Raw genomic sequence first — 72,089 nt, 5'->3', positions numbered from 1 at the left:
CTCCCTCTCCTTCACCCCAAGTTCAAATCCTTGCTGAGGTCTGTCCGTTTCACTTCCTAAATACCTGTCTAATGTGCCCACTTCTTTCCATGCCCACTGTGGCCACTTGGTCCAAAGCATCTATTACTCTCTCTCCCTTTGCCAAAATAGTCTAGTAGTCTTCTAAGCCTGTTTTAGTTTATTTTCCCCCTAATAATGTGTTTTCTCACATTTGCATTCACTTCCATGTTTCTCTTTAGAGTGATCAAATCGAATCCTGTAATTGATAACTCATTGCTACAACAACTGGTATCATATTTCACTTTCTACTTATGGTTTGACAGATGTTGGGGGGAAGAGTTGGGTCTATTTCACTACATATTGATTTCCTATTTTTCCTTTCTCAATCTATAGCCTTCCAAAAATCAAGAAAAGTGGTCCAGGTGATCACAACCTCAGCATTGCCCAGGAAGTAAAAAGTGCTCTGGGTAAGGCTTAAACCCACGATCTTAGCATTGCTCACAAGCAGTACTGCTTTATGTGAACTGCAGCCTAATCAAATGAGCCACTGGAGCCTGAACTGGGGAAAAGTCTAGGAAGCCTTAATAAAGACACTTGCCTTGACAGTGCACAGCCTCTCCTTAGGGACCTGTGTTTTGCCTATATTGCCCTGGCATCTTCCAGAATACTCACAGGCTTTTGCTGACCTTCTATCCCCTCTGCAATCCTTCCCCGCACCAGCAGTCAGTATTGCATCTAAGATCTTTCTTTTTCTGTTAATACTACCGCTGGTCACTCACTGATTTCTAACCTGACAAAGATGTCAAAACAATTTGCTACCCTGAAATATTTAGAGGACTAGGAGAATGAGCCTTTAGAAAAATCGTTTTTTAAATTGTAAACAGAACAACGGATGATTAATGTAAACTAAGAAAATGCAAGGAAGTAGTAAAACTGGGAAAAAATATTATTGGAAAATTATCCAGAGTTTCACACTCAAGAATACCATATAATATATGGTATAGTTTCTGTGGAGGAAGAAGAACTTTTTCCCTCCACCCTCTTAGGTTCTTCACCTGCATCCCTGCAAATCAGATTGACAAAAGACAGATTAGAAAGAAAAAATAAACAGAAGTAATTAACACCTCCATCCAAAACACTTGGGAGCACTCAGCGATGAGTACTCAAAGGGGCAGTTAGAATTTGGAGTCTGTATACCTAATTTAGTAGGGGAAAGGGAGATGGGAAAAGGGCACTTATGGAAAAGCAAATGACTTTTTGGAAAGATAAACGGGCCCTTAGGAGAATAGATGGGAGATATAATAGTCTTGTGACATGTCTGTTTGGATGTGGACTTCTCTCGGAGAAGAGAAGATAAGAGTTGCTCTCAAGGAGGGTATTTATTACAATTGAGTTCTTTTGAGTTCTTTAGAGAGGCTCTACTTTGAAGCAGATAAGGGATTTCAGAAACCCAGATTCCTTCAGCTCAAAATAATTCTCATACCAAAGCAGCATATTTGGGGGTGGCATACCCTGATCCCCTTCATTTCCTTCTAGGTTTTTGATATGCATTGCTAAACACATGTCTGGCCCATAATAAGCATTAATGAGTCTGAGCTTTTATTCTAAGATCCCTTGACTTCTCCTTTCTGCCTTTATTGCTTCTTACCCCCTCCCTCTTACCTCCTCATTCCTCTTGCCCTTGCCCCTCACACTCTCATATCCTCCGCTCACATCCACTCAAGTGTTACAAGCTCAGCTCTCTTGACTCTGTGTTCTGGGATCAAGGACCCTGGGCTACCTGCCGTGCTTCTCCCACCAGGACAGGATTCCTGTTTAATGAAGTGACTTCTGTGAAGTTCCTCCAAAAAAACAAATCCAATTTTAGTTTTGAGTAAAGAAGAGAATGGTTGAATGCATGAATGCACTTCAGGGATGACTGACTGGGGGCAGAGGTGCCTGCTGGGCTTCTGACTTACTTTAGAGGTGAATGGGGAACACGACACTGCAGGAGCTCACACGGTCAGCCCCCATCATTAGAGCAGGGATACAGTTGACTGAACTAGCTGATCTCTGCAGGGAGAGGAGTACAGGGAAGAGTCAGGGATAATGTCATTTATAGGAAGATCACAGATGCTCCAAGTTGGGTTCTAACTTTCATCATACTCCTGTGCTGAAGCCTCACCTCCTTAGTCCTGAAAACTGACCCAGAAACCAAGGCACCTGAACCAAATCAGTAGCCAATAAAAGCACAGCACTCCAGGGAAGGGGTTAGATGTATGGGGTTTTCCAGAAATCCCCTGCAACTGGGCAGAACTGGGATGTGAATGTTCTTTAGGACCAGTCAGAGCCCAGGAAGGATCATGATTCATGTTCCACTCATCCCAGAGCCAATGTCTTTCCAGGGACTCACAGTCTTAAGGCCAATTCAAAGTGGACAAACAGGGGATGATGGGGACTGAGATCCATGATGGGGGCCGCAGAGTAAGTGGTCACAAAGCTGGAGAGTGGGTGTCTGCTCAGGTGGAAGCTGGGAGGACAGGGTTGTCAGATTCCCATCCCCATGAGGGATGGTGTTAATTTCCCCTCCCCCCTGACCTACAGTTTACAGGTCCAATGCAGCCCCTCCCCCCAGTGGATTGTTTCCTCCCTGTGTCCCCCCACACTACACTAGTGGAACGCTCCATCTGCAGCTCCCTTCCCAATCACTCAGTGGAGTCCTCTGTCCACATCAATGCTCACACACCCTGGACTGTCCCTTTCTATTTTGCTATCACAGTACCTGGAAATGAATTGTCCCAAACCCTGAATATTTTGTCAAAATCAAAGGCCAAGTTTCCATTCCCTGGCCTCAGAACTTCCTGGGATGTGGTTGAGAGCCCCTTGCATAGGACTTAAGCCTGGGGCCAAAAGAGGAACCCAGCGTTCCTGCCCCAAGGCAGTCAAGTTTCAGAGCCTTTTCGCTGGCTGAGTCCTGTGTCTAGTCCATACAGCCCTGCACTTGGCTCATTGCCTACTCTTTTGGGGGCCTCTGTTCAAACCACCTCATCCTAGAGTCTCTTCATGATCGCCCCAAATGATATACAATGCCCCACATCATCCCTTGCTGTCCCCTTAAGTATGTTTTATTTTCCCATCTTCCTTCTACCCTCAGCCCTAGAGTAAGAGCCAGGTGCATTGGGGCCAGCCGAAGAAGGTCAGATTTCTGCAGGATGGCCCACTAGAGGAGGACTTGTCTGGCCCTTTTACCAACAAGAACATGAACCACATCACTTGAGATTAGGGTTTATCTAGAAGTCCAGGGCCTAAGCCTGAGTGGGGAAGGAGGGCAGACATGGGTGAGGAGGCTTGTGCCTGCTCTAGAGATGGGAATAAAGAGATCCAGAGGCCAGGACTGGGTCCACTAAAGCCTTTGGGGGCTGGGGATCTGTAGGAAAAACCCCAGAGAATCACCACTCTGTGGAACTTGAGACCTGGGGATTGGCACAGGCTATGGCAGACAGGTGGGGAAGCAAGCGTGGCCAGGGATATGGACAGATGTGGACACCCACATAAACCCTCCCTGACCAGCATGTTCTGAGGCACAGACTTCCTCACAGGGGTGACCCTCCCTGCAGAGCCAGCTCCTGGGGGCTGCATGGTGAGGGCATCCCAGTTTACCTGAGTCCCCACCCACTCCTCCAAGAATAATAATGTCTTGTCACTCAGGGTCATACCTTTGTGTGGACAGGTCCCAGGTCCAGGGGTCTCTATTTCTATAAGTCAGAAACAACATCTACAGGAATGGGGGAGGTTTAGTTTACTAGGATCTCCTTCCTCACCCCACCTTCTGAGGGGCCCAACATAAGCCCCTCTTCCCTCAGAGCCCAGAAGGTTTTCTCTCCCTTCCCTGACCAGTCTGGCATTCAGCCAAGTGCAGAGAGCCCCCGCCCCCCCACCAACCCACCTTTCTGACATGATTCCATCATCTTGAAGTCTCCAGGCACCAGGGTTGGGCCTGCTTTCACCACCTCACATGGCCACTTTTCCACACAAGATCCTGGGCTCAAAGACTCCCCTCTCAGACCGAAACTCAACAATGATAATAATCTGACTGCTCTGCTTATCACAGAAGATGGGACAATCTGCTTGTTCGGGCATGGGGGATGAGGAACAAATGATGTATTTTCATCCTCACGGTGTGGTGGGATTGTGGGCAGTGATTAACATGCGGGCTGTTGGGGAACAGTCTCCAAGGTGCATTGTTCAGTGAAATCACCAAAGGACAGACAGTGTGTCTCCACTTGGGGACAAAGTGGAGTGGGAGTGGATGGTAACATGTATGCACACACTAATGTGTGCAGAGACCACCTCAGGAGAGACAAGAAACTGGTCACCATTGACACTGGTCAGGAAAAGGAAGTTTATTGTACTGTCTTTTGGTGCATTTGTGGGTTTTTTTTATTTTATTGAAGTATAGTTGATTTACAATATTGTGTTAATTTCTGCCATACAGCAAAGTGATTCAGTTATACACATGTATACATTCTTTTTCATATTCTTTTCCATTATGGTTTATCACAGGATACTGAATATAGTTCCCTGTGCTGTACAGTAGGACCTTGTTGTTTATCCATTCTGTATATAATAGCTTACATCTGCTAACCCCAACCTCCCACTCCATCTCTCCCCACTCCCTTGGCAACCACCAGTCTGTTCTCTATGTCTGTGAGTCTGTTTCTGTTTCACAGATGAGTTTGTGTCATATTTTAGATTCCACATATAAGTGATATCATATGGTATTTGTCTCTTTCTGACTTACTTCATTTAGTATGATAATCTCTAGGTCCATCCATGTTGCTGCAAATGGCATTATTTCATTCTTTTTTATGGCTGAGTAATATTCCATTGTATATATATATACCACATCTTCTTTATCCATTCATCTGTTGATGGATGAAGGTTGGAAGGATGGATTTAGGTTGCTTCCATGTCTTGGCTATTGTGAATAGTGCCGCTATGAACATAGGGTGCATATATCTTTTTGAATTATAGTTTTCTCCGGATATAGGTGCATTTGTGTTTTATCCAATGTATGTATGAGTTTATTACCTATCCAAATTATTGTCATTATTTTAGTCCTAACATCAACCTGATGAAACAAAAGAACCCCAGGTCATGCTGCAAGAATATGAAAATCCTCACATAAATCCCTGCTTAGTCCCCAGAACCATCCCAGACTGTTCTTGAGTCCACTGGATACCCCCACTCCCACCCTGACTGGGCCACAGGAAGGATCAGAAGAGGGCATGGGCCTCTTCTTTCCCAGATGGATGAATGGATGGATGTGGGCCCAGACAGGATGGAGAGGGGCAACCACCTGCTGGATAGACACAGATGTCCTTCAGAAGGGCAAAGAAGAGCTTTTGCCCGCACTGAGGAAAACTTTTCCCACAGACCTATGGGTGCTGATCTCTTCAACAGAGAGGTGAGAGTGAGGGAAACATAATTAAGGGACCCTCTTTGATGAAAGCCAATGAGGTCCTGGGCTGTGTGCCAGGGACTTCACAAAGCTTGGTCACACTTAATCCTCAGAACAGTCACTGTAAGGGGAGTGTGGATTTCTCTGAGTAAAAAATGAGGAAGGTAGGCTCCGAGAGGTTAAGGCAACTGAGATGTCACAGAGCAGTGAGGAGATGATTGTCATGAAGATATTGTCCATCAGGAGCTGAAGACAAATTCATGTCCTCCATTCAGACCCCCAAACAGGTCCTAGACCTCCTACCTTGAGATAAAGACCCTGAAGCAGCTTAGAGACTTCACACTATGGAAGGACACCCCCATAGACCTCACATTGTGGCCACAGATCCACAGATAACACAAAGACCACACACCCGGGACTGGACACAGGCCCCTAGACAGCTGACAGACTTTACACCCAGAATGGAAAGTCCCAAACAGTAAAGAGTCTTCACACCCTGGAACAGACCCTCGAGCAGCCTGCTAACATCACACTTTAGGTCATACATACCCAAAAAGCTCAGAAACCTCACATTTGGGACAAATACCCTCTTAGAGTTAGGCCATTTGACGTAGACCCCTAAGTATCCACAGACCTCACAACCTGGAGAATAGATCCCCAAAGAGTTCATTGACCTCTGCGTCTAGGTGAAGACCTTTCAAAGGTCAGAGTCCTAAAATCCTGGACACAGATTCCCAAAGACCTCAGAGAGCTATCCAAGCATCCAAGCTGCTGTGACAACTCACACTTGGGACACAGACATTTGAACAGCTCAGAGAGCTCATGTGCTAGACGCAGAACACCAAAGAACTCAGGGACCTCACACCCTCGGAACAAACCTCCAAAAACCGCACAAACCTCAATTGAACAGACTCACCAAAAGTTCAGATACCTCATATCCTGGGGCACAGATCCCCAAACAGCCACAGAAAACACATACTGGAAAAAAGACCATCAAATACGTAGAAAGCTCACAGTGCAGCCTTATAGTTTAGAGCCCTTTACACAGAACCCCTCCAAAAGAACTCAGAAAATCCACACCCTGAACTCAAACCCCCTGAAAGCCACAGCACTCATACCCTAGGAATCAGATCACCAAACAATAAATAGATCTTACATCCTACACACAGAACTGTATACAGCCTGAAAGACCCCCATGGAACTCAGGGAGCTCACCCACAATCAGTCAAGAGACTCAGACAACTAATAAACTCAGAGACCTCGCACCCTGAATACAGGCCCAAAATATCTAAAACCTTGGAACACAGACAACAAAAATTTCATAGACTTTACACACTGAAAACAGACCCCCAGGTAACTCATATTAAGAACTTGAAACACAGGCCCTCCAACAACTCAGAGGACTCACATCTGGTTGAGCACAGACAACAAAATGCTTCAAATGCAACCTTGGAGTGCTGACCCTCGAAAAGGTCAGAGGACTCACCCCATGAATACAATTACACAAAAACCTCAGATTCAAACCTTAGGACTGAGACCCCCAAAGAGTTCAGTGAACTCACACCCTGAACACAGACCCACAAATATATCAACTCAAATATTGGGATACAGACCCTCTACAAGTTCACAGACTTGAAATTCTGAACACAGACCCCAAATACATCAAAATCATACCTTGGGACACACTCTCAAAGAGTTCAGAAACTTCACACCCTGAACACAGATCCCCAGATACTTCAGACTCAAACATTAAACCCAGATCCTCCGGAATTCAGAGACACACAGAAAAAGACCCCCAAATGCTATAGACACATACCATGGAACACAGAACCTCAATAGTTCATAGACCTTATACCCTGAATACAAATTCCCAAATATATTGGACTCAGATATTAAAATATAGACCCTCAAAGATTCTGGAGCTCTCACAAACCGTACACAGACCCCCAAGTACCTCAGATTCAAACCTTGAAACATAAACCCTCAGTAAGTGCAGAGACTTATACCCTGAACACACCCCACAAATAGCACCAGCCAAAAAGTGAAAAAGAGACCCTCTAAATATCATAGACTTCACACTTTGAATTCAGACACCAAATAATTCATGCTAAAACTTTGGAGCAAAGGTCTTATAAAAATTCAGAGACCCTCACACCCTGAAATTGACCCACACATACCTCAGACTCAAACATTAGAACACAGACCCCAATGAACTCAAACAAAACACACACTGAATATGGACCCCAAGTACTTCAGACTCAAAAATTGGAACAGAGACTTCCAGATACAAACCTTGGGACTCAGACCTTCAAAGAGATCAGAGACCTCAAACCCTGAACAGAGGCCCCCCAAATATCTCAGACTCAATTACTGGGACACAAGCCACCAAAGAATTCAGAGACCTCACACCCTGAATATGGACCTGCATACCTCAGACTCAAATATTGGGATTAGACTATCTAAAAGTTCAGACACCTCAAACTCTGAACATAGGCCCCCAAATACTTCACATGAAACCTTTGGTACAGACCCTCAAAGAGTTCAGACACTTCACACCTTGAATACAAGCCTGAAAATACCTCAGACTCAAACATTAAAACATGACCCACAAAAATCTGAGGGATCTCATACCCTGAATACAGACTCACAAGTACCTCAGATTCAAGCCTTACAACACAGACTTCAAAGACTTCAGACTTCAGAGACCTCACACCATGAACAGACTCCCTCAGGCTCAAACACTGGGACATGCTTAAGGAGTTGAGAAACCTCAGGCTCCAAACATAGATCCTCATCACCTCACTTCATACCTTGGGACAAAGAGCCTCAGAGAATGCAGAGATATCAAACACTGAAAATAGACCCCTAAATACCTCTGACTTATACAGAGTTGTGACATAGACCTTAGAGAGTTCAGAGACGTCACACCCTGAACATACACCACAAAATACTTAAGGCCCAAACTTTGGAACAAAGTCTCTCAATGAGCTCAGCAATCTCACACCCTGAACACAGAACACAAATACTTTAGACTCAAACTGTGGAACAGAAACCATCGAAGATTTCAGAACCTCACACCTTAAAAACAAATCCCCAAATACCTCAGACTCAAATCTTGGCACACAGACCCACAAAGAGTTTACAGACCTCACACCCTGAACTCAGACCCCCTAATACCTCCAGCTCAAACTAGTGACACAGACCCTGAAACTTCAGTCATTACACCTTAGAGACCCCACGCTACCTCAGACTCAAAATTTAGAAGTAGACTCAATTATTTCAGAGACCTTACATCCTGAACTCAGAACCCCAAATATCACAGACTCAAACTTTGGTATACAGACCCTCTAAAAATTCAGGGACCACAAACCCTGAACACTGACCCCAATAACCTCATGCTAAAACCTTAAGAAAAAGAAATTAGAAGTTCAGAGACCTCACATACTGAACAATAACCCCCAAATACCTGAGATTGAAAGTTTAGGATGCAGATCCTCAAAGAGTCAAGGACCATATGCCCTGAACACTGATCTCCAAACCTCAGACTCAAGTAACAAAACCCAGATCCCTAGAGTTCAGAGACCTAACACTTTAAAAAAAAATCCCAAACACTACAGACTCATATCGTGGGGCACAGAACCCCAGTAGTTCAGAGACCTCTCACCCTGAATACAGATCCCCCATATGTCACACTCGAACATTAAAATATAGACCATCAAAGATTTGAGAAGCCAAACTACCTGAACACTGTCCCCCAAATACCTCAGACTAAAACCTTGTAACTCATATTCTCAAAGATTTCAGAGACCTCGCACTCTGAGTATGGACCCCCAAATACCTCAGACTCAAACACTAGGACACAGTAAAAATCCAGAGACCTGACATCTTGAATACTGACCCCCAACCTCCTCGTCTTCAACCTTGGGGCACAGGCCTCAGTGCATACAGAGACCACACACCCTGAACACAAATTCCTAAATATCTCAGACTCAAACATTAAAACCAAGGTTCTCCAAGAGTTCTGAGAACTAACAGTCTAAACAGACTGCCAAATACTACAAACTCAGCCCCTGGGGCACAGACCCTCAATAATTCAGAGGCCATACATCCTGAATATAGATCCCCAAACACCTCAAACTCAAATATTAAAAGTCAGACCCTCATAAATTTGAGAGGCCTCATGACCAGAACACTGACCCCCCCACCAATTTCCTCAGACTCACACCTTGTAGAACAGACTCTCAGTGAATTCAGAGACATCACACCCTAAAACCACAAATACCACCAACCCAAACTTGGGACAGAGACCCTCTAAAAAAAAAAATCACTGACCTCAAACTTGAAGTAATTCACATTAAAAATTTTGGAACAAAGATTCTAAAAGTTCAGAGACATCTCACCCTGAACATTAGACCCAAATACTTCCAATTAAGGCTTTTGGACACAGAGCTCAATGGGTTCAAGCACAACACACCCTGAACAGGACTCCCAAACAATTCAGACTCAAAAATTGAAACAAAGACCCTCAAATAGGACAGAGTCCACTCCTGAACACAGAACCCAAATAACTCACAGTAAAAACTTGGTACAAGGACCCTCTAAAAGTTCAGAGATCTCACACCCTGACTACAGACCCCCAAATACCTCAGACCCAAATATTGAGGTACAGAAACCTACAAATTCAGACACCTCACACCCTTAAAAATGCCACTAAATAACTGACTCATAAAACCTTGGTAACCCCTTAAAAGTTCAGAAACCTCACACCTGGACCTCCAAATACAACACTCAAACCTTAAAACACAGACCCTCAAAAGTTTTCAGAGACATCATACCATTAAATATTGACTCTCAAATACCTCAAATTCAAACCTTGATACTCAGACCCTCAGAGAGTGTAGAGACCTCAAATTCTGAACACAAACCTCCAGAAACTTAGACAAAACATTTGGGACACACATCCTCAAAGAGTTCAGAGATTTTATATCCTGAACAGAGACGCTCAAATGCCTCAGACTCAAACCTTGGATCACAAAGTCAAAGATTTCAGAGAACTCATACCCTGATCACAGATCCCAAAATACCTCAAACTGAAATCTTGGCATACTGACCAAGTTCAGAATCTGTATTAATGAGTTCAGAGACCTAGCACTCTGAACACAGACCTCTAAGTACTTCAGAATACAGACCCTGAAAACTTGGAATACAGACCCTTAAAGAGCCAGGGTCTCACGCCCTGAAGTCAAACCCCAAATACCTCCAACCCAAACTTGGAACACACTCTAAAAATTCAAATACTGCACACCCTAGACACAGATGCTCAAACACCTCAGACTCAACCCGTCAAAAATTCAAGGACCTCACACTCTAAACAGAGGCCTCAAATAACATACACTAAAACCTTGGAACAAAGGCCCTCTGAAAGTTCAGAGACTTCACAGACTGAACACAGACTGCAAATACCTCCAATTCAAACCTCGTCACCAACCCTCTGATAGTTCAGAGACCTCACGCTCTAAAAGAGACCCCCAAGTATGCTATATTCAAACCCCAAGAAATAGACACTCATAGATTTCAGAGACCACACATCCTGAACAAAGATCCCCCATTACGTCAAACTTAGATCTTAGAACACAGATCATTCAAGTGTTTAAAATCTCAGATCCTGAACCCAGACCCCAGATACATAGACTCAAACCTTGGGACAAACATCTTCAATGATTTCAGAGACCTCACACCATAAACACAGACTGGAAATACTTCAGATTCAAACTGTGGAACCCAAACCCTTAATGAGTTCAGAGACTTCACACCCTGAATACAGAACTCCAAATACCATAGATTCAAACTTGGAGCACAGACCTTCAAAGAGTTTAGACACTTTACGCCCTGAACACAGACATTGAAATACTTCACACTGATACCTTGAAACACAGACCACCAAAGAGTTCAGAGATCTCACTCCTAAGCACAAATCCCCAAACAGCAGACAAACATTAAACATTTTACAATCAATTTAGAGACCTCATATTCTGAGATGAGGACCCTCAAACTGCTCAGACAACTCACACTTTAGACACAGACCCCTGAACTGCTCAGAGATCTCATACTCTGCAGAAAGATGCCCACACAGCTCATAAACAGAGATCTCCAAATAGCTCCGGGGACTCACTCCATCGAACACAGATACCCAAAGTGTTGAGACACATCACACTCTGGATACAGACTCCCCAAATACCTCAGAGACCTCACAGTCTGAAAATAGATACCGAAACAGCTCAGAGACCTGCAGACAGACATATCCTAGACACATACCCAAAACTGTCTCACAGATCATACACCAAGAATACATGCTCCCAAATGGCCAGAGATCTCATACCCTGGAAGTCAGCCAACCAGAGCACTCAAAAACAAAGACTCTAACCAGCTAATAGATCTCACACGTTGACATAGACCCCTAAACATCTCAGAGAACTCACACTCTGAGTTCAGAGACCACAAATCCTGGATGCAGAACCCACAAAGAGTCCAGAGACCTCCAGTCCTGCACACAGACCACACTAAATAGCTAGGAGACCCCAAACCCAGGATATAGACCCCCAAATAGACAGACAGCTCATATGTGAACACAGACCTGCCAATGGCTCAGATACATCGTGACACAGACTCTCCAGGAATGCAGAGATCTCACATCCTGGCATACAGACCTCCAAAAAGCTCAGAAACATTACAACCAGGGACAAAGACATTCGAGGAACTCAGAGACCTCACACACTGAGAAACAAACCCCCAAAACTGTTTAGAAACCTCACACGCTGAGAAATCAAAACCACAAAAAGATATCACCTCACACCTGTTAGAATGGCTATCATCAAAAAGTCAAGAGATAACAAGTGTTGGTGAGGGTGTGGAGAAAAGTGAACCCTTGTGCACTGTTGATGGGAATGTAAATTGGTGCAGCTACTGTGGAAAACAGTATGGAGGTTTCTCAAAAAATTCAAAATAAAACTACCCTATGATCTGGCAATCTCATATCTGGGCATTTATCCAAAGTAAGTGAAAGCAGGATCTCAAAGAGATATCTGCACCCCCATGTTCAATTACTGAATTATTCACAATAGCCAAAATATGGAAACAACCTAAGTGTCCATCAGTGGATGAATGGATAAAGAAGATGTCATAGATGGATAGGTGATAGATGATAGATGACAGATAGATAGATAGATAGATAGATAGATAGATAGACAGATAGATAGATGATAGATAGGTAGATCGATAGAATTCAGCCATAAGAGAGGAGGAAACCTCGCCATTTGCAACAACTTGGATGGAACTTCAGGGTATTATGCTAAGTAAAATAAGTCAGAGAAAGACAAGACAAATATTTTATGATATCACATATGTGGAATCTAAAAAAGCCAAACTCAGAGAAACAGAGAGTAGAATGGTGTTTACCAGGGGCGGGGGTGGTGGGGAGAGATTGGTCAAAGGATACAAACTGCCAGTTATAAGATGAACGATTTCTGGAGCTCTAATATACACCATAGTGATTATAGTTAATAATACTGTATCATAAACTTGAAAGTTGCTAAGAGAGTAGATCTTAAATGTTCTCACCACAAAAAAGAAATGGTAACTATGTAACGGGATGGAAGTGTTAGCCAACACTATGGTGGTAATCATTTTGCAAAATATAAACGTATTAAATCAACATGTTATATACCTTAAACTTACACAATGTTATATGTCAATTATATCTCAATAAAGCTGGGGAAAAAAGAAATCTTATACCCTGAAAAAGATCCCCCCCAAATCTCAGAGACCTCATCCACTGGAGAAATGATCCCCCCAATAGCCCAGAGACTTCACCTCCTGGAACACGAACTCCCAAGCGTTCAGAAATGACATACCCAAGACACAGACCCCATAACCGTTTAGACACTGCACACTCTGAACAGACACCCTTGAGCAGGTCAGGGTCCTTACTACAGTCTGGAGAAAAAACTGCTAAGAGCTCAGGGACCTCACGCCCAAGAGAATAACAGTTGTCCACCACCTAGAACAGTGCTTGGTATACCAAATACGTGTTCATTAGGCATCTGTTGAGTGAATAAACTACCTTGACTCAGCAATTCCACTTCTAAGAATGTGTCATAAAGAAACACTTGCACATGTGCACAGAGCTGTGTGCACAAACATAGGAGGAACAAACTGTTTTGCTAATTTTTAATATTATGATTGTTGTCCTTATTATGTATTGATGTGTTTTTCTCCCCCTCGGGATAGGGACCTCACTCCCCTTAGGGTAGGCCCTGTCTGTTCACCTCTGTGGCCCTAGTGTGAGGCCACAGCATGAGGATAGGGGCACTCATCACATAGTTCTAGAAAAGAAAGAAGGGAAACATGTATCGTCCTCCCTCCCAGATCCCCATTTCTGTCAGAAATGTCCAGTCCCGTGGCCCCTATGAGATGGTGCCTCTGAGATGAGGTGGTGGCCCTGTCCCTTCTGTCAGTTTCAGAGACAGAGAGAGGCCGAGGAGGGTGTAGGTCTCCTGGGGAAGATATGTGGGGACACAGTACCTCTCAAGCGGCAGGTGGGAAAGAGACCTGGGGTAAAAGGAGGCCCCCACTCTGCACATTTGCAAAAAGATAGCCAACTGCGAAGCTAGAGGGAAAAGTCCACAAAGGACCACTGTCACTACTAACAGCAATTGCAATTTCAGGGGGTTTCCCAGACCACCCTCAGTTTCAATCATTTGCTGGAAGGGCTCACAGAACTCACTGAAAGCTTGTTATACTAATGGTTACAGTTTATTACAGGGAAAGGATACAGACTAAAATTAAAATCAGCTAAGGGAAGAGATGAACAGGGCAGGATCCAGGAGGATATCAAACGCAAAGCTTCCAGTTGTCCTCTTTTCATGGAATCAAGACAGCGTTACTCTCCTGGCATTGATGTCTGACAATAGCATGGAATTTTGCCAACCAGGGTACTCACCCAAGCCTTGGTGTCAAGAGCCTCCAATGGGGCCCCATCTTGTAGGCCTAGTTGCCTGCCCACTTGGCTGATCTCAGTTTCCAGCCCTCAGGAGGTCAAGCTGCATGACCCAAAGCCCCCACCCTTCATCATGTTTTTGGTGTGGCTCAGAGTCCCCACTGTACATCACATAGTTATCTTCTGGCTGGACCAAGTCCCCCACACTAAATCACACTATTGGTGTGGCTCAGAGCCCCCACTCTAAATCACATAGTTACTATCTGTTTGGATTAAGACTCCCAATCGAACAAAGACATTCCTATCACACATGACATTCCAAGGCCTAGATATTATCTTCCAGAAGCCAAGGGCAAAGGCCAGACCTCTCTTGGGGTGAGGTTAAATTCTTTACTATACAACATCATACACTGTGATAATAATACACACATGGGAGGGGGCATCGTGGAGAGTGGTTAATAATGGAGAATCACTAATATCAGCTAATATTCATGAAGAATTTCCTACGTACCAGAAACTGATCCAAACGCTTTACAACCTATTAAATCCACAAACAACCCAATGATGGTGGATCTGTTAATATTTTGTTTTGAAGATGAGGAATACTGAGGTATAGAGAAGTTCGTTAAATTTTCCAGGCTCTACAGCTAGTCTGTGGGGGAAGCAGTATTCATATACTTTGTGACCCGGGGTGTCCTGCCCTTAAACAACCTCTATTCTGCCTAGAATAATAGTACCAAATGTCAGTCAATGGTGCCCACATGCCCATACTTTACATAGGATACCTCTAATATCTATGCTGTCATGAATAATAGCAATCTCATGGTAGAAACAGCTGTTTAACCTCTTCATGGACAGAACCTGGAGAGATTCCCTCACTCTCCTCCTTGTAGGACACCTCCACCACCATCAGAGAACAGCCAAGCCCTTTTAGCACAGCATTCAAGATCTGACTCAAGCCAGGCCTAGTTTTCTAGTTATTCCAATCACACTTCTCCTATATTCATTCATTCACTCAGCAACCTAATATTTATTGAGGGTCTTCTATATGCCAAGCACTGTGCTACAACCTGGGAAGACAGCTATAAATAAAACAAAGTTCCTGCTTCTACAGGGTTTATATGCTGGAACAGGGGTCAGCCAATTTTTTCTGTAAAGGGCCAGATAGCAAATAGTTTAAGCTAAGAGGGTCATATGGTCTCTGTCACAACTACTCAACTCTGCTGTTGTAGTGGGAAAGCAGCCACAGACAATATGCAAAGGGACAAGTGTGGCTGTATTCCAATAAAACTTTATCTACAAAGACAGACAGTGGGCCAGTTTTGGCCAATGGCTATAGTCTGCCAACCTCTCTTTTAGAGACAGTTATTGAACCAGTACATAATAAATATATACCAGGTGGTGATCAGTGTTATGGAGAGAAATTAAATAGGGTGAGGAGGCAGAGACTGACTGTGGTGTGCAACTATTTTCCAAAGGAAGTGTCTGAGAAGGCCTCACCAGGAAGGAAGTATGAAGCAGAGAAACTTGAAGGAGGTTAGGGACTCAGCCATGGGGCTCTCTGGAGGCAGAGTGTCCCAGGCAGGGGAAGCATCCAGGATAAAAACCCTGAGGTCAGAGTGTGACACTCTAGTATCACTTCCCTCTTGTCTCGGCTCAAATGACCTATCAGTGAGGCCTTCCCTGCCCACCTTAAGTACATCCCTCCACCCGGCAGTATGCCTTTTCCCCTGACCTGGCCTAATCTTTCTATGTAGCACTTGCTACCCTTTGATGTGCTATATACATACTGACCTACTCTATGAAATTTGGGACTCTGTTGGTTTTGTTCTCTGTGGTATCCCCATCACCTAGAACAGCACTTGGGCACATAGCAGGTGCTCAGAAAATTCTTGTGGAAAGTGGCCAGGAGCCAGGCACTTGGCACACGTCACTAAGATGCATAGATACCCTCAAAGATGGGCATTTTACTGAGACTCAGAGAGGACAGATGACTTGCCCAAGGTCATACAACCAGGACTTGAGAGCTCCAGGCTTTGAAATGAGAGCTTCCCAGCTCCAAAACCCGCAAGTCCTGGATTATTTGGGGTGCCAGTGAGGCTTGAGGTGAGGTGGACCCCAACATTTCAGGACAAGATGGGTGGATCGTGTCTATCCTCTGAGAGATGGGGACCCATTCTATGGCTGATTTCAAGGGACACAGAAGAAATTCCCAGCAATGAGATCTCCACAGATCAGTTCAGGGGGATGTGACCCTCTGGACTGTGGGTGTGACCCTCAATCCCAGGGGATAGTCTGAAGGAAGTAGTCACCTACTACTTCCATGTAGTCATCTACATGGTCTAGGCAGCAAGATGTGGATGAGTTTACAAAAAGTCACATCACACCCACTTCTCATGGTCTTTTCAGACAGTGAACAGACTGGCTTGTTGAGGAAGGGAACTCATATATAAAATGTAGTCTTTCATGAAGTTTCTCAGAATAACCTCTTTGAGAGACAGATGAATTCTAGGTGAGGTGAAATTAGTGGATTTGTACCCATCATGTGGCTTCTGTAGAAGCCCTTACTCTCTCTCCTCCGTAAGGGTAATGGTATTAATAATACTGATAGTAGTAGTATAGATACATTTTAATAGCTGATAGTTACTGAACATTTCCTCTGTGCCAGATGCTGTTTAAGATCTTTATACTTTCCATGTAGTAACATTCAATTTCTTCCTACCAGGACCCTTAAATCTTGTAGCCTTACGAGGCTACATTTAAGAGGTGCCTTCTTCATAAAATCTGCCCTGATCATTGAGCTTGAAAGTGACCTCTTCTTCCTTTGAAAGTTTATGACATGCTCTGTACACCCCTTGGAACTTCTGGATACTTCTTCTTCTTAGTTATTTGTGGCATGCTTCAAAATTATAAAAAAATTTTATTCCAAGACCTTGTCTCATACATCATTTTCCTTCACCAAACTCACTTGGTGCCTGGAATATTTGACAGTGTCTAGGGTTAAAGACCCTCAGAACATTTGGTCCATCCTCATGTTTCAATTCCCTTTATCTGTCAAATGAAGAGAATAATAGTATCACCCCAGTAGGGTTGTTGTGAAGAATAAATGAGATAATGTATATAAAATGCTTCACATAGTACTTGGTATATAATTAACACTCAATATTAGCTATTTGTTTATTATTGATCATATATTCAGAATGATGAATAAATGGAAATAATAGTATACAGCAATAGACATGAAAGCTTGAGTGCCTACTTTGCACCAGAAGTTTTAAATACAGTTTTTAATGGAACTCTCCCCATGATATTTCGTCAGGTGTGATTATCATTATGTTACAGTTACGGTTCAGCAAAGCTACATTCACCTAGTAAATGGTGTATTACTCTACAGCCTTTGTTTTCCACATTCACACACTGGATAATTTATGCCTTGACCTGTCCTCAGAGAGGCCAGGACCTTTATCAATGGATACCTAGGGACACCCCAGCCCCACCCCACCCTGTCCCATGTGTTAGAAGGAAAGCCCAGAGGCCCAGCCAGGTTAGATCTGAACACCCCGCACCACCCAGTTTACATTTAAGAATTCTCTGGGGCACTTGTTTAAAACACAGATTCCTGGCATCATCCTAAGTTCTCAGGAGGAACTTAGGAATCGGCTTTTGTAATAAACATCCTAGGTGATTTAATACAAACTGACTTCAAACCATGCTTGACGAAACAATGCAATGGGTGATTGTGTTATATTTAGGTAATTCTCTGCCAGAGCTGTATACTCTGCAAGACTTCCCGAACATGAAGCCCAGATTCTGATTCAGTAAATTTGATGTGGGGCTTGAGAACTTGCATCTCTAACAAGCTAAGATGATACTCTGAGGAGCTAGAATAAAGCACTGTGCTCAGGAATCCTGGGTCAGGATTTGGAGGCTGCGCTAGGGTTCAGCTGGAAAGACTGCTGTAATAGACTTGCCATGTCCTCCAAGGGAGTAACCATTAGAGGCTGCTGGCAGGAATGCCAGGGGTTTCCCATTGTGCCTCCTGGAAATGCTCCATCTTACTCAGGACATGTGAATCAATCATAATGCACAGTGCCACCTTTCCTCTGTAAAGATGAAACAGCTGAACCCCTTTCCATCATCAGCAGAGACTGCATTCTAACTTATCAATAGACTAATGGAGATTGCCTCACATAACTACATCCACTCCTTTTAGCCAATAGCAACGAGTACTAGAAGAAATTGGTAAAGTTTGGAAGTACCACAATGGCTGAAGGATAGTGAAATTGCATGTGACTTGGATTAGGAACCAGGTGTGCCTAAGAGTTAGGGCTGAATCTTTGAAACCATGTGGAGAATTGAACTGGCAGGAGGGAAGAGGTAGTGTGGAAAAGGAAACAGGTTTCACAAAGTGAAGCAAAACTTCTTTATTTTCATCATTTTGTCCAGGACAACTTTTCTCTGAAAAAAAGAAAAACTGCTATACAAGTAATACATATTTATTATTAGAAGGAGAAGAGGAATACGAAGATCCAGATCAATAAAAAAAAAAGTTCATCCATAACTCCACCATGTATACTCAATATTTAAGAATTAAATCCTATGAGTACATCGTCATTGCATCTCCATTTCCTTAGAAGTGACGCTTCCAAGTTAAAGGGCTATGTACTCCACATAATAACTGTACTTGGTTAACTGTCTGTGTCCTTAGCCCACTTTTCTATACTTTTTCTTCTCTGTTAGTAAAGATGCTTTATATATTCAGTATCTTTGAAAATATGTTCATTGTTAACTCATCTGGGATTTATTCTTCTCTCATCCACATTTATTGAACAATGAAAAGTCCCACTTTAAAAAATCACATTATTGAATCCTCATAACCCTGTGAGGTAGGTACTTAAATTAGCTCAACCCTGCAGATGAGAAAATGGAGGCATAGGAAGAGTGAACAGTTTGGTGAGGAGTGGTGCCAGATTTTATTTTAGAAGCTATCAATAAACTTATTCCAATTAAATAAATGTCAAGCAGATCACTTTATTTTATCCCTCAAACATCATTGATTCCCATAAAGGAGCTGGAGCGTTCTGACTCTAGAGACCCTACTTCCCTAGGGAGAGCAAAGCCAGCAGCCTTATACTAAATGGCTCTTTCTCTCTGACAAGACATTTAAAATATATCATTTATCCCCACCCCACCCCCCAAAAAAAGAGTAGTAAGGAGGAAACAGTAGCTTCCTCCTTGGTAGTTTTTTTTTCAAATAAAAACTTGTAAATCGTGATAATCAATGCTACATTATTAAAAACAAAACAAATGCATCTATGAAAACAGAAGAGGTACAGGTGAAATATTTTAGAGTCTGCCAAGAAGACCTTCCTGATACATTCCATAGTGTTCTTATCCTATTACCCTTTCTTTCTGGGGATATATTTTTCTATTATCTAAAACTTTCCTCAGCCCTACTGCCCTAGTCTGAAACCTTCAGTGATTCCCCTTGGCAATAAGGTAAGGTCCAAACATTTTCAGTTGTCTTTCAAGGCCATTCACAATGTAGTCGCAACCTGCCTTTCAATCGGATTCTCCACCCCTCTTCAGGAACAGGGCTATGCATGATGTTACTTTCTCTAAGACACATCTTTTTCTGTACTTCTGTGTTTAATGCAATAAAGAGATCAAAGGAATTTTAGAACCAAGGCTTTAAGGCTTATCTAGCCTAACCCTGACATTTTAAAGAAGAAACTGGTGCCAGACAGTATAACTTGCTCCAGGTCATATAGCATATTAGAGGTTACAGTGCAAGCAGAACTTTGGTTTTTCAACTCCTCTTGGAGCTGCTGCCTCCTAAACACATAATCTGTGCTAGGCAAATACTTGCCCACAGCTAGCAAGAGTCTGTGTGGGTGGGGCTTGACCTCCCCCCACTCCCGTTTCCACATCAACCAGAGCAGCAGCTGGGGGTTCATAGGGCAAAAAATAAAGGTAAAAAACCTTTGGCCTAACATCCAGATTTCCAGCTGGGAAGCATGGGGAAGTGTAGGAAGGAAGCACTCCCACTATCTTAAAGACCTAGTCAGACAATGGCAACCATCACTTCTGCTCACATTCCATTGGCAAGGAGTTAGTCATATGGCTCCATTTAACTACAGGAGGAGTAGTACATGTAGTCCCTAGCTAGGTAGCCACATGTCCAGCTATACTAGACTATGGAAAAGGGGAGAACAAGTTTAGGTGGAAAATAACAATATCCACCACACCACCATAAAGACAATTGAAAGGCAGAAAGAAAACTGAGAAAACCTTCATGCAGCAAATATGGAAAAAGGTTGTCATCATTATGACATAAGTCTATAGAGGAAATAAAAAAGAACCAATGCACCAATAAAAAGTGGGCAAAAGACATAAACAATATAAATGTCCTATAAACATGAAAATTAGTGTTGGTTGTAACATAGGAAATTTAAATGGAAACAAATGTCCTTGTTTATCAATCTAAAAAAAAAACCTTTGGTCTAGGTTTAGGGCAAGGAACTCAGGTAGCAGGATAATTCCACATCTCAGTCTCCTGTTGTTCATTACCTTGGAGGACACCCACCTGACACACACACACACACACACACACACACACACACACACACACACACACCAATTTACCCTCCACTCATTTTACAGATATGGAGTACTAACTTGGTTGGAGTAGGAGATGGGGAGGGGATCATATCTTGTTTTTAGTCACCTTGTCAGCACTTCAACTTCCAAATGGGTTTGTTCATTTTTAGAGTAGTCATCTTAGGATCTCAATGGTGTTACCAGTACTGAAGCCATTTCTGGAACACTTGTTTTTGAAACTGCCTTTGAATCCCAAAGCATAAGTATCCCAAATATTTACAATCGCGGCAAAAGGGTGTTTTTTGAGTATGAACTTTCATTATAGGAACTCTTCGGATGATGTTTAGATTCACAGCTGGTCCATAGGGTAGGGAATCCAAAGATCAAATGCCACTGATCCTTGAACAGGCTATGGCTGGAAAGGGCAGGGCTGATTTCTTTGTGTATTTCTGAAAAACAGCTCTGAAAAAGGAACACAAGGAAGGCTTCATGGTCTGGCTACAGCTTCTGAAAAATAAATACAGCCTCTTAACCAGACCAACTTGAAGGGCCAGCACTTAGTGAGTGGAAATGAGAAACATCTACGCATAGGGCAAAGAACAAGTCATTTGAAGCCCAAGAAATTCGAGTTAAGATCCCATCACCACTGCTATCTGTGGGACCTGGATAGTAGCGCCACACATCTGCAACTCAGTTTCCTCACCTGTAAATTGTGTTCAGTAATTTTCACCTTGTGTGATTTTTAGGGAAAATGGACATATCATGTGTAGAGCATCCAGCTCAGCTCTTGGTCATAGCATATACACTAAATAAATGGTGCATATTATCATTACTATTATGGTTTTCTCTAAAGCTACCTATAGTTTGCAATTATATTTTTATCGAGCTTGTGTTCTCCATGAAAACAAAGGTTTGTGGCAAACATTTGAGATGCAAAAAAGTAAAGTGGATTTCTGGACAATTCCGGATATATGCCCAGGAGTGGGATTGCTGGATCATATGGCAACTCTATTTTTAGTTTTTTGGGGAACCTCCATACTGTTTTCCATAGTGGCTGCACCAATTTACATTCCCAACGGTAGTGTAGGAAGATTCCCTTTTCTGGAGACCCTGATTTTAATCAGCAAAGTCTACAGCCTGAGCTCTTTTAGAGAGGGTTTGTTCTCCCAAGTCACAGAGCCTTCAGGACCGCACAGACCCGCCCCAAAAGTGGGACACCTGGTGTCAGAGGCACCAAGATTTTACAGAAGAGCTAAATGATCTAGGATTAGGTGCACCACTCTCCCTCTTTTGGGTTTTGGCTGGCCCAAAACACTCAGATACATTTACTCCCAAAATTCTCTCTCACTTGCTCCATACAGCAGCTTTCCTTTCCTACCTGATTCCTAGTCTCACCAGTGGACCACAGTGCTTTGGCACTGCCTCTGGGAGGCCCATAATAAATGTTACACTCACCTGGCAATGACTCCCACTGCACATCTCAGGCAGATTAAACATCTATAAACACTACTCCCCTCGTGTGCCCCAAATCCTCCAACCTTTTCTGCCTGGCTTTTGGGGCCTTCCACAGTCTGGTTTTTTAATCTCTCCAAATCCTATCAATTGTTAAAGATCCAGCTCAGTTTTAAAGATCCTCCCCTTTAAGGCCTTTTCAAGCTTTTACTGCAGTTGTCTATTAATTCTTATGACATCAACACCGTAACACACTATCCTGCCTTGTTCACTGTCACTTTAAATGGAGTAGTAATCATTCCCATGCTGGATCTTTAAGCTTTTTAGGGATAGAAACAATGTTCTATAAACTTATATGCCCTTATACCAACCAGTACAGAACTGAGCACCTAGAAAATGGGCGATAGAGATTTCATTGATTGAGTAATTGGTTGTTTTTCCCTCTCTGGTCTCAGTGATCTCATGTGTAAAATGGCAGGACTGTGAACAGCATCTTCTTCTAGCATTGATGCTCAACAGAGCTATGAAAAAAATCCCCAAACTTTTTTCAGAAAAAGATAATAAATCTTAGCCAGTGGCATCAGTTGGAAGGATCATGTTCTGAGCTTCAACGTTGATGATTTCATAATACTTCTCATCTCCCTTGAAACTCCAAAAACACTGAGTTGCTATTTCTCCCTCCACCAAGAGTAGGAAATATCAGAACCTCTGAGATGAAACATCACATCACCCAATTAAGGAGGCAACTTCAGGAAGCTTCCCCAAAATATAGTACACACATTGCAAGTTTAATAGTTTGCTGATGGGGCATCACTGTTTTTCACACAATAAGTAATGTAATGAATTCCAGGTGCAGGAGGAACTGCCTCTGCTCAAATCTTTTCAAAAGGAGCACTATACTGCCTCCGTGTAGTCTCAATGTAGGAGATTGGAATTCCTTCCTAGAGTTTGAGGACACTTGTGAAAAAAAATGAAAAATTTAAAAGGCACCTTTCTTCTGCAGTGCTCCATGCCTCCATGATTGGGTTGGACACAGCAAGTGCTTAGAAAATCTTGGCCCCACTAAGGGTAGAAAGAAGAGGACTGGAGATGGACAGAGAGCATTGAGGAAGGGTGCAAGATGCCAGAGAAATGTAATTTCCCTTTCTTAAGTTTAGCCCCCAAAGGGCCCCCTCCAACTTCAATTTATTTCTAACTGATCATGAGACATTTCTATTTTATTCTAATCATGAGAAAACATCAGAAAAAACCAAATTGGGGGACATTCTACAAGATAGGTGACCACTACTCTTCAAAAATGTCAAGGTCATGACAGACAAAGTCTGAGGAACTGTCACAGATAGGAGGTGACTAAGGAGACCTGACGTTACTAAGGCAACAAATGCAATGTGGAATCCCAGATTGGATCCTGGGACAGAAAAAGGATTTCAGTGGAAAAACTGATGAACTCAGAAGAAATTTTGTAGTTTGGTTAATAGTATTGTATCAAGGTTAATGCCTTACTTTTTTTTGACATTTTAAAAACCTTTATATGATTATAAATTTAAATAAAAAATGCTCTTAATAGTTGATGCAGAGATAAAGATTTTGAGGAGAGGAACCTTAATTCCTCTTTGTTATTTTATTTTTTTAAATTTAAGTATAGTTAATTTACAATGTTGTGTTAGTTTCTGGTGTACAGGAAAGTGATTCAGTTACATATATATATATATATATACATATACTTTTAGTTATATATATTCTTTTTCATATTCTTTTCCATTATAGTTTGTTACAAGATATTGAATATGGTTCCCTGTGCTATACAGTAGGTCCTGTTGTTAATCTACCTTATATACAGTAGTGTGTATATGTTAATCCCAAACTCCTAATTTATCCCTCCCCCGCACCTTTCCCCTTTGGTAACCATAAGTTTGTTTTCTATTTCTGTGAGCTTGTTTATGTTTTGTAAATAACTTCATTTTATCATATTTTAGATTCCACATATGTGATATCATATGATATTTGTCTTTCTCTTTCTGACTTATTTCACTTAGTATGTTCATCTCTGGGTCCATTCATGTTGCTGCAAATGGCATCATTTCATTCTTTTTTATTACTGCCTTACTTTTTTTTTTAAATAAATTTATTTATTTATTTATGTTGGTTGCGTTGGGTCTTCATTGCTGCACGCGGGCATTCTTTAGTTGCGTCAAGCGGGGGCTACTCTTCGTTGGGTGTGCAGGCTTCTCATTGCAGTGGCCTCTCTTGTTGCAGAGCACAGGCTCTAAGTGTGTGGGCGTCAGTAGTTGTGGCACACGGGCTCAGTAGTTGTGGTGCACGGGCTCAGTAGTTGTGGCGCACGGGCTTAGTTGCTCTGCAGCATGTGGGATCTTCCCGGACCAGGGCTCGAACCCCTGTCCCCTGCGTTGGCAGGCAGATTCTTATCCACTGCACCACCAGGGAAGCCTTACTGCCTTACTTTTGATAAATATTCTATGGTTATATAAGATGTTAGCATAAGGGGAAGCTAGGCAAAGGACGTTAAGAAATTCTACTATTTTCACAACCTTTTTGTAAGTCTAAAACTATCTCAAGGTAAAAAGTTAAAAGGGGGAGCCTGAGACACACTATCCCCAAAGTCAAAAAGACAGAGGTTTCCCTTCAGACACCCTCTTTCCTGCCACCTTCTCACTTCCTCTGTGAACCCAACAGTGACTCTTAAAGGCCTTTAGCTGCAGTAACAGCAAGTCAGTTTATCAATCTGAAGAAATGAGCTGTTTGGACCTGCATTTTCCAAATCATTGAAACAAACTTTTTTGGAAGGCACTATTTCTAGAAAAGCAGTATCCATTTCTGTGTCTACTTATACAGAACATGGAAAACACCACTTAATTCTTCATTGTCCACAAGCATTAGTATAAACATCTGCTTTTGTACAGTATATAAATAAAAGAGCTCTTGGGGCTGGTCCATGGGGAGAGCTAATTGTACTGTTGGGTGTTTTGGTTCTGCTCTGTGGACCTGCACTTTCTCCTCCCCACCGTAAGGCTGCCCCGGTGGTCCTTTAGAGGGAGAGGGGTGGCTTTGAGGTGGCAGCTTGGGGGGTCTGATACCCCAAGGCATCCTTGCAAATCACTAGAGCACAAGTCATGTCCACCACTCTCCAGGTTTTCTGAGATGATGTTGTCATTGTCATTGTCATTGCCATCATTATCATCAGTGTTTTGGGAAGTGACAAGGGCCCACCCTGCAGAGGGCATGTTTTCACAAAAGAGAGCCAGTGAAGTGGCAGCATGAAGGGCCAAAAGAGTCTACAGTACAAGCACCATCTGATATATTTGTGTGTCACTGAAATTCAGGGATCACTGGGGCTAAGGCTTCACTGGGTATAGCAGCCAGAGCACCATGACCCCTGTGGGCTGTCCCGTTGGCACGCACAGATACCTCACACACTCCAGCTCTGTGCCAGACCTCTTTCTTAGACTTGGTAAATGTATTTGTCTCAAAAAAAAAAGGGCTGAATACTTAGTCTTAGGGTCGCTTCCATCTCTAACATTCTTGGAGCCTGCTCTTTGAGATAAATTTTTCTCTTTTATGTGAAATCCTCCAAAGCCATCAAAGAATCATTATCACCACTGCACAGTGCAAATCTCAGCTTTATCAACCAGTCCTCTCTCTTTAAAGTGCATTACCCCAGATCCCTCCAGGTCACACCCTAAAGAGCTTCACATTGGGAGAAAATGTCAGTATAGGTCAACAGCATAAATGGCTCTCTGTGCACCAAACCATTGGGCAAACCTCCTCTGGTGGCATATATAAGCTGTCAGCCTTGGGTGCCCATCCACACAAGGGGAGCTAGTGCCCATTCAATGAATCTCAGAAGCAAATGTGCCCAAGGTGCAGACTTTGGGGAATGCTTGAAGAGATTCCATCAATTTTTTTTCCTTCCCTCTGTAGAAGTCTTAACTTGCTTCATCATGATTCCATGCGTAACCCAAAGCCAGATGAAGAAATACAGAAATTCCACCCTAAAAGCTCTTCAACCTACACATCAGCTGGGGCCACAAGGGAGTTCCAGAGAGAAGAGGTCAAGCAGGACCTCAGCAGACAAATTTACTGAGATCTAGAGCACAGGCTCAGGAACGGGGGAGGGCACCCCTTACCCCCACCCCACTACCAGGCACAAAGTCCAGGAGAACTTGGGGCTGTACTTCCCACCACCAGCAGGCTAATTTGACTCCTTTGCCCTGGCTTCAAGACCACCACATTACTAGCCCACATTCTTGTGGCCATGAAGCAGAGGGATGGAGTACAAAGGGTATGGGATTTGGATACAGATAGACCTGGGTTTGCATTTTATCTCTGCCGTTTATGAGCTGTTGCTCTTTATACACGTTACTGAACAGCTCTGTGACTCAGTCTCCTCATTAAAATGAAGATAATAGTTTCTGACACAAGGTTATTGGGAGAATTAGAGATAATGCACACAAACGTCCCAAATAACAGTGCTTAGGACATGGTAGTCATGGCAACCAATAAATGGTAGCTGTTTTTCTCTATTCCAGACACAAAAGGACACATATTGTATGATTCCTTTTATATGAAATATCCAGAATGGACAAATCTATAGAGACAGAAAGTAGATTAGTGGTTGCCAGGAGGTGGGGGGCAGAGGGGATTGAGAGTGACTGCTAATGCAAACAGACTTTCTCTTGTAGGCAATGAAAATGTTCTAGAATTATGTATTGATGATGGTTTTGCAACATAATGGATAGACTAGAAATCACTAAATTTTACATTTTAAAAGGGTAAGTTTTACAGTATGTGAATTGTATCTTAATTAAAAATTCTTGGGCTTCCCTGGTGGTGCAGTGGTTAAAAATCTGCCTGCCAGTGCAGGGGACACGGGTTCAAGCCCTGGTCCGGGAAGATCCCACATGCTGCAGAGCAACTAAGCCCATGTGCCACAACTACTGAGCCTATGCTCTAGAGCCCACGAACCACAACTACTGAGCCCACGTGCCACAATTACTGAAGCCCGACCGCCTAGAGCCGTGCTCTGCACAAGAGAAGCCACCGCAATGAGAAGCCCGTGCACCGCAACAACAGCCCCCACTCATGGCAACTAGAGAAAGCCCACATGCAGCAACGACCCAACGCAGCCAAAAATAAATAAGTAAAAATTTTTTTAATTCTTAAAAATAAATTCTCTGTTCCTCAGCTTATAAATATGAATAGAAATGAGTTTTTTAACTGGGGATGATAGTAGTACCAACCTCAGAGGGTTTTTGTGATGATTAAATGAGTTAATTTATTAAAATATTTAGACTAATACTGGCCCACTATAAAAGCTCAATACATGTCAACTATAATAATTACTGTTATTGTCATTATTATGATCATCATTTTTATCACACGTAGCATAGCCTAGTAGTCAAGATCAGTGAGGTGTAAGTCAAACAGACATGGTTTAAAATTTGGCTTCACAGGAATTCCCTGGCAGTCCAGTGGTTAGGACTCCATGCTTTCACTGCCAAGGGCGTGGGTTCAATCCCTGGTTGGGGGAAACTAAGATCCCACCAGCCGCGCAGTGCAGCCAAAAAAAAAAATCTGGCTTCACATTTACCAGCATATATTGTAATAGTTAATGGTACAGTCCCTGGATTCAGACTTTCTTGATCAAAGTTCCAGCTCCACATATTTATCAGTTGTGTGACTTTAGGCAATTTTCTCAACCTCTTTGTGCCCCTAGTTTCTTCATGTGTAAAACGTGTATAATAATAGTTTGTACCTAATGAGTTGCCATGAGAATTAAATGATGTATCCATTAGGATGTCTTTGAATTTAAGTTTCATAAACCTGTCTCAATTTGCTTTAAACCAGGTAGATGGGAAAGAAAAGAAAAAGGTTAGAAAAGAGAAAACTTAATACAAATCAAGAAAGTAGAGAGGAGAAGTTTATTTTCACCAGCCATTAGTTTGGGGGTGCTTCTCAGAGAGTTCTCTGCCCAAATTTTCCTCCTGGAGTGTTAAGATTGTTATTCCTATGTTTTTAGTGAAACTGCTTCAAAATTTTTGGTAATAGGAACTAAATAAAACAATACTACATATGCCTTATATGCTTGCTAATATCTCTGCTCTCTAGGAGTATAAATATCATTGAGAAGACTCTACAAAATATTTTAATAGTGCAACATTTCTGCCCAGTCAATGGTGTCATTCAGAAGAGCATTTTGGATAGCCCAATATGATGCCAGCAGACACTGTAAACAGCAGTTAATGCAGCAGGAAGCCAGGATCCAAAGCCTTGAATTGGAGATTAGATTCCATCGCTAATTGCTTTGGGCCTCTCATAACCTTGCCTGACTTCAAATTCTCCATCACCAAAATGGGAAATGAAAGCAGAATTCACTCTCCAGGTGGCAGCCTAAGTATAGAGGAGCATCTTATCACCATACTTATGATTATAGAATCACAAGATTGGATGGGTCTTTAGTAAAGACGAATTCATTCTCTGGATTAGCAGATGGAGACCCTAAAACAATGAGAGGAAGCCCTTCCCCAGGTCAGACCAGCTGGGTTTCAACAAGGGTTGAACCTACATTCCAGCCTTGTGTTCTACCATGATGTGACACAGACTGATGAGTTTGTGTCTTTTCCCCTCCTTCTGTCCATCATGGCAACTGATCTATCATCTATCTATCTATCTATCATTATAAATGATGTAAACTTTATATATAAGTATATATATACACATGCTGAGTGAAGGGGATCACCTCACCAATTCTGTGTCCCCATGATAAATTCACAAATATTTGTAGAGCCTTTAATGTAAAGGTTGGTACTTGTCTCAAAATGGAAGGTCAAGATTCTCACAGCTTTCTTTTCAGCCTAATTTGGCAAGGATCAGGTTAGCAAATCAGGGGAAAAGTGAGATGGGGATGTGAATATTCATTGACTTCTAACTTTTCTAAGTGAGAAGATCAAGGGCTTCTACCAAGCCTGGGGATTGTTTCCCTTAAGATGCCAGAAGGAGGATGCAGTAGTCCAGGATCCAGTAAACACTGACCCACATGCCATTTTGAAAAGCCCACGAGATCTACACAATCAGAGTAAGAGAGGAGCATTTCTTTGCATTCCCTTTGGCCTGATTCCCATTCAGCCACCAGGGAGATGACAATCAGTGAGCTCACAGCATTGGGTGTGATGGCTTCCACAGAAGTCTTTGCTGCTATAATTTTTATATCTCATGTTACCTCATTAAGACAGGTCTAGTAGGGAATTTAAATTAGCCCAGCTTGGGACTTCCCTGGTGGTCCAGTGGTTAAGACTCCATGCTTCCACTGCAGGGAGCATGGGTTTGATCCCTGGTTGGGGAACTAAGATCCCACATACCAATAAAAAATAAATTAATCAGCCCAGCTTTCCTCTCTATCACACATTCAATTCAAAAGTTTAATCAATATTTCATAAAGGTTTTCTCCTTTTTTAAAAAAAATATGACACTGTCTTTTTTTATATATACATTTATTTATTTAGTTTTGGCTGTGTTGGGTCTTCGTTGCTGTGCGCAGGCTTTCTCTAGTTGTGGCGAGCGGGGGCTACTCTTCGTTGCAGTGCGCGGGCTTCTCACTGTGGTGGCTTCTCTTGTTGTAGAACACAGGCTCTAGGCGCGCAGACTTCAGTAGTTGTGGCACACAGGCTCAGTAGTTGTGGCTCATGGGCTCTAGAGCACAGGCTCAGTAGTTACAGCGCACGGGTTTAGTTGTTCCGCGGCATGTGGGATCTTCCCAGACCAGAGATCAAACCCATGCCCCCTGCATTGGCAGATGGATTCTCAACCACTGCGCCACCAGGGAAGCCCAAGGTTTTCTAATTCTTAGTGACATGGTGAATAGCCTTTGACCTCTAAATCAAATGACAGAAAAAAAAATTCTTCAGGCAGAAAAAATCGATTCTATTTCTGTTCCTAGGTTGGTCATTACACAGTCACCTGGAGTCATGATATCAGAAGTTTTGCTGGCCAGAACAAATTGCCAGTAACTTCTTGCATGATCAAGAGAAAATACAGCATCTCATTCCCTGTTTTTCCCCCAGGGGATTGTAACTGCAACCCCACTAGCTAGTCCTACTAGCTCTAATTTCTCCCTTCCTTCCTTCCTTCCTTCCTTCATTCATTCCTTCTTTCCATACTCCTTTCTTTCCTTCCTTCCCTCCTTCCTAACCTAGTTCTGTCCATCTAATAAGAATATACTAGTAATCCATTAGAAGGGAGAGAGAGAGAGATTACCAGATCAAAGCATTCATCAAATGATGTTTCCAAGCAACCTAGAGCTTTTAGTCTGCCCTGCCCTTCCTCACATCTCCAAAAGGCCAAGAATAGGCCCTTCCCATCCCTCCAGCATATTGTGGAACTAGATCTTTTATTTTCCTGGGAGCCTATTCCACTGCTTGTAGTTTTCACTCTGCTATGGACTGAACTGTGTCCCCCCTTCAAAATTCAGATGTTGAAGCCCTAATCTCCAGTGTGACTGTATTTGAAGATAGGGCCTACAAGAAGGTATTTAAGGTTAAATAAGGTCATAAGGGCAGGGTCCTGATCCGATGGGTTAGTGCCCTTATAAGAAGAGGTACCAGAGATCTCATCTTTCCTGTCTCTGTGCACTCACAAAGAAGCAGCCATGTGAACACACATCAAAAATGTGGCAGTCAGCAAGCCACATAAAGGAGCTCTTATCAGAAACCAAACCTGCTGACACTTTGATCTTGGACTTCCCAGCCTCCAGAACTGTAAGAAAAGTAATTTCTATTGTTTGAACCATCCAGTCTCTGGTATTTTGTTATGGCAGCCTGAGCTGACTAAGATGCACCTCAACTCCTTTCTGCCCATTTCCTTCTTAGTGGTGCCCTCTACTGCCCTGCAGATTCCTCTTGGGATTTACAGCCCTGAGTCAGAGGCACATTCCCAACTCTCCTTAGCAGTTTCCCTGAGCTCTACACACTGAATTCTTTTAACTTCACCTCACTCTTCCAATCATTTTTCTGGCTCTTTTTCATACTTTGTCCAATTTGAACAAATAAATTACATGTATGGATGAAAAAATGTCAAGTCTTTAAACCATCTTGCATCAGCAACTATAAGGTGTAAGTACTCAAGCACTCACTGTACCCTCCAGTATAAGCACCTGTGTGCACATGCACACGTGCACACTGGATTGTCACATATTTCATGGACAAGGTTAAAATGCTAAAGGCGTTCAGGTTTCTTTGATTCTACCCAAGTAGAAATTCAAAGAGAAACCTGAGTTCCACCTCCCCAATCTTGTCCAAGTATTTCCCTTCAATAAGATTTTAGAAACTCATCCAGGGATTGGTTAATGATGGCAAAATGCATAACAGATCTACTTCCTGCTTATTACCAAGCATGACTTTGCTCCATTAAGAAGTATCAGATAGGAGCTTGAGTGGGCTGAGTACCACTCAGAGTCCTTTGTGAGAAAACCAGCTGGCTGTTCTGCTCTTGTTCCCAGCATTTAGACAGAGGTCCCACCGGTAAGCTCCTCTGAGAGGGATGGACTGAATCCAGAGTTATCTAAATGTCAGATGGGGTCATTTTGGAAAATAGGCCCTTTAGCTCAGCTGAAGAGAGGATGTTGAATTCACCATCAAAACGTGCACACATTCCTCTCCCTTCAAAGGAGACCTCAGAGCTGAGGTACCAAAGTGGCCTCCAGCAAACAGGAGAATACAAACAACCCCTAAATCTGTGATATTGCCTTTGGTATGTAGACAATGAGCTGCTGTGACACTGACAGCAGCCCAGCTCTCTCCTTGTTGATTTTGGCTGAGGGCCTCATAGGGATGAATCACTGCTACTTGGACCCACTGTACATTTTAGCACTTTTAGATGCTATGTATTTCAAATGAATTTACTCTAGTGGTGAGGAGTGGGGTAAGCAACTGTCTATAGGACAGAGATTGTGAAGAGGTGGCCACCTCAGCTTCCCTCTGGCACACACACACAACACAGAGTCCTGCAGGCAGAGATACAGAGCTGTCCATGTGAGCCAGCAGGGCTTTGTTCTTATTTATCTTGCCCTCAAAATATGTACACTTAGTATTTCAACTTTTCCTTCCCATTTGCATCTGTGAGTCCTGGGGGAAAATCATATATCTCTCTATTTATCATCTATCTATGAAAGCTGATAATGGCTTTCTTCTTCCATTTCAATTGATAGATACAATGCATTAAAAGGAAATTAATGTTGATCCTATTTCATCAAAAGCAATTTCCAGAAATCTTTGGATGAAAGAAAAAAGTTGTCAGCTACTGCTTAGCAGCGTGGTAACTGACAATTTGTGTTCCTGGTGAGATGTAATTACCACACCTGCCATAGTGCTTCAGGCCAGATCTTTCTGGGAGAACATTTATAGAGCCATGTGTTTATCCTGCCTCCATATGAAGAGGTCTATAGATGCCCCCCATATAACGCATCACAGTCGGTAACTCCATCACATGCAATCTGGGCGTGGCATGGGACCATCCATGTGCAGATGCCAGCTCTGCCCGGAGCTGGGGAGAGAGACCAGATGGCTGCTGGGAGGCTTCCTGCCTCTCCTGATGCTCTAGACACACCCAGTTGGGAATGCACTAGCAAATACACATGCTAGTTTCTCTGTACATATTGATTGTCCTTCCTTCAGGCAGTGTATTATCTTCCTGTGGCTGCTATAACAAATTAACAAATTGTTGTTTGGTGACACAAAACAACAGAAATTTATTCTCTCACAGTTCTGGAGGCCAGAAATTTGAAATCAAGGTGTCATCAGGACCATGCTCCCTCTGAAGGCTCTAGGGGAGAATCATTCCTTTCCTTTTCCAGCTTCGGGTGATCCCACACATTCCTTGGCTTGTAGCAACATAACTCCAGTCTCTGCCTCTATGTTCACAAGGCTTTCTCTTCTGTGTCTCTGTGTCTCAAATTTCCCTTTCCTTTTTCTTTTATAAGAGACATCAGTCATTGGATTTAGGGTGGACCTAAGATGATCTCAACTTAATTACTTCTGCCAAGACCCTATGTTCATATAAGTTCACATTCACAAGTACTAAGGATTAAGACTTGGACATATTTTGGGGAACACAATTCAACCCACTACAGGCAGCATATTTAAGATTCCATGTGGCACACTGACTCATTACAAATTGCAGCCCTCCCAAGATCACTTTCTTTTTCTTTCTTTATGCCTCAGGAACTAAGACTGAAGACAGGAACTTCAGTGGGAACATGGGCCATACTCAGAGGTTTCAACAAAGCAGGGAGGAAAGGGAATTTACAAGGCCCTGCAATCTGGGCAGGCTGGAAACTCCACACTTGCTTCCATTGAATCCTATAAAATTGAGATTCCTGTGGCCAGACTGCAGACCAGGATACTGAGGCTCAAAATAACCCACCCAAGTTCTGCCAGCAATCTGAGGGCAGGCCTGGGTCAGAGACTGGGTCTGTTGACCACATGGCCTCCTGCACTGTGGGTGTTGCATACACTGAGTGGTACAGCCTCAGAATCAATATCATTGATAGCTGAACGGAAGAACGGAGTCATTATTCAGCTGTACTGTTGGCTTTAGATAGAGGTAGACCAGATGGCAGTGATGTGGCAGCATTGGAAGAGCTCTGGGAAAGACCCAGATCGTTCCCTCCCTGAGCTGCCCCACCAGCTTTTTAGTGCCTGCTTTCCTCTACAGGGAACAATCCTTTCCAGTTCCTAAATACAGGTAAGTTTTAAATGAAAATCTTCCAGAGATCAATAGTACCTGATCTGAAATACATGCCAAGAGTAGACCAGATCCTTTCCAGGGGCAAACTTGAACAGAGGAAGGAAAAATAGAAGAGGGCAAGGGCTGGCTGCAGGTCCCCCTGAAGAAGAAGGAGGTTGGGGACACTCTAAAGACAGACATTGGAAGTTCAGTTCGCCTGCAGCAGCCAGCTGGTGCTGTCTGATCAATTCTGTGTGGGTGTATGGCAGCTGGGTGATTCTGAGTCAATCAGGTGCCTCTTTTTGCCTCAGGTCTCCAGCTATAAAGTAGGGATAAACATTTCCACAGATTAGGGATCTAGAATGGCTTCCCTGGATGCTGGCTTGGGCAATGTTTTACATGGAAACACAGATCAAATACATTGATCCGGGAGACAAAATCAAGTTAGGTCACCAAAAAGACATCGAAGAAGGGAACATATTTTTTTAACCAAAGCTTTTTATTTTTTAAATTTTATTGAAATATAAGTCACATAACAGAAATCTTGCCATTTTGAAGTGCACAATTCAGTGGTTTTTAGTATATTCACCATGTTGTTCAACACTTGCCACTATCTAATTCCAGAATATTTCCATCAGAGAAGGGAATATTGTGAAAAAGAATTTAAATGTGTAAATATTTTCTCTAAATAGAAAAATAATGAGCAAGGTCTATGGAGAAGAAAACGCCAATTCCAGGAAATAAATTAACATATTCTTTAGGCAGAGCTAGGAAATCAGAGCAATATAGTTAAAGTCCCAGCACAAAAGTGTTTGAGACAATATTGCTAAACCACTCCCTGACAAGAGAATAACTACACTTGAAGCAGCAAGAAGAAATCTAAGGGGACTGGGCAAAAGCAAACAGGCTAAGAAATAAAGCAAGAGGGATTGCAGTCAGATATGTGGAAGAACTTCCTGACCATCATTGGGATAAAATGTTGATCCAAGGTACCCCTTGACCAGAGATACTCAGAAACAGGACACAGATTTCTATTTGGTTTCCTAATTACACAATAGGAGTTTTCTCTTCCTCAGAACCTTTTAAGAGCAAAAAATCCTTCAATATATATTTGACCCTCCAAATTATATACATTAACCCATATTTGTTTTTTAACAGTTTTACTTAATAATGATTGGCATTATTTGCCTAGTGTTATAGGTATAATGATTCTTATTTTATAGAAATATTTACTAATATTTATAGAACATCTCTTAGATGCCACACACAAAAGCTCATAACCACCTGTAAGGCAGTAAAAGACTGAGATGCAATGTGTTCAAGTGATCCATGTCTCTCACGTGCCTAATCAATGATATGACAGGAAGTCAATGCAAGTTTGCCTGATTTCAAAGCCCAGACTCTTTCTACTATGCTAAAGTGTCTGACATGTCCAAGGTTTACATTTACAGGTTGTGTCTTTTGAGCATTCTGTAAGCTCCTGGAGGGCAGAAGCTCTGCATTAACTTCTGTCTTTCCCACATCTGCCCCTCCTCCACATCTAATCATCCAGCCAATCGGGTTGACTCTTCCTCCTCCTAAATGCACATTGAAAATGTTAATTTCTCTCCACCCTCCACACCATTACCTTCCAACCAGCCATCGCCACCTTCACAGATGGGCATGAAGACCACTAAGTTTCTCTGCCTCCAGGCTTGCCTTTCCATAGTCAACTTTCCACGTTGAAGCCAGAGACAGCTTTCTAAAATGCAAATCTGCTCAGATCCACTCTTCCCTACAACTCTTCTATGGCTTTGCATTGCCTCCCAATGCCCTCTACTCTCATAATACAGTTGCAGGCCTTTTCCCTGCTGCTCCCCCAACCTGGAATGGAACTGCCCTCCTTCACAGGCTAATTAACCCCTACCTGTTGTATGCAGTCCTCATGGATTCAGCTTAGACACCACCTTATCACCATCCTTATTTGCCCTTATTTGAGACTCTCTCTATACTCCTATAGCACCCTGTGCAGTCACACTGTATCTCACACATGGCTGTTGATTTGTTTTCTCCGAGCAGGACTAAAAGCTTTTCAAAGGCAGTGACCATGAACTTTTCATAAATGACTGACTCTCCAGCAGATACTCACAAGTCATATGTTCTCAACAACTGTACGAATGGAAAAATGTATGGTAAGGGTCTGGACTCTAAATCAGTGCTTAATAAATGCTCACTAACTAAATGAATGCATTGAAGATCTGCTCCATATTAATTGAGGATTCTCTTCTCTCTGGGCACTCAAACCTCACTTCAGACAGCAGAGCAGAAGTTCCCAGAAATAGAGGATGGGAGTGTTATTCCTCTACAAGCAGGAGAATGTTCCATGGCCACTACATAATTCTCCCTGTTGTTGTCTGAATCCAAAACTTTTCCTGAATAATTCAGGCTTTGGTTAGTCAATGTTAACAAACGTGCTAACTCCCTGTGACAACAGATTAATTTTGGTTTAAGGTTATGAGTACAAAGCAAGAGGCTTGGTACATAATGTGCATGTTAATGATGTCACAGCACAAAGATAAGGAAGATAATTTAATTTGCTTTCTCTGGAAGGTCAGTTTTCCCAAGGAAAAAAAATTCTCCCTTAGGGTGTCAGTGTCTTTCTTGGCATCTTCCCCTTCTGTTTTGCTCTTCTATGGCTCCTCTTGATCCTTGGGGAGGTGAGCATTTATATTCGAAAGATGATTAGATGATAATGTTGGGAATGTGAGAAAGTTGGTGGAGGTGGGCAGAGGACAATCAGTGCTGTTAAAAGGGAAAACAGGGCTTCCCTGGTGGCGCAGTGGTTGAGAGTCCGCCTGCCGATGCAGGGGACACGGGTTCGTGCCCCGTTCTGGGAAGATCCCACATGCCGTGAAGTGGCTGGGCCCGTGAGCCATGGCCGCTGGGCCTGCGCGTCCGGAGCCTGTGCTCCGCAACAGGAGAGGCCACAACAGTGAGAGGCCCGCGTACCGCGAAAAAAAAAAAAAAGGGGGTTAAACAAAAGCATGTATATTCCCCCTTTTGATTTCATAAGTGTTTCAGGATGTGTCTTTAAGAAAAGGAAAGAAATGGCAACTTGTATGGTCATTTACATACTGCACTTGCCAGTCTTTGTGCACATAAAGAGGTTTTGTGAAGGCAGAAGATGGCCGAGCGTCCAGCACAGCTGTCCACACGCCCCCTCTAAAGGACATTGTATGCTAATTGGTCTGACCCTCAGTGGTCTCCTGTGCACTCCCTGGCCCTGCATTGGAAGCTCTGGGATCTTAGAAATTAGCAAGGTGAGTAGAACAGGAAGAAGAGGAGATCCAGCAATATGGGTGGGGGGTGACTTCAAATGGACTTGAGGACACGGGGAGGGGGAAGGGTAAGCTGGGACAAAGTGAGAGAGTGGAATGGACATATATACACTACCAAACATAAAATAGATAGCTAGTGGGAAGCAGCCGCATAGCACAGGGAGATCAGCTCGGTGCTTTGTGACCACCTAGAGGGGTGGGATAGGGAGGGTGGGAGGGAGGGAGACGCAAGAGGGAGGGGATATGGGGATATATGTATACATATAGCTGATTCACTTTTTTATACAGCAGAAACTAGCACAACATTGTAAAGCAATTATACTCCAATAAAGTTGTTAAAAAAAAAAAAAAGCAGTGAAAGCATGAGGAGGATCCCATATTTCCAGGAATTAGCAGGGATTTTTTAAAATGAAGTACAAAAAATAAACAAAATGCTAGGGGACCAAACTTATTTACTGAAATGCATGACTGAGGTTTTCTGAAGTTCTTGTCAGTTCTTCAAGTAACATAAATCAAGCCCGTTGCCCTTTTTGCAAGTTAGATGGGACTATTATTTTTTTATGATGATTTCTTGAAGGAGAAAAATAAAAGCCACCACTTTTATTAGTCTATGTAGTCCTAATCTAGCTAAAGTTACACTATGGCAATGTATAAAGCACAGAAAATGCAATGGCAATGATCTTAAAAAAATGGAGATTATGTAGACAAGACTGAAGTGAAAGGTTGGCAGCCATCCTTTCCTAACTTTGGAGTGAAAAGGACATTTAACATAGTGACTATTCAGGATGAAGGAAAAGCCCATCTTATAGAATGTTTTCTCTTGAAGGCTTAATTAAGACTCTTTACTGGCAGGTATAAATAAGAAAAAAATTAAAAAGCGCTTTTCCACATTTGCATTTTGTATAATCAGTTAAATGAGTGAAATTTGATTAATGACACAATGAGTGTCATTGGCCTTCAATTTGGTAGCATAACAACTTCAATGTCATCAACTCTCAGCTACTGATGGCAGTGAGAAATAGAGGAATCATGAAAATGGATCATACCCATACACCCTTGGGCATATTCATAACTGAAAATCAAAAACCTTATCCTTTTCACCGTAGGTCAACCCTGTGAGAAGGAGAATCCTGGAAGGAGGAATAGGTGGCCACGCACGACAGAATTATTTGAAGTTTAAGAGCCCCCCACTCAAGGGCATCTTTCATCTGGGGGCACCATGTTTGAAGTTCTAAACATCGAGTCAGTCTTTCCATCCCTCTATGTCAGAAAGACTATTGATAAAGAAAGCAGTTCCACAGGAAGACGATTAGGAATTCTTATCTAAAGGAAATAATTTGTAGTAGAGCTTTTCACACTCTTTGGACATAGTGGAATCTGAAAATGACTAACAAGAATCTGATTTTAGCACATTCTGGTTAAACACTGAGCTAAAACCTTCTAAACAGATTTTTCTAGACCCTTCCCGGAATCAAGGTTTCCACATTACACAATTCCAAGGAATGGGATTAAGCCATAGTCTATGTGAATAGCACCCCCTGGAGTTGTACAGTTCACAACTTGCGAGGCCGTATATGGCATTCCCTTCCAGACCTCTCTGGTGAAAGAATAATGTTGACCAACCTGCTACGGAGATTTCAAGAGAACAGTTTGAACCACTGCAAATGCTTCCTAGTTAGAGGGGTTGTCATATAACCAATGATGATGAGTAGCATTAATAGGCCCTCTCCAACCTTCAGGGATTTTTAAAGTATTTTTAATCATCTTTGAGGTTTTCAAATCAATCTTTCAGGACTGGAGCTAACCCTGCCCCTAAGAAGACAAGGTAAAAATTACCACTGCTGAGATTACTCTGTTTGATCCTATAATGGTGAATACATGTAATTATATGTTTGTCCAAACCCGTAGAATGCACAATACCAAAAGTGAACCCTAAGGTAAACTATGGACTTTGGGTGACAATCTGTTAACATAGGCTCATCAAAGCAACTCAGCCCAGAAAGTGGGAATCCATACTGCTGGGCAGTGGAGCTGGAATTACTGCCAGCAATTAAAAATTTAAGGATTAGAGAGAAGCCCTATTTGTACATTTTAGCCATTGATTTTGTGGAGGAGGATCCTGAAAGAAAATGGATGTCTGCAAATTACCTGCAGAGTTCAGTGAACAACTGAATATCTCTTGCCCCATCTCAAGTGATTGAAAATTCTCAGCACACCAAATTCTGTTCTAACCTGAGCTACAGATTGCTCTTTGGGGGAGGATATTTCCTAATTGTAGACCCTTTGGAAGAAACTAGACATTAGGCAAGGGGCTGAAGGACCTCAGATCTATTCTTACTTTGGGGATCCTGTGCTATATGACCCTAGAAAACTCCCTGATATTAACTTTGGTGGGACCAACCCTCTCTTATGTAAAATGGGAAGTAATATCCATATCTACTTGCCTCACCAAATCATGGCTCAGTAGTTGTGGCACATGGGCTCTAGAGCACACGGGCTTAGTTGCCTTGCAGCATGTGGGATCTTAGTTCCCCGACCAGGGATCAAACCTGTGTCCCCCGAATTGGAAGGCAGATTCTTAACCACTGGACCACCAGGGAAGTCCCTGAGGAGCTGATTTTATTTGGAAGAGTGTGAAGTATAGGAGACCAGAAAATGCCACCCCAAAATATGACTTAGGAAACCAGAATATGCCACCCTAAAATATGCCTCTTTGGCATAAGGATTATTTTGAGAACAGCAGACATAGGACAAGCTCTGAAAACAGAGTAGAAGTAACCCTTTTGTAAGGGACATTTATGTTTACAGAGGAAATCTCCATTTGTAAGAGTGTCTCCCTCTTTGGATCCGGAAGAGAAAGATGACTAAATCATAAGAAATTCTTATCAGTGGAGAAGGCTCTGACTTAAATCTGCATACCAAACCTTATCCTAGTCTATTGTACTTTTCCTGGTCACCTCCCCATAACTGCACCTACACCTTCCTTTCTTTGGTCTTTAGTCAAATATGCTATTTAAGCCTGAGTTCTAAGCCATCTCTGAGAGTTGCTCATTTTTCCCTGGCCATCTCCTATGTATACATGAGGTATGTATGTTAATAAACCTTTGTTTGTTTTTCTCTTGTAAATCTGTCTTTTGTGGTGGAAACCCCAGCCAAGAACTTAGAATGGTAGAAGGAAAATGTTTTTCTCTCCTACAGGAGGAAATCATGTTTTAAGGTGTAGTCCAAAACAATAACGATCTTACTATCAGACAATTAAGAGAAGACTAATAGTCTCATGAAATAAGTACCAAAAGATAAAACAGCAAATCAGCCAGAAGTTTAACAAAGAGAAATAGGGAAATAGACAGCTCAAAAGTTCCCTATTATGATCATACTTCTCCCTGGGGGTCATGGAGGTGGTGCATATGTGCCAGGCTGCACCCACTAAAGAGCAACTGAAGCAGGCACTTGAGAGCTGCTGGCCTCCACTAGAACATGTGGCAGAATGCAAAGCATTCCCCACACCAATCACAGATCCATCAGCAAAGGCCTAAACCCTCACTGGTGGAGGAGAGAGAAAAGTTTTCCTTGACCCTCTTAGGGTCCCTGGTTGGGCCTGTTAGTTAACCTGACAAAGACAGATTAAGAGGAGAGAAGCATACAAATTTATTTATTTAATATAAGTTTTAGGGAGTTCCCTTGGGGTCCAGTGGTTAGGACTCCAAGTTACCACTGCAGGGGGCACGGGTTCAATCCCTGGTCAAGGAACTAAGCTCCTGCAAGCCATGTGGTGTGGCCAAAAAACAAAAACAAAAGAAGTTTTACATAACACAGAAGCCTTCATCAGAAAATGAAAACCCAAAAAAAAAAGACCTGAGGATTTTTATGCTAGGTTTGATGAAGAGTGGACAGTTGTGGAGAAATATAATAGATCAAAGAGTATGAGGTAAGTGTAGTAAACTGGGAGAACTTAGCAGGGCCTGTTTGTTCAAATTCTTTTCAACTCCCTTTGTCTTTATAGATAAGGATGCTCCTTTCCTCTGGGTATAGGGAGGGCACCTCTCACATGAGGCTCTCATGACATACTTCAGGGAAGAAGGGTGAGGGGAAGGTCAGAGTGACATTCTTGTTTCTGCCTTTTTCTCAAATTCCTTCAGCTTTAAAATATTCAACATGCCAAGGTGCCATATTTTGGGGTAGCATGTTCTGATCCCCATTACTGGTCAAGGAGTATAAGCACAACCTCTAAATAATCATTGATTGAATATTAAACTATGCTTTCCTGGGGCAACTTCTAGGAAGCTAGGCTTAAAAATAAAAACAAGGAGGGAAAAAAATACTAAGCAGTGGCATCAGAGACTGCACACTGCAAGGGAAATATACTTCACAGAATTAATCCAGGAAAGCTATTAAAAAGACAAAAACATCAAGAAGCCTCAGAGGGAGTACGGAGCTAATTAGAATCTAGAGTTATTACAGTATATTATCTGAAGTGCCATATGCTCAACAGAAAGTTATGAGACATACAAGAAATCAGGAGAGTGTGATTTTTGTACATTTAAAAAAAAAAACAGGCAGCAGAAACCACCTTAAGGGGACCCAGATGTGGGACTTAACAAAGACCTCAAAGCTATTATAAAAATGCTCAAAGAATAAAGGAAACCATGTGTGAACACTTAAAGTTCTATAACAATGATTCATCAAATAAAGAACATCAATAAAGAGAATTTAAAAAAAAGAACCAAATGGAAATTCTGGAGTTGAAAAGTACAATAACTGAAATGAAAAGAAAATCACTAGAAGAGCTCAACAGTAGATTTGATCTGGCAGAAAAAAGAATCAGTGAACTTGAAGATAGATCACTCAAGATTATACAATTTGAAGGACAGAAAGGATAAAAGAATGAAGAAAAATGAGCAGGGCCTCAGAGACCTATGGGACACAGTGAAGTGTACCAACATGCACATAATGGGAGTAGAAGAAGGAGAAATGAACAGAAAAATTATCTGAAGAAATAACCATAGAAATTTTCCTAAATATGATGCAAACCATTAATCTACACATCCAAAAAGCTCAACAAAATGCAAGTAGGATAAACACAGAGAAATCCATGCCTAGGGGACTTCCCTCGTGGTCCAGTGGTTAAGACTTCGCCTTCCAATGCAGGGGGTGTGGGTTTGATCCCTGGTCAGGGAGCTAAGATCCCACATACCTTGTGGCCAAAAAACTGAAACATAAAACAGAAGCAATACTGTAACAAATTCAATAAAGACTTTAAAAATGGTCCACATCAAAAAAAACACTTAAAATCCATGCCTAGACATATCATAGTAATAGTGTTGACAGCCATAAGCCAAAAAGAAAATCTTGAAAGCAGCAAAAGAAAATCTTGAAAGCAGCAAAAGAAAAATAAGTGTACTGCACTGTTGATGGGAATGTAAATTGGTGCAGCCACTATGGAAAACAGTGTGGAGGTTCCTTAAAAAACTAAAAATAGAGCATCCATATGATCCAGCAATCCCACTCCTGGGTATATATCCAGAAAAAATGAAAACACTAATTAGAAAAGATACAGGCACCCCAATGTTCATATCAGTGTTATTTACAATAACCAAGACATGGAAGCAACCTAAGTGTCCATCAGCAGATGACCAGATAAAGGAGATGTGGTATATATATACAATGGAATACTACTCAGACATAAAAAAGAATGAAATATTGCCATTTGCAGCAGAATATCATACTACGTGAAGTAAGCCAGACAGACAAAGACAAATATTATATGATACCACTTACATGTGGAATCTAAGAAATGATTCAAATGAATCTATATACAAAACAGAAACAGACTCACAGACATAGAAAACAGACTTATGGTTACCAAAGGGGAGAAGGAAGGGAGAGGGATAAATTAGGAGTATGGGATTAACAGATATAAACTATTATATATAAATTAGATAAGCAACAAGGATTTACTGTATAGCACAGGGAAGTATATTCAATATCTTGTAGTAACCTATAATGGAAAATAATCTGAAAAAATATATATATATATAACTGAATCACTTTGCTGTACACCTGAAATTAACACACTACTGTAAATCAACTATACTAATTAAAAAAAAATAAGTGTACTCCATTCTCTTGGCAATGCATTGTTTCTCACTGGCCTTGATTCATCCAGTCTTGGGTAGCTCCAAAGATGGGGCTCCACACACTAGCTGAAACATATGAACTTATTCCTGGGTACTGTTTTGCGGTCTCTTATGAGATGGTATCTACTATGGCCATCCTAGAGCTTTGATGCAGCCCTTCTACCTATTGCTGCTCTTTATGGGTTATGTAACTTGGGGCAAGTTACTTATTAGCCTCTCTGAGCTCACTTTCCAAATCTCTAAGTGCACCTCACATCCCTACCTTGTTTCCTGTTGTGAGAATTAGAAACAATATGTGTGCAGTGTGCTGACTGTGGAAGTTACTGCAGAAATGATGATAGCTGATCTTGGAAGAGAGTAATTATTATGTGGTCAAGTTTGGTGTGGTGCTCCAGCAGATGAACACCACCAGAGAATATGCCAGTGCAGGAGTGCAAACCACTGACTGAGTGAACACCACACATTCATGGCCTAGCAGTGCCTAGCAGCAGAGGTTGTGATAATTTGCCCTAACAATGACCTTTAGTCCTGCTCTGCTTTAGCCCAGGCACTGTCCTTAGGGCCTCCGTTTGTGTAAATAAGCCGTCTCTACATCTTCTCAATAAACCTGTCCGATAGGTATGATGATGCCTGTTTTAGAGGTAAAACAGACATTGAGACTCAAAGGTATGAATTAACCTACACAAGTTCACACAAGATGAAATAGTTAGAGCTAGACTGTAAGCTCAGAACCCTTTACTGGCAAATAAAACCTCTTTTTCCATACTCCACTGCCTCTCAGATTCACATTTATCCTGTAATGTGAATACCTCCTGGATGCCAAGCACTTGGGCTACCAGGACTAGACTCTATTCATTTGGACGTGTCCATGTAACACTAGGTTTTGACTTTAGCTAAACTGTTAAGTGTGTTGATTTTTCTCTTGGTTTGGTTTGGGCTGTGCCCCCAGGAAACATTATACACAATCTGTTAAGAAGCAGAGCTCAAAGGACTTCTTCGTTGTCTGTGACCCACCCACCCCAGAGTTAATCTCCCCAAGATTCCAGAGGATTCAGTGTTAAGTAGTGGTTTAAGTTCTCAGAGCAGCCTGTCACATGGATCAAACCCTAAGACTGCACCGTGGAGTGACATTCAGAGATTCAGAGTGGTTCTATGCTGCTCCAATGGGTGTTTTCTCCCATTATTGGTAGGTGCTTTTCATAATTCAGCAGAGAAATATATGTGAGACAAATAGGATAGCCCTCAGGTGAAGATTGGGTCCTTTTTAGATTCATTCTCATGTCACAGACCTTTACTATACATAGGCCCTCAGGCTCAACCTGAGGACACAGAGTCTCAAAGAATTCATAGACCTCACACCCTGAACACAGACACCTAAATATCTCAGAGTAAAATATTTAGGAAACAGAACAGTACAGAGTGCAGAGACATCATACCTTGAACGTCAACCCCCAAATAACTCAGACTCAAACGTTGGAACATAGACTATCAAAGGGTTTAGAGGGCTTCCCTGGTGGCGCAGTGGTTGAGAGTCCACCTGCCGATGCAGGGGACACGGGTTCATGCCCCGGTCCAGGAAGATCCCACATGCCGCGGAGCAGCTGGGCCCGTCGGCCATGGCCGCTGAGCCTGCGCGTCCGGAGCCTGTGCTCGGCAACGGGAGAGGCCACAAGAGTGAGAGGCCCGGGCTTCCCTGGTGGCGTAGTGGTTGAGAGTCCACCTGCCGATGCAGGGGACACGGGTTCGTGCCCCAGTCTGGGAGGATCCCACATGCCATGGAGCGGCTGGGCCTGTGAGCCATGGCCACTGAGCCTGCGCGTCCGGAGCCTGTGCTCTGCAACGGGAGAGGCCACAACAGTGAGAGGCCCGCGTACCGCAAAAAAAAAAAAAAAAAAAAAGTGAGAGGCCCACATACCACAAAAAAAAAAGAAAAAAGGGTTCAGAAATGTCACACCCTGAACAAGACCCAAAGACCTCAGACTCAAAGTTTAGGATACAAACGCTCAAAGAGTTCAAAGACCTCACACCTTGAACATGGACCCCAAAATCTCAGATTAAAAATTGAAAGAAAGACAATGAAAGAGTTCAAAGACCTCACATTGTGAACTCAGACCCCAAATAATTCAAACCAAATTTGGGGGGCTTCCCTGGTGGTGCAGTGGTTATGAATCAACCTGCCAATGCAGGGGACATGGGTTTGAGCCCTGATCCAGGAAGATCCCACGTGCCACGGAGCAACTAAGCCCATGGGCCACAACTACTGAGCCTGCGCTCTAGAGCCCACGGACCACAACTACTGAAGCCCGTGCGCCTAGAGCCCATGCTCCACAACAAGAGAAGCCACTGCAATGAGAAGCCCATGCACTGCAACAAAGAGTAGCCCCTGCTCACCACAACTAGAGAAAGCCCGCATGCAGCAATGAAGACCCAATGCAGTCAAAAGTTAATTAATTAATTAATTAATTTTAAAAAAGAAAACCAACTTGGGACACAGAACCTCTAAAAGTTCAGAGAATTTCTCTCCTTAAACATGAACTCCCAAACACCTCATAATCAAACACTGGAACACAGACTCCTGAACTACTTCAGAGATTTCACATCCTGAATATGGACTCACCAAATACCTTAGACTCACCCTTGGAGAAGAGACTCTCTAAAAGTTCAGAGACTTCATGGGTCCCCAATTGCCTCAAACTCAAAACTTGGGGCATAGAATTCCAATGAGATCACAGAACTCACAGCCTAACCAGAGCACACTAAATACTTAAAACTTGGCACTCCAGAGGACCTGTGCAGAAGGGGAGAGGCAGAACATTCAAAGGAGGGCCTCTGGAGTATGGAGTTCCAGAGTTTGGAGCCATGTGGCTGACAGGGTCTTGGTGTTCTGGCTGGGTGTCAGGCCTGAGCCTCTGAGGTGGGAGAGCCAAGTTCAGGACATTGGACCACCAGAGACCTTCCAGCCCCACATAATATCAATTGGTGAGAGCTTTCCCAGAGATCTCCATCTCAATGCTAAGACCCAGCTCCACTCAAAGACCAGCAAGCTCCAGTGCTGGACACCCCATGCCAGAAAACTAGCAAGACAGGAACACAACCCCACCCATTAGCAGAGAGGCTGCCTAAATCATAATTTCACAGACACCCCAAAACACACCACCAGACACAGTCCTACCCACCAGAAAGACAAGATCCAGCCTCAGCCACCAGAACACAGGCACCAGTCCCCTCCACCAGGAAGCCTACACAAGCCACTGAACCAACCTTATCCACTGGGGGCAGACACCAAAATCAATGGGAACTATGAACCTGCAGCCTGTGAAAGGGAGACCCCAAACATAGTAAGTTAAGCAAAATAAGAAGACAGAAAAATACACAGCAGATGAAGGAGCAAGGTAAAAACCAACCAGACCAAACAAACGAAGAGGAAATAGTCAGTCTACCTGAAAAAGAATTCAGAGTAATGATAGTAAAGATGATCCAAAATCCTGGAAGTAGAATGGAGAAAATACAAGAAACGTTTAACAAGGACCTAGAAGAACTAAAGAGAAAACAAACAATGATGAACAACACAATAAATGAAATAAAAAATTCTCTAGAAGGAATCAATAACAGAATAACTGAGGCAGAAGAATGGTTAAGTGACCTGGAAGATAAAATAGTGGAAATAACTACCACACAGCAGAATAAAGAAAAAAGAATGAAAAGAATTGAGGACAGTCTCAGAGACCTCTGGGACAACATTAAATGCACCAACATTCGAATTATAGGGGTCCCAGAAGAAGAAGAGAAAAAGAAAGGGACTGAGAAAATATTTGAAGAGATTATAGTTGTTTGAAGAGATTATAGTTGAATACTTCCCTAATATAGGAAAGGAAATAGTCAATCAAGTCCAGGAAGCACAGAGAGTCCCATAGAGGATAAATCCAAGGAGAAACATGCCAAGACACATATTAATCAAACTACCAAAAATTAAATACAAAGAAAACATATTAAAAGCAGCAAGGGAAAAACAACAAATAACACATAAGGGAATCCCCATAAGGTTAACAGCTGATCTTTCAGCAGAAACTCTGCAAGCCAGAAGGGGGTGGCAGGACATATTTAAAGTGATGAAGGAGAAAAACCTACAACCAAGATTACTCTACCCAGCAAGGATCTCATTCAGATTTGATGGAGAAATTAAAACCTTTACAGACAAGCAAAAGCTAAGAGAATTCAGCGCCACCAAACCAGCTTTACAACAAATGCTAAAGGAACTTCTCTAGGCAAGAAACACAAGAGAAGGAAAAGACCTACAAAAACAAACCCAAAACAATTAAGAAAATGGTAATAGGAACGTACATATCAATAATTACCTTAAATGTAAATGGATTAAATGCTCCAACCAAAATACATAGTCTGGCTGAGTGGATACAAAAACAAGACCCATATATATGCTGTCTACAGGAGACCCACTTCAGACCTAAGGACACATACAGACTGAAAGTGAGGGGATGGAAAAAGATATTCCATGCAAATGGAAATCAAAAGAAAGCTGGAGTAGCAATGCTCATATCAGACAAAATAGACGTTAAAATATAGACTATTACAAGAGACAAAGAAGAACACTACATAATGATCAAGGGATCAATCCAAGAAGAAGATATAACAATTGTAAATATTTATGCACCCAACATAGGAGCACCTCAATACATAAGGCAAATGCTAACAGCCATAAAAGGGGAAATCGACAGTAACACATTCATAGTAGGGGACTTTAGCACCCCACTTTCACCAGTGGACAGGTGACGCAAAATGAAAATAAATAAGGAAACACAAGCTTTAAATGATACATTAAACAAGATGGACTTAATGGATATTTATAGGACATTCCATCCAAAATCAACAGAAAACACTTTCTTCTCAAGGGCTCATGGAACATTCTCCAGCATAGATCATATCTTGGGTCACAAATCAAGCCTTGGTAAATTTAACAAAATTGAAATCGTATCAAGTATCTTTTCCGACCACAATGCTATGAGATTAGATATCAGTTACAGGGAAAAATCTGTAAAAAATACAAACACGTGGAGGCTAAACAATACACTACTTAATAATGAAGTGATCACTGAAGAAATCAAAGAGGAAATAAAAAAATACCTAGAAACAAATGACAATGGAGACACACCGACCCAAAACCTATGGGATGCAGCAAAAGCAGTTCTAAGAGGGAAGTACTGTACTTAACTGTACACTTAAAACTAGTTGAGATAGTAAATTTTATGTTATATATATTTTACCATGATTAAAAATATAAGGATTGAGCATTTTAACTGGATTATTCATCTCTGCATTATCTGCTTGGTAGTTCACTTTGGACCAACCTATAGCTCCTCCTTAGTACCCTGTCAAGTGGCTTATTTACTGTCACTCAGAGGCAGCATACACCCCACTGAATGAGATTTAGAAATTGCAAAGACACTAACACGATTGTGGAGCATCATCTGTGTTTTTGTTTTTGTTCCCTTCCTTAAAGGCAAAGAACAGTATGTAATGACAATGAGTAGACACAGATACTAAAAAATGAGCATTCTGGGAAAGAGGGGATTGTAAATTAGAGAATCTCTCCAGTTTAAACAAAAGAACCATGGGGGAATACTATTTCTATCACTTCCTCAATCGAGTTCAAATTCCCTTCTGTAAATGATCAAGATTTATTAATCTAGATATACAAATACCCAGAAAGAATTACAATAATTATTTTAATCGTAACATTAACTTCCATTGCATTTCACACATATATAGTGCTTTACGATATTGTAGAGCTTTTTGTGTGACTTTAGTTCATTTAATTCTTATATTTCTTCTAACAAGACGACGAGACTGAGTCAAATACCTCTGGCTTAGGATCAGTGCTTATGTGGGCATCTCTGGCTCCTGGGGTCATCATCTCTGCCCTGTGACCTCCAAAACATTGACCTCTGGTAACTGCCTGATCTGTCCTAGTCTTCTATCTTCTCCTCTTGACATTGACCCCTTATAGATTTGATTTATACTACCTAGTCCCTATAATCTATAATCTGTCACAAAGTTCTAAAAAATTTACCTTAATAGTCCATCTAGAGTCCTTCCATTACTCTCAGGCCTTTATCATCTCTCACTTGTACTGTTATAACATCCTCCCAACTAGTCTCTCTACCTCCATTTTGGCCCCTGGATTTAGTCAGCTTCATGGCAATAAAAAAGATAGTTTGTTCAGAGTGTTTAAATAGAAAGACTTGAATGAATGGGCCACTCACAGAGATTTTAGCAGAGTTTAAAAGGAGCCAATTAAGGGTGATGAGACATCTGGGGAATAGCAACAGGGAGAAGCCATTACCATCCCTAGATGTGAAAGGGCAAGGGGAGGAAGAGGTGTTTCTGGAACCCAGTGAGAACCAAGGTAGTAGAAGAAGGGCCAAGCAGACAGGAGCAGTGGCTGTAGGTAGAGAACCACAACCACGGACGGATCCACAGCCAGTCATGGAGGGAGGGGTGGTGGGGGACAGATAAATACCCACAAACTCTCTCTAACCACACTCTGATCTGCTGGTGCCCACTTCTTCCCACTCACCCATCCCCCCCCACACACACACACATACATACATTGTCCAAAATCAAGCAGAAGTCAGAGGATATAGTGGTTTAAAAAAAAATCTTCAAATTCTTTTGCAGTCCTCTCATCAAGGGGTGAAATCTAATTTTCCTCCACTTAAATATGGGCTGGACTTAATGACTCACCTCTAGCAAACAGAATGTGGTGGGAGTAATGCCACATAATTTCTAAAGCTAGGCCATAAAAGGCAACACAGCCTCTGCCTGGCTCTCTCTCTTAGAATGCTTACCCTTGGGACATAGCCATGCTATGGGGAAGCCCAAGCCACCTAGATAGGCCATGTGTGCCCCTGCAGAGGTCCCAGCTGGCAGCCAGTACAACCACCAGATAAGTAAGTGAGGAAGCCTTCAAGATGACTCCAGAAACAGTCAGCCATCTGCCTGGAACCACATGAGAGATCCCCAACTGACAACTGCCTAACCAAGCCCAGTCATACCCCTGATGTGTGAGAGATAATAAATAATTGTGATCACTTTATGTCACTAGGTTTGGGGTGGTTTGCTATGCAGTTATAGATAACTGGAACTCAGAGAGTCTAAGGGATGCAGTCTGTGAGGGCTTAATCTTTTGGGCACAGAGCAAGGCAGAGAAAAAGCATAAAGTGAGTGTAGGGTAATACACGAAGGATAACAAGCATGGCCCCCGTAAATCTCTCCTCCACAGTATAGCCAGATAAACCTTTCACAACCATTTCCAGGAACTCCCTTCTCTGTGATTTATTTTAGTGGCTGTACTAGATTCTTCGTAATTCTCCCTATACACCATGCTGTTTATTTCCTCCAAGTCTTTGTTTATGACTTTCCTTCTAGAATATTCTTTCCTTTTTTTTTTTTTAAGAAAAGTTTATCAAGAAACTTCCTAGGACTTCCCTGGTGGCGCAGTGTTTAAGAATCTGCCTGCCAATGCAGGGGACACGGGTTCAAGCCCTGGTCTGGGAACATACCACATGCTGCGGAGCAACTGAGCCCATGCACCACAACTACTGAGCCTGCGCTCTAGAGCCTGCAAGCCACAACTACTGAGCCCATGTGCCACAGCTACTGAAGCCCACACACCTAGAGCCCATGCTCTGCAACAAAGAAGCCACCGCAATGAGAAGCCTGTGCACCACACGAAGAGTAGCCCCCACTCGCCACAACTAGAGAAAGCCTGTGCACAGCAATGAAGACCCAACGCAGCCAAAAAATAAATAAATTTATAAAAATAAATCAAAAACCTCATACTGTAATACTATAAAATGTGGGTGCATTAATGGCGAAAAAAAAAAAGGAAAGAAACTTCCTATATTGAACAGTGGCAAAATAATGAGAGTAACATCATTAACATGAGCTTACAAATACATCTTTTAGAACTCTCATACACTGTTGGTGGGAATGTAAGTTGGTACAGCCAATATGGAAAACAGTATGGAGGTTCCTCAGAAAACTAAAAATAGAACTACCATATGATCTAGCAATCCCACTCCTGGGCATATATCCAGGCAAAACTATAATTCAAAAAGATACATGCACCCCTATGTTCATAGCAGCACTATTCACAATAGCCAAACCATGGAAACAACCTAAATGTCCATCAACAGATGAATGGATAGAAGATGTGGTACATATATATACAATGGAATACTACTTGGCCATAAAAAATGAATGAAATAATGCCATTTGCAGCAACATGGATGCAACTAGAGATTATCATACTAAGTGAAGTAAGTCAGAAAGAGAAAGACAAATACCATATGATATTACTTATATGTGGAATCTAAAATATGACACAAATGAACCTCTCTACAAAACAGACTCACAGACATAGAGAACAGACTTGTGGTTGCCAAGGGGGATGGGAGGGAGGGAGAGGGATAAACTGGGAGTTTGGGGGTGGTAGATGCAAACCGTTACATTTAGAATGGGTAAACGACAAGGTCCTACTGTATACCACAGGGAACTATATCCAATCTCCTGGGATTAACCATAATGGAAAAGAATATAAAAAAGAATGTCTGTATGTGTATAACTGAGTCACTTTGCCATACAGCAGAGATTGGCACAACATTGTAAATCAACTATAATTCAATAAAAAAATAGAATTAAAAAAAAGAAATAGGGAAAAGGGCAAATAAATAAATAAAAACAAATATGCCTTTTAAAAATTGTTACTATTGTTCCTGATGTCTTTTATAATAAATGTGATAATACATATATGTTGGCTATTATTAAATTTTATCAATAAGAAAATTAGAGAATAATGACTAGAAACATTGACTATTCAGGATATTTAGCAATTAACAAAATACCTCCCTTTCTTCTTTCTTCACTCCACTCAAAACATACCACATCATCCCCCAAAATGTAACTGTCTACACAGTCTGCTGGGGCAGGTCCAGATTCACTATCAGCTGCACTTATGTACAGTAGCCTCTCACCCTGAAGTAATGAGTCATGTACCATGTAGATGTGAAAGCAGACACATCTGTGACTATTCCACCTGAGAACTGTCTGGTGCAGTTCTAGCTCCATTTCTTAGCCATGATGCTTTTCTTCTCCTAGTAGAGCGAGTATGTTGCAGATAGACTGGCTTGGCACTGAATTTAAAATCCAAGAGTCCTCAAACTTTGCAGAATTTTCTTTCTTCTCCAAGGTTCTGAGAGCTACAGATCACCTTCTGCATGTTCACCCCAAAATTGAAATGTATACATGGTTTGGCAAAGTAGAATCAGCCAGGGCTTTGGAGAACTGATGCTGTTTCTTTCCTCCAACACTTTATGACTTTCCTTCTAGAATGTTCTTTCCTTTCTATTTTATTAACCTGTCGATCATAAGTGTCACCTCCTTTAAGAACCTTGGCTGAAAATCCTGTACAAATCTTTTTCTTATTTAGACTTTAATGTAATGAAATTAATTTCTTTGTGGGTGTGGGTCTGTCTTCCCTACAGCTGAAGCTCCTGAAAGCTGGGGAGGAGCCTTTATTCGTGTGGGTATCTCAGCACTATTTCCATGCATATATGCACAATGCAGGCATTAATAAACCTGTCTGATTTTCTCTTGTTAATCTGTCTTTTGTCAGTCTAATTTGCAGGACCCCAGCCAATGAACCTAGGATGGGTAGAAGAAACAGATATTTTCCCTCCCCTACAACAGATTACCAAGAGAAAAGACAGATTTTTATTCATGTACATATTTACAGGAATTCACAGAAAAATGTGATTCAAGGAGGCATTTAGAATTTGGGGTTTATGTACCATCTTAATAGGGAAAAGGAGGAGAAGAAGAGAACTTAAGGGAAAACAAATAAGTTTTTGGAAAGATAAATGGGCCCTTAGAAGAACAGATGGGAGATATGGTAGTTTTGTAAAATATCTGTTTATGTGCGATGCGGAGGCTTCTCATCTCTGATGATAAGAGTCAGTCTTCCCTGGTTGCCCCCGGAAAGAGGATTTACGACAATTTAGTTCTTTGGGGAGGCTCTGCTTTTAGGCAGATAAGAGATTTCAGGATCTCAATTGCCTTCTTCTCAAAATAATTTTAATGCCACAGTGGCTTATTCTGGACTCCATCAAGTGTCAAGACTTTCACAGTAGGGAAGAGAGATAGGGCTCAACTCCGAATACAATGAGGACAAGTGGGGATTTATAGCAATGGGCAGAATGAGGGGTCAGTGAATGGAAAACTACTAAGAGGAGACATCAAGGGTAGGAGGATTCTTGCTAAACCAACTCTACAGGATTCTTACTGAAGGCAAGCCAGGGTGATCAGATATCAAGGATGAGGGGATTCTCTTTAAACTGATTTGGTAGGATTTTTGCTATAACTGGACAAGGTAGGCAGAAGACAGGGCCCAAGGACAAGGCCTAGTTGAAAAGAGGTCTCAGAGGAGCCTGCTAAAGTTTGATTACGGAAAGAGTCTTTGTCACTTCTGAGCTCAAACTAAAGCTGACCACAGTATTTATCAGGTGTCATCTGAACTCCAAGGGCACTCTGTGACCATGGTCTAAATGGAGCTGGAGACACAAATGTAGCATTTGAGCCTCTGGCTTTATATCTTAGGTCCATGTTGCTTCCTGCTCTACTCACAAAAAAGAAAGGAGAAATGTCATCTAACCAGAAATGACCCAGGAAAACTATGGAATAGGAGAAAATATTTGCAAGCCATATATCTGATAAGGGATAATATCCAAAATATGTAAAGAACTCACACAACTCAATAACAAAAAAAATCCAATTTAAAAATGGGCAGAAGAAAAAAAATTTTTTAATTAAAATGGGCAGAAGAACAGAATAGACATTTTTCCAAGGAAGTCATCGAGATAGCCAATAGGTATATGAGAAGATGCTCAACATCTAATCATCAGGGAAATGCAAATCAAAACCACAATAAGATATTGCTTCGTGCCTGTTAGGATGGCTACCCTTAACAAGACAAGAGAAAACAAGTATTGGTGAGGATATGGCAAAAAGGGAACTCTTGTGCACTGTTGATGGTACGGCCACCATTCCACAATAGAAAATAGTATGAAGGTTCCTCAGAAAATTAAAATTAGAGCTACTCTAAGATCTAGCAATCCCACTCATGAGTATGTGCCTGAAGGAAATGAAAATAGGATATCGAAAAGACAGCTACACTGCCATGTTTATTGCATCATTCACAATAGCCAATATATGGAAACAACCTAACTGCCCATCAATAGATGAATGGATAAAAATGTGATATATATACTGTCAGGATAGAAAAAAATTTTTCCTCCTACCCTTCTAGTTTCTTTGACTGGTCTAATAGTTAAATTGGACATAAGACAGATTAACAGGGAAAAAGCAAATTTAATCTCATACATACAGGAGCCCCACAAAAAATGAGGTCCAAAGGCAGACAGGCAATTGAGGCTTATATGCCATCCTGAGCTAAGGAATGGGATAGGCACTCAAAGGGACTTCAAAGGGGAGGAGGGCAATTCACAGGATGATAAGAAGAGCAGATGTTTGCCCTGCCATGCGGGTAAGTCTTTCAGATAAAAACTTATCTCTGATAATAGCTCTCTTTTTGGACCAGATCTCCTATCTAAATCCTTTTAGGCAGTTAAGAGAGAGGCAAAAGACATTCTTGAGTCTGCTGGGTCTTGATCACCTTCAGCTCAAAATAATCCACAACATGGCACATTCTGGGGTGGCATATTCTGCTCCCCTTCAATATAATGGAATATTATTCAGTCATAATAATGAAGGAGATCTTGCCATTTGCAACAACATGGATGGACCTTGAGGATATTATGCTAAGTGAAATAAGTCAGACAGAGAAAGACATATACTGTATGATTTCACTTATATGTGGACTCTAAAAAAGCCAAACTTGTAGAAACAGAGAGTAGAATGGTGGTTACCAGGGGCTGGGAGGTGGGGAAACTGGGGAGAAGTTGGTCAAAGGGTACAAAGTTGTAACTAGGAGATGAATAAATTCTGGAGGTCTAATGTACAGCCATAGTGATTATAGTCAACAATACTGTATTATATACTTCAAGTTGCTAGGACAGGGCTTCCCTGGTGGTGCAGTGGTTAAGAATCCGCCTGCCAATGCAGGGGACAGGAGTTTGAGCCCTGGTCCGGGAAGATCCCACATGCCACGGAGCAACTAAGCCTGTGCACCACAACTACTGAGCTTGTGCTCTAGAGCCCACGAGCCACAACTACAGAAGCCCGTGTGCCACTACTACTGAAGCCCACAAGCCTCGAGCCTGTGCTCCATAAAAAGCCACCACAATGAGAAGCCTGCACACCGCAACAAAGAGTAGCCCCCGCTCGCCGCAACTAGAGAAAAACCGCGTGCAGCAGTGAAGACCCAATGCAGCCAAAAATTAAATAAATGAATAAATAAATTTATTTTAAAAAATTGCTAGGAGACTGATCTTAAATGTTCTCATCACAAAAAAGAAATGATAATTATTGATGTGAGAGAGGTGTCAACTGATGCTATGGTGTTAATCACATTACAATATATAAATGTATCAAATCAATACATTGTACACCCTAAACATACACACTGTTGTATGTCAATTATGTCTCTTTTTTTAAAATGACCCAATGAGTGTGCATAAATATCCCTTCAAATCCTATAAAGCCTAAGGTTTCTGTGGGGATTCTATAGTAGAAGAAAATATAAAGATTATTTTTAATAAAAAATATTTCTTAATAAAAAGAGGAATGAAGTTTCTTGACTGTGATGGGGATCAGGACATGCTACCCCATAATTTGGCACCTTGGCGTATTGAATAGTTTAGTTGATGGAGTTTGAGAAAACAGCAGAAGCACCTTCCATGCTAAACCATTTGTCATGATGAGCTCTCCTAGCTCTCTTGTCTTTTATGTCTCCCCTCACTCCCCCTTGCCTCCCACCATGCTTACCTGTATCCACATTCCTCTTCTCACCTTATTATCCCCCCCTAGCGGCCACCCCTCCTCGGTAACTTGGTCCCTCAGTTCCAGCAGGTGGTTCATGAAACTCTGGCCACTCCTTTTGATTCACCAGAGCAAAGTTGTAGCCATTAAAATGATTAAGAAAAAGAGTGTGCAGAGGAAAAACTGTCCTGAGGGGAAAATTGAAAAGGAGTACAAAGTTATTTTAAAAATAAAAGCCAACACAGAAAGATAAAATATATCAAATTTCTCATCTCCTGTTTTTCTCCATCCCCCATTCAGTTCCAAGCTTTCAAAAGTTTTCAACAAACCTCATAATGAACAACTTCAGAGAAGACCCAGTGAAACAGTCTGTAGCCACAGGAACTAGAAGCAGCTGGAATCAGCTGATAGGAATCCTCAAGCCATTAGGATCAAATATGCACACACTGGAACTCCACGCATTAAAGATTTAGAGACTCTGTATAAATCACTATGTATAAATAAATAAGCTACAAGGATATATTGTAGAGCACAGAAAATATAGCCAATATTTTACAATAACTTTAAATGGAGTATAATCTATAAAAATTTCGAATCACTATGTGGTACACCTGAAATGAATATAATATTGGAAATCAACTATATCTCATTTTTTTAACAAAGATTTAGAGAAGCTGAAATCAAACCTTCTCTTTCAAACCAGGGAAAGAAATCATTGTGCCTCCTGCTGATCATATTGCAAGTCCAACCAAAGGGGTTAGTTAACATTTTGTGACTTCCTTACCCTTCCTGCATTCCTATTCTTTAACTTCTTTGCTTTTCACCCCACCATTCACCTTGCCAGAAGCCTTGCAGAGAAATATTTGTGTTTCAATGAGAAACTCTGCATCGTTTACAGCATGCCTGCCCAGGGTTCTCCTTATGTGATTCTAGCCCTGTTCATTGCCTTTGAGCTACTTTGCAATTCTTTGCAAGCTATATGTAACTGGTAGATATGTAAATTCTGTCTTGTTTGGTAGTAATTCTAATTAGCTCCCTTCCTCCAAAATGGAAAAACCATGATTTTTCCATTTGGGGAGACATTTGCAATTCATCTCAACAGTCTTTTACTTCATATAAATCTATGCTGGTTTGACTTTTCCTTTGAACGGGTTATAACATCTGCCTGGTTCTCTCATACTGTAGAAGTGACAAAGACTCTCCTTGACCAAACTTTGGTCAGGCTTCCCTGAGCCATCTTCTCAGCTAGGCCTTGATGTTGGCCCAGCATCCTTGAAGGGTTTGCATAGCCCCGTTATAGCAAGAATCCTGCTAAGTCATTACAGAGAGAATCCCCCACCCTTGAGATCTCATGGCCCTGGCCTGCCTCCAGCAAGAATCCCGTTAGGTCGGTTTAGCAAAAATCTCCTTGATGTTTCCTCTTAGTAATTTTCCATCCACTGACCCCCCTCATTCTGCTCCTAGGCTATAAATCCACAGCTGTCTTTGATGTATTCACAATTGAGCCCAGATCTATACTGAGGTTTCTTTTCCCCTAATGCAACAGTTCCTGAATAAAGTATGTTTTTACTGCTTTAACTACCATCAGGCTCTGGTTCTGTTTAATAGGAGTAAAATTAATTCTTTAGCATGTGTTTATTTTTATATCTGTACAAGAGTCGTGATTTTACCTTTCCTGATATCACCAAAGCTTAGTTGTCATTTCTTCAAAGGAAAATTGATTCCATACATATCTCTTCCAGGAAATCTTTATGATGTGTTCCTTCAGTGCTGAACCATTGCATATGTGATGAATGTGTGATATGTTGCCTTGTTCTTAAGAGGATTTACTATCCCACATTAGACTGAGTTCCCAAGAATCCAGAGAGTCATGTGTTTCTTTGATATACCCAGACAAGGACCTTGCACAAGACTCTGGTAGAATTTACATTCACAGAGATGGCCTCCAGGGATGTTGGTCTGACAGCCACATCCACAAAGGCCCATGCTCTAAAGCTGAACTGTTTCATTGCCCTGGGCCCTCCTTCGGTCTTGGAATTCTTCCCCACACACAACACTTACTAACGAGCTTGTTTGTCTAATTCCTTCCTACAGCAGATTAGAAGCAATGACCTAAAAGTGGGTTGTTAGAAACAGGCATGATGACAGAAGGGTAAGGTACAGCTGTGTGGAACTGAGGGAAGAGATTTTTAAAAGAAGTAAATCAAATAAAATGAACCACTATACTGCTGGCCAATTTCAAAAAATAGAAGTCTATAGAAAAGAGTTTGGAACTGTGTATAATATCCTCTGCTAAATGTAAGACAAAGTATAATAAAATATACCTCATATATATGAAGTATCTGTATATATGGCATCTCTTCCATTCATTCATCAGATAGATTTGGTATTACTGAAAGATAGAAAATACAACCATATTATTGTTTGGTTAATATTATCATGAATCAGTACCAGCTAATACACTTTTATTAGACTCTAATAATTAGAATACTAGAAGAAACCCTGGTCTTCAGAAAAGACAACTGCTGAAGACATATCTTGTAGTCAGGAGCTATTGCTAGACCTCAACTACTGATGAGTTGTATAAGGCCAATGTCCCAGAGCTCCTGCTTTGGGGATTCAAGATAACAGCAGGCCTTTTCTTCCCCTAAGCAAGTCTTGAGCAAGCCTAACTTTGGGCATTCCTAACTGTGCTAAGCTCTTCCCATGAAAGCAAACTTCATCAAAAATCAGGGGCTATCATAAGAATATCACTTACATCTCTGGCCCCTGTGGTCAAGGCTCATCTGCCTTGTTTCCATGGTGTAGAGCATCAGCTAGACTGCTGGAAGCTACAGCAGACATCTCCTTAGCCTCTCCCTCACCCTAAGGATTCCCTAGGGGTAGAAGCCTTACCACTTCAGAACAACACCCAACATTTCGCAGCTAGTCACATTGCCTCCTATGAAATTCTTCTAAGGTCTGCTTCACGCAAAACTGTTCAATGTTGCTCTAATCTAAATGCTGGTGTCCTACTTCCTCTGCAGAATGACTGAATCTCATGACTGTCTAGCAACCATTTAAACTCGACGTCTTCTTCATCCTGACCTCACTAATGGTCCTTTACAGCAGTGGTTCTCAAAGTGTGGTCCCCAGTATCATCTGGTACTATTTAGAAATGCAATTTTGGGGCCCACTCCAGATCTTCTGAATCAGAAACTCCAGGAGTGGCGCCCACCAACCCGTGGTTTACTAAGTCCTCCAGATGATTCCGAGGCAAACTAAAGGTGGAGAACCACTGCCCTAGACAACCCTGATATGATGTTTGTTGATGGCTCATATCTTAAGAATAAACAGGGCATATTTTGTGCTGGCTACGTTATAACTTCTGAATATTCTGCTATTGAAGTTGCTCCTTTGCCTACAGCTCACTCCACTCAAATAGCTGAATGACAGCTACATCACAAGCATGTCATTTTGCTAAAGATTTAAGAGTACACATCTGTACTAATAGATATATCTTTGAAGATGTTCATGATTTTAGTACATTATGGAAACAAAGAGGTTTTCTAACTTCTTCAGCCACTCCATATAAAGTGGAAGAAATGTAATCATTTGTTGGAGACAATACAACATCCAACTGAAGTATCAGTTATAAAAGAAGTTACTTCTAAAGATAATACAGTAGGGACTTCCCTGGTGGCACAGTGGTTAAGAATCTGCCTGCCAATGCAGGGGGACATGGGTTTGATCCCTGTTCCAGGAAGATCCCACATGCCACAGAGCAACTAAGCCTGTTCACCACAACTACTGAGCCTGAGCTCTAGAGCCCACGAGCTACAACTGCTGAGCCTGCGTGCCACAACTACTGAAGCCCACGCATCTAGAGCCTGTGCTCCGCAACAAGAGAAGCCACTGCAATGAGAAGCCCCTGCAATGAGAAGCCTGCGCACCGCAACGAAGAGTAGCCCTCGTTTGCGGCAACTAGAGAAAGCCCGCACGCAGCAACAAAGACCCAATGCAGCCAAAAATAAATAATAAAAATAAATAAATAAATTTATTTTTAAAAAAAGATAATACAGTAAGTCCCCTACATGAGGACGAGGTCTGTTCTGAGAGGGTGTTTGTAAGTCTAATTTGTTCGTAAGTCCAACAAAGTTAGCCTTCATACCCAATGAACACAATCGGCTATATAGTACTGTATTGTAATAGGTTTATAATACTTTTCACAAAAATTATACATAAAAAACAAACACAGGACTTCCCTGGTGGCGCAGTGGTTAAGAATCCGCCTGCCAATTCAGGGGACATGGGTTTGAGCCCTGATCCAGGAAGATCCCACATGCTGCAGAGCAACTAAGCCCCTGAGCCACAACTACTGAGCCTGTGCACCTAGAGCCCATGCTCCACAACAGGAGAAGCCACCGCTGGCTGCAACTAGTGAAAGCCTGCACGCAGCAACAAAAGACCCAACGCGGCCAAAAAAAAAAAAAAAAAAACAGAAAAGAAAAACACACAAAAAAAATAAAGAAGACATTTTTGTTTTTGTTTTTTGCGGTACGCGGGCCTCTCACTGTTGTGGCCTCTCCCGTTGCCGAGCACAGGCTCCGGACGCGCAGGCTCAGCGGCCATGGCTCACAGGCCCAGCCGCTCCGCAGCATGTGGGATCTTCCCAGACCGGGGCACGAACCCGTGTTCCCTGCATCGGTAGGCGGACTCTCAACCACTGCGCCACCAGGGAAGCCCAAAGAAGACAATTTTAATCTTACAGTACAGAACCTTGAAAAGTACAGTAGCACAGTACAACAGCTGGCATCCAGGGGCTGGCATCGAGGGAACAGGCAAGAAGAAATACTGACTGGAGGAGGGAGAGGAGGTGGGAGATGGTAGAGCTGAAGGATCGTCAGCAATAGGAGACGGAAGGCAAGCTGCAATTTCACTCACACCTGACATTGATGGCACAGGTTCTGGTTCCTTGCTGGATTCAATTCTATCCACCTCCACCCTCTTGAAAAAAGGACCCAGTGATGTCTGGGTAGTACTGTACTAGCCACATCACCACTGCTTTTATGCTTGCTTCCGGACATCCTGGGTTTGAAATATAGAGTACTGCTGTACTCTATACAGTACTGTACAGTAAAGTACACAAAAGCACAACCACTTGTAGAGGATGCATGTGTGTGACAATGTACACCAGACACGTGAACGAACTTACGTGATTGGACATGCGAAACCAAGTTTGCATCTTTGAAAGTTTGCAACTTGAAGGATCATATGTAGGAGACTTACTGTACTTTTAAAGCAAAGGGGAATTTCCTAGCTGACTATTATGTAAAACAAGCAGTCCTTTCTGGTTTTGCTACCATAGGTATTCTAAAGGCACTTGCTGAATCTGATTTCATGAATCCTGAAAGGTTTATTCAAATATGAAAATTGGCCCCCTCAGAAGAAAAGAAATAATGGCCATCTCAAAACTGTCAAATATAAACAGAAACAGATTTAGAGAACGAACTTATGGTTACCAGGGGGGAACAGAGCAGGGAAGGGATAGATTGGGAGCTTGGAAATGACCTGTACACACTGCTATATTTAAAATAAAATGCCTTTCCATGAAAAAAAAACTGTCAAATATATACTGGGCATCGGCATTGCCAAGACGCCTGCTTAATGCTGCCAGAGTCCATCTCCAGACCCTTACTGCTTTCTCTGTGAAATTATTCACAATGGTAATAAATTATTTGTTAAAACTTTACAAAAATATTGGTGAGGAAATTTTACTCAAGGCAGGTGGCCAAATCTTGCCTTATCTGTCATTATCATAACCCAGGAAAAGCTATAAAGCACCCCTGCCTCAAAAACCATTTGAACATTTCCAAATGGATTTCATTCAATTGCTCAAATCACAAAATTCTGAATAATACTGAAGGGTATTAAGATATGCCAAAATATGCCCCTTTGACATAAGGATTATTTGGAGCTGAAGGCAACTGAGAATCAACAGATGCAGAAAGAAGCCTTCTCAGAGATTCCCTTATCTATCTAAAAGCAGCAACTTTTGGAAACGAGGCTGCCATAAATTGCATCTTCAGGGTGGGTCTACTCCCAGGAGAGAGACCAAGAGTAAACCCACCATAAATGCCCTCTCCCAGGAAGTTTCAGCCATGAAGAAGACAGAAAGTTGACTCAAACCTACATAAACAAACATCACAAACATATCTCCCATTTGTTCTCCTAAAAACCCATTTGTCTCTTTCCTAAAGAAACCTATTTGCTCTTCCCATAACAGCCTTTTCTCCTCCACCCCTGCCCTTTCCCTACTAAAGCATATAAGCCCCCAATTCTAACCACCCCCTTTGAATGACTTATCACACAGCATTCCCTCCTGTCTGCACATTGCACATGGAAATAAACTTTTTTCTCTTGCCAATCTGTCTTTTGTCAGTTTAATTCACAAGCCACCTCCCCCCCCCACCCTGGTACTGAACTAAGAAGATAGAGGAAAAGTTTTTCCTCTCTTACAACACTTTAGTCATGATTTGTTAGTTTTATGCTTGGGTTGAAGTTTTCCCTTGCGAAAAGGCTAATACCGTGCTGCAAAACCAAAACAAAAAAGAGAATAGATAAATTTTGGTTTTCCCACCTGGATAGTATATTATTACTCTCTAGTGACACTTTACAGGTGAAATACTTAAGCAGCTATGTAAGGTACGCCCAATAAAGCAAAAACTTCCTTGTCCACTTAACCCATAAAATTTTGGCAAAATCTTTTAAAATCCAAATCATCCCAATTTTCAGAAGAGTTTAATCTCCTCTGACTTAAAGTCTAACCATTAGCTCTAATGATAATGCACTCATCACTTCAAAATCCTCAGAGGGGACTTCCCTGGTGGCACAGTGGTTAAGAATCTGCCTGCCAATGCAGGGAACATGGGTTCAATCCCTGGTCCAGGAAGATCCCACATGCCACGGAGCAACTAAGCCCATGCGCCACAACTACTGAGCCTGCATGACACAACAATTGAAGCCCACGGGCCTAGAGCCCGTGCTCCACAACAAGAAAACTTCTGCAATGAGAAGCCCGTGCACCGCAAGGAAGAGCAGACCCCGTGCACAGCAACCAGAGAAAGCCCGCACACAACAGCGAAGACCCAGCGCAGCCAAAAATAAATAAATAAAATAAATTTTAAAAAAAATTTGCTCCCCTATAATATGCACCCAGGGGTATGTGCAAGCTGATGTCAATGACACCATAAACAACAGAGCTGTGCCTTTTCAATGTGCACCCCTGGGATTTTCTTTTCATGTAATCAAATGGATCTCCTATGCTTGTCACATTAAAATATGCCGTACACTTTGGTTATACTCATTCAGCCTTTCCAAGCATTCAAAACAGAACTTCCCAGTGCTCTCATTTTATTAACATTGTGACATTTTATCTTATCAAGAGGTATCTAAGACACTATTTCACTGATTTGTACAAGGATTTATAGTCTGTCTAGGAGTTCCTGAACTAGATCATGTTATCCATAATCTATATTAGACTCTGGCTCAAATAGCAAAAGAAATAGCTCAAGCATTAGAAGTACAACAGCCCAGCATAAATTTATCAGATAGAAGTTTTGTTTGCTCACCAGCCAAGGTGGAATCTGGGCAATGGGTAACACATCTTGTTGTACTTGAATAAATACCTCAGAAGACATGGAAAAATCAATCCATTATTTCAAAAGCCACTTGCTTACCTAATATTGACCAAATTAATCCTTGTGAATTGCACTCTTGGTTGGACTTAGGCAAACTAAGACATGGGACATGAAGTGGATTCCAATATTTCTTCTTCTTGTCATCATCCTTAGGCTTTTTGCCCCCCTCCACTGTCTAACATCCAGGTTCTTAAAATGTTGTTGCACAACCATGATCCCAAAGCAACAGTTAACTCATGATCAGCATCAGAAGGAACCTGCAGCCCTCATGGTCAACTCAGCTTGGTTGCTGAATGACTGAGAGGGCTCATTGAGAAATCCTGGGAAAGTTGCTGATGCACGAGCTGAGATGGAGGTGCTAACTGAAGACAGTGAAAGATGTAGTATAGACATAGCCTGCCACACACTGCTCAGAGTTAAACTCCCAAGGTCTTCTGGGGAATCCATAAACAACCAAACTGCTTTTTTTGAGGACCCAGTCTGCTGCCCAAGGGCAGAACACCCCACTTGGCCCTTTGCTGGTGGCCAGCTCACTCAACAAGAGGAAAACAAAGTTTACCATTTCCAATTACAGCTGTGGTTTTTCCTTCTTTCCTCTCTCATCTTTCTTGTAGATAAATTCTTTGTTAGATAAAGTCAATCTATTGGGGGTTTTTTTGTGTTCAAGTAAATAAGTATGATAATAACAGTGTCTATGGGTTCTTCTTTGACATATGTTACCTAACTTCTATGAGCCTCGGTTTCCTCATCTTGTAAAATGGGAATGTACAGAACACACCCAGAGAAAATTAAGTGAAATTACTAAGTGCCAGTGCCCAGCACTGTATCTGGCACATATGCAGAAAACTGCCTTCCCAGATGAAGTTGATGATGAAGGCGGTCAACAAGCATGACAGATAGGAAGGCGCTTCAGCGAAATTCTTGATGGAATCCTAATCAATTAACGAACCATCATGTGTGTTAAGCTACCTGTTCTGGGGAAGATACAAAAGGACAGACAAGGGGGGACCTTGAAGATGGCGGAGGAGTAAGACGCGGAGATCACCTTCCTCCCCACAGATACACCAGAAATACATTTGCACGTGGAACAACTCCTACAGAACACCTGCTGAAGGCTGGCAGAAGACCTCAGACCTCCCAAAAGGCAGGAAACTCCCCCACGTACCTGGGTAGGGCAAAAGAAAAAAAGAAAAAACAGAGACAAAAGAATAGGGACGGCACCTGCACCAGTGGGAGGGAGCTGTGAAGGAGGAAAAGTTTCCACACACTAGGAAGCCCCTTCGCGGGCGGTGACTGCGGGAGGCGGAGGGGGGAGCTTCGGGGCCGCGGAGGAGAGCGCAGCAACAGGGGTGCGGAGGGCAAAGCGGAGAGATACCCGCACGGAGGATCGGTGCCGACCGGCACTCACCAGCCCGAGAGGCTTGTCTGCTCACCCGCCGGGGCGGGCGGGGCTGCGAGCGGAGGCTCGGGTTTCGGTTTCGGTCGGAGCGCAGGGAGAGGACTGGAGTTGGCGGCTTGAACATAGCCTGAAGGGGTTAGTGCACCACAGCTAGCCGGGAGGGAGTCCGGGGAAAAGTCTGCACCTGCCAAAGAGGCAAGAGACTTCTTCTTCCCTCTTTGTTTCCTGGTGCGTGAGGAGAGGGGTTTAAGAGCGCTGCTTAAAGGAACTCCAGAGACGGGCGCGAGCCGCGGCTAAAAGCGCGGACCCCAGGGACGGGCGGGAGACGCTAAGGCTGCTGCCGCCGCCACCAAAGGGCCTGTGTGCGAGCACAGGTCACTATCCACACCCCTCGTCCGCGGAGCCTGTGCAGCCTGCCACTGCCAGGTTCCCGGGATCCAGGGACAACTTCCCCAGGAGAACGCACAGCGGGCCTCAGGCTGGTGCAACGTCACGCCGGCCTCTGCCACCGCAGGCCCACCCCGCACGCAGTGCCCCTCCCTCTCCCCCACCCTCCCGCCTGAGTGCGCCAGAGCCCCCGAATCAGCGGCTCCTTTAACCCCATCCTGTCTGAGCAAAAAACAGACGCCCTCCAGCGACCTACACGCAGAGGCGGGGCCAAATCCAAAGCTGAGCCCCTGTGAGCTGTGAGAGCAAAGAAGAGAAAGGGAAATCTCTCCCAGCAGCCTCAGAAGCAGCGGATTAAAGCTCCACAATCAACTTGATGTACCCTGCATCTGTGGAATACATGAATAGACAACGAGTCATCCCAAATTGAGGAGGTGGGCTTCGAGAGCAAGATCTATGATTTTTTCCCCTTTTCCTCTTTTTGTGAGTGTGTATGTGTATGCTTCTGTGTGAGATCTTGTCTGTATAGTTTTGCTTCCACCATTTGTCCTAAGGTTCTATCCGTCCATGTTTTTTTTTTAATTTTTTTCTTAATAATTAATTTTAATTTTAATAACTTTATTATACTTTACCTTCGTTCTTTCTTTCTTTCTTTCTTTCCTTCCTTCCTTCCCTCCTTTAGACAACGAATCATCCCAAATTGAAGAGGTGGTCTCTGAGAGCAAGATTTATGATTTTTTCCCCTTTACCTCTTTTTGTGAGGGTGTATATGTATGCTTCTGTGTAAGATTTTGTCTGTACAGCTTTGCTTCCAACATTTGTCCTAAGGTTCTATCCGTCCCTTTCTTTTTTTCTAAATAACTATTTTTTAATTCAATAACTTTATTATACTTTATTTTATTTTACTGTATCTTCTTTCTTTCTGTCTTTTTTCCTTCTTTCCCTCCTTCTTTCCTTCCTCCCTCCCTCCCTCCTTTCTTTCCTTCTTGCCTTCTTTCCTTCTTTGCTTCTTTCTTTCTTTCTTACTTCCTTCCTTCCTTCCCTCCTTTCTTTCTTTCTTTCTTTCTTCATACTTCTACTAATTCTCTCTACTTTTTCTCCCTTTTATTCTGAGCCGTATAGATGAAAGGCTCTTGGTGCTCCAGCCAGGAGTCAGGACTCTGCCTCTGAGGTAGGAGAGCCAACTTCAGGACATTGGTCAACAAGAGACCTCCCAGCTCCACATAATATCAAACGGCGAAAATCTCACAGAGACCTCCATCTTAACACCAGCACCCAGCTTCACTCAACGACCAGCAAGCTACAGTGCTGGACAACCTATGCCAAACAACTAGCAAAACAGGGACACAACCCCACCCATTAGCAGAGAGGCTGCCTAAAATCATAATAAGTCCACAGACACCCCAAAACACACCACCAGACATGGACCTGCCCACCAGAAACACAAGATCCAGCCTCATCCACCAGAACACAGGCACTAGTCACTTCCACCAGGAAGCCTACACAACCCACTGACCAACCTTAGCCACTGGAGACAGACATCAAAAACAGCGGGAACTACGAACCTGCAGCCTGCAAAAAGGAGACCCCAAACACAGTAAGATAAGCTAAATGAGAAGACAGAAAAACACACAGCACATAAAGGAGCAAGATAAAAATGCAACAGACCTGACAAATGAAGAGGAAATAGGCAGTCTACCTTAAAAAGAATTCAGAATAATGATAGTAAGGATGATCTGAAATCTTGGAAATAGAATGGACAAAATGCAAGAAACAGTTAACAAGGACCTAGAAGAAATAAAGATGAAACAAGCAACAATGAACAACACAATAAATGAAATTAAAAGTACTCTAGATGGGATCAATAGCAGAATAACTGAGGCAGAAGAACGGATAAGTGACCTGGAAGATAAAATAGTGGAAATAACCACTGCAGAGCAGAATAAAGAAAAAAGAATGAAAAGAACTGAGGACAGTCTCAGAGACCTCTGGGACAACATTAAACGCACCAACATTCGAATTATAGGGATTCCAGAAGAAGAAGAGAAAAAGAAAGGGACTGAGAAAATATTTGAAGAGATTATAGTTGAAAACTTCCCTAATATGGGAAAGGAAATAGTTAATCAAGTCCAGGAAGCACAGAGAGTCCCATACAGGATAAATCCAAATAGAAATACGCCAAGACACATATTAATCAAACTGTCAAAAATTAAATACAAAGAAAGCATATTAAAAGCAGCAAGGGAAAAACAACAAATTACACACAAGGGAATCCCCATAAGGTTTAACAGCTGATCTCTCAGCAGAAACCCTACAAGCCAGAAGGGAGTGGCAGGACATACTGAAAGTGATGAAGGAGAAGAACCTGCAACCAAGACTACTCTACCCAGCAAGGATCTCATTCAGATTTGATGGAGAAATTAAAACCTTTACAGACAAGCAAAAGCTGAGAGAGTTCAGCACCACCAAACCAGCTTTACAACAAATGCTAAAGGAACTTCTCTAGACAAGAAACACAAGAGAAGGAAAAGACCTATAATAACGAACCCAAAACAATTTAGAAAATGCGAATAGGAACATACATATCGATAATTACCTTAAATGTAAATGCACTAAATGCTCCCACCAAAAGACACAGACTGGCTGAATGGATACAAAAACAAGACCCATATATTTGCTGTCTACAAGAGACCCACTTCAGACCTAGAGACACATACAGACTGAAAGTAAGGGGATGGAAAAAGATATTCCATGCAAATGGAAACCAAAAGAAAGCTGGAGTAGCAATTCTGATAGCAGACAAAATAGACTTTAAAATAAAGACTATTAGAAGAGACAAAGAAGGACACTACATAATTATCATGGGATCAATCAAAGAAGAAGATATAACAATTGTCAATATTTATGCACCCAACATAGGAACACCTCAATACATAAGGCAAATACTAACAGCCATAAAAGGGGAAATCGACAGTAACACATTCATAGTAGGGAACTTTAACACCCCACTTTCACCCATGGACAGATCATCCAAAATGAAAATAAATAAGGAAACACAAGCTTTAAATGATACATTAAACAAGATGGACTTAATTGATATTTATAGGACACTCCATTCAAAAACAACAGAATACACATTTTTCTCAAGTGCTCATGGAATATTCTCCAGGAGAGAGGATATCTTGGGTCACAAATCAAGCCTTGGTAAATTTAAGAAAATTGAAATTGTATCAAGTATCTTTTCCGACCACAATGCCATGAGACTAGATATCAATTACAGGAAAAGATCTGTAAAAAATACAAACACATGGAGGCTAAACAATACACTACTTAATAATGAAGTGATCACTGAAGAAATCAAAGAGGAAATTAAAAAATATCTAGAAACAAATGACAATGGAGACACAACGACCCAAAGCCTATGAGATTCAGCAAAAGCAGTTCTAAGTGGGAAGTTTATAGCAATACAAGCCCACCTTAAGAAGCAGGAAACATCTCGAATAAACAACCTAACCTTGCACCTCAAGCAATTAGAGAAAGAAGAACAAAAATACCACAAAGTTAGCAGAAGGAAAGAAATCATAAAATCAGATCAGAAATAAATGTAAAAGAAATGAAGGAAACGATAGCAAAGATCAATAAAACTAAAAGCTGGTTCTTTGAGAAGATAAACAAAATAGATAAACCACTAGCCAGACTCATCAAGAAAAAAAGGGAGAAGACTCAAATCAATAGAATTAGAAATGAAAAAGGAGAAGTAACAACTGACACTGCAGAAATAAAAAAGATCATGAGAGATTATTACAAGCAACTCTATGCCAATAAAATGGACAACCTGGAAGAAATGGACAAATTCTTAGAAATGCACAACCTGCCAAGACTGAATCAGGAAGAAATAGAAAATGTGAACAGACCAATCACAAGCACTGAAATTGAAACTGTGATTAAAAATCTTCCAACAAACAAAAGCCCAGGACCAGATGGCTTCACAGGCGAATTCTATCAAACATTTAGAGAAGAGCTAACACCTATCCTTCTCAAACTTTTCCAAAATATAGCAGAGGGAGGAACACACCCAAATTCATTCTACGAGGCCACCATCGCCTTGATACCAAAACCAGACAAGGATGTCACAAAGAAAGAAAACTACAGGCCAATATCACTGATGAACAGAGATGCAAAAATCCTCAACAAAATACTAGCAAACAGAATCCAACAGCACATTAAAAGGATCATACACCATGATCAAGTGGGGTTTATTCCAGGAATGCAAGGATTCTTCAATATACGCAAATCTATCAATGTGATAAACCATATTAACAAATTGAAGGAGAAAAACCATATGATCATCTCAATAGATGCAGAGAAAGCTTTCGACAAAATTCAACACCCATTTATGATAAAAACCCTGCAGAAAGTAGGCATAGAGGGAACTTTCCTCAACATAATAAAGGCCATATATGACAAGCCCACAGCCAACATCCTCCTCAATGGTGAAAAACTGAAAGCATTTCCACTAAGATCAGGAACAAGACAAGGTTGCCCACTCTCACCACTCTTATTCAACATAGTTTTGGAAGTTTTAGCCACAGCAATCAGAGAAGAAAAGGAAATAAAAGGAATCCAAATTGGAAAAGAAGAAGTAAAGCTGTCACTGTTTGCAGATGACATGATACTATACATAGAGAATCCTAAACATGCTACCAGAAAACTACTAGAGCTAATGTATGAATTTGGTAAAGTAGCAGGATACAAAATTAATGCACAGAAATCTCTTGCATTCCTATATACTAATGATGAAAAATCTGAAACTGAAATCAAGAAAACACTCCCATTTACCATTGCAACAAAAAGAATAAAATATCTAGGAATAAACCTACCTAAGGAGACAAAAGACCTGTATGCAGAAAATTATAAGACACTGATGAAAGAAATTAAAGATGATACAAATAGATGGAGAGATATACCATGTTCTTGGATTGGAAGAATCAACATTGTGAAAATGACTCTACTACCCAAAGCAATCTATAGATTCAATGCAATCCCTATCAAACTACCACTGGCATTTTTCACAGAACTAGAACAAAAAATTTCACAATTTGTATGGAAACACAAAAGACCCCGAATAGTCAAAGCAATCTTGAGAACGAAAAAAGGAGCTGGAGGAATCAGGCTCCCTGACTTCAGACTATACTACAAAGCTACAATAATCAAGACAGTATGGTACTGGCACAAAAACAGAAAGATAGATCAATGGAACAGGATAGAAAGCCCAGAGATAAATCCACTCACATATGGACACCTTATCTTTGACAAAGGTGGCAGGAATGTACAGTGAAGAAAGGACACCCTCTTCAATAAGTGGTGCTGGGAAAACTGGACAGATACATGTAAAAGTATGAGATTAGATCACTCCCTAACACCATACACAAAAATAAGCTCAAAATGGATTAAAGACCTAAATGTAAGGCCAGAAACTATCAAACTCTTTGAGGAAAACATAGGCAGAACACTCTATGACATAAATCACAGCAAGATCCTTTCTGACCCACCTCCTAGAGAAATGGAAATAAAAACAAAAATAAACAAATGGGACCTAATGAAACTTCAATGCTTTTGCACAGCAAAGGAAACCATAAACAAGACCAAAAGAAAACCCTCAGAATGGGAGAAAATATTTGCAAATGAAGCAACTGACAAAGGATTAATCTCCAAAATTTACAAGCAGCTCATGCAGCTCAATAACAAAAAAACAAACAACCCAATCCAAAAATGGGCAGAAGACCTAAATAGACATTTCTCCAAAGAAGATATACAGACTGCCAACAAACACATGAAAGAATGCTCAACATCATTAATCATTAGAGAAATGCAAATCAAAACTACAATGAGATATCATCTCACACCAGTCAGAATGGCCATCATCAAAAAATCTA

Source organism: Grampus griseus (genome assembly GCF_964374135.1).
Source record: "Grampus griseus genome assembly, chromosome: X".
Taxonomy (NCBI): Eukaryota; Metazoa; Chordata; class Mammalia; order Artiodactyla; family Delphinidae; genus Grampus; species Grampus griseus.
The sequence above is the reverse complement of the archived record's forward strand: the minus strand, read 5'-3'. Positions refer to the sequence as shown.